Source organism: Cyclospora cayetanensis, unplaced genomic scaffold (genome assembly GCF_002999335.1).
Source record: "Cyclospora cayetanensis isolate NF1_C8 unplaced genomic scaffold, CcayRef3 CcayRef3_contig_201, whole genome shotgun sequence".
NCBI classification, from domain to species: domain Eukaryota; phylum Apicomplexa; class Conoidasida; order Eucoccidiorida; family Eimeriidae; genus Cyclospora; species Cyclospora cayetanensis.
The window spans coordinates 1-66,745 of record NW_020312150.1 but is presented as its reverse complement, the minus strand read 5'-3'; the positions used below and the strand labels follow the sequence as shown (position 1 = coordinate 66,745).

At 52.6% G+C, this 66,745-nt stretch overlaps 7 protein-coding genes across 7 annotated transcripts; 6 read left to right on the top strand and 1 right to left on the bottom strand.

Moving 5' to 3' along the window:
• Positions 1–12,405: 12,405 nt before the first annotated feature.
• On the bottom strand, positions 12,406–16,109 carry LOC34621518 (endochitinase A). The gene is made up of 6 exons (XM_026337803.1): positions 16,079–16,109; positions 15,757–15,953; positions 14,238–14,995; positions 13,900–13,991; positions 12,981–13,148; positions 12,406–12,734 (listed from the first exon to the last, which is right to left on the bottom strand). Exons 1-6 carry the CDS (start codon positions 16,107–16,109, stop codon positions 12,406–12,408), a joined length of 1,575 nt encoding a protein of 524 aa, XP_026193588.1.
• Positions 16,110–16,766: 657 nt separating this feature from the next.
• LOC34621519 lies at positions 16,767–23,548 on the top strand (the record flags this gene model as incomplete). Its single annotated transcript, XM_026337802.1, has 9 exons — positions 16,767–17,276; positions 17,368–17,408; positions 17,718–17,908; positions 19,388–19,552; positions 19,635–21,389; positions 21,561–22,272; positions 22,615–22,889; positions 23,081–23,169; positions 23,306–23,548. Coding segments are annotated over 9 exons (3,981 nt in total), but the record flags the coding sequence as incomplete, so codon positions are not given.
• A 3,179-nt stretch (positions 23,549–26,727) lies between these two features.
• On the top strand, positions 26,728–37,171 carry LOC34621520 (the record flags this gene model as incomplete). The annotated part of the gene is made up of 12 exons (XM_026337801.1): positions 26,728–26,788; positions 26,892–27,713; positions 28,689–30,181; positions 30,215–30,532; positions 30,802–31,570; positions 32,094–32,344; positions 32,853–33,238; positions 33,447–34,491; positions 34,597–35,217; positions 35,534–35,605; positions 35,706–36,605; positions 37,028–37,171. Coding segments are annotated over 12 exons (6,882 nt in total), but the record flags the coding sequence as incomplete, so codon positions are not given.
• Positions 37,172–44,566: 7,395 nt separating this feature from the next.
• LOC113147391 (mitogen-activated protein kinase kinase 1c-like) lies at positions 44,567–45,123 on the top strand. The gene is made up of 2 exons (XM_026337800.1): positions 44,567–44,818; positions 44,935–45,123. Exons 1-2 carry the CDS (start codon positions 44,567–44,569, stop codon positions 45,121–45,123), a joined length of 441 nt encoding a protein of 146 aa, XP_026193585.1.
• A 1,672-nt stretch (positions 45,124–46,795) lies between these two features.
• LOC34621521 lies at positions 46,796–50,093 on the top strand. The gene is made up of 4 exons (XM_022734729.2): positions 46,796–47,039; positions 47,136–47,983; positions 49,632–49,908; positions 50,002–50,093. Exons 1-4 carry the CDS (start codon positions 46,796–46,798, stop codon positions 50,091–50,093), a joined length of 1,461 nt encoding a protein of 486 aa, XP_022589313.2.
• A 5,591-nt stretch (positions 50,094–55,684) lies between these two features.
• LOC34621522 lies at positions 55,685–56,841 on the top strand. Its single transcript, XM_026337799.1, has 3 exons — positions 55,685–55,734; positions 56,229–56,356; positions 56,528–56,841. The coding sequence occupies exons 1-3, from the start codon at positions 55,685–55,687 to the stop codon at positions 56,839–56,841; spliced, it is 492 nt and encodes a 163-aa protein (XP_026193584.1).
• Positions 56,842–60,110: 3,269 nt separating this feature from the next.
• Positions 60,111–63,056, top strand: LOC34621523 (the record flags this gene model as incomplete). The annotated part of the gene is made up of 5 exons (XM_026337804.1): positions 60,111–61,215; positions 61,342–61,854; positions 62,074–62,213; positions 62,417–62,519; positions 62,962–63,056. Coding segments are annotated over 5 exons (1,956 nt in total), but the record flags the coding sequence as incomplete, so codon positions are not given.
• Between the last annotated feature and the right edge of the window lie 3,689 nt (positions 63,057–66,745).

The window sequence follows — 66,745 nt, the reverse complement described above, 5'->3', positions numbered from 1 at the left end:
TGATTTTAGAACTTGTAATCGCAGCGAGTAGAGGGGAGTCTCTAGAGAAAAATGTGCAGGACGACAGCAACCGCAGTGATTGAAGGAGGGATTCTTTCGGACTTCGTTGCCAGCGGGAGAGTTCGCGGCTGTGCTTGGTTCACAATGCTAAACGCCACAGGATAATTTTCGCGATTCTTGGTATTTGCTTTTTCCTGAGCGCATGTTCAGTTACTGAATTAGCTACCTTCGTCTCTGGCTTTTATTGAAAATAGCAGCAGGTTGTTAAGATGTTTTTATTCTTCGATTTGTACTCAGGCACTCCCAGAGCTGGTATCCCTACATCTTTACACATGCCTATTTTGGGGCTTTGGGGTCTCATGCACATATTGGCTTTGCTTGCATGCAGAAGTTATTCTATGATATGCGGAGGCGCTGCTGCACCGATATGTGTTTTGATTTCTCCTATGCATTCTATTTTTCTTTGTTTTCTCGTAGCAAGAGATTCACACATTCGAGTGCTCTGGGGACAACGAGGCGTTGCGTGCCTCCGCGAATCCCCCATCCATTTCGGATAGTGTGTGCCTTTACTCCAATAAGCTTCACTTTAGCGATTGATACACCCTGCACCTCTCCGACGTACATTGTAGTTTGTGCTTCTTCCTGCTCGGTGTGTGTTGGTATGGCAGAAACTCTTTTGCTTTATCGCAGGATTTTGGTCTTGGTGGGCGTGTACAGAGCACAAGGGCGTATGTGCTGAAATGAGGGGAGAAAGTGCAGCAGTCCACCCTAAAATTAAGCATCTTCTAGTAGACTGTTATTGTTTAGCATTGAAATAGTAAGCAATTGACTAATTGGTTTGTGTTCTCATTTATTGCACGATACTGTTAGCTCTATATAAGCATACGCAATTCTGTGAGCATATACGGTAGATGCTGCGTGAAGCTAGATGCAAACACTTGGAATGCTGAGAGGGGGCAGTTACGCTCAGGCCAGCGATTGCTTTCCCTTCGTGTCGGAAACCCGGAGGGGCGCTGTCAGCAGAAGGCAAAGGATCTGGGAATCTTGAATACCTTTGTATCAAGGTGGAATCAAGCTTTGTGTTGAGTACTTCGCTAAGGAGACCTATGTTGCAGTGTTACATCTTTCCTGAAAATCGAGCTCCAATGAATAATCTGTCCTTGAAACGGTGCTTACTGATGTAACTTGCTGCAGTTCCAATATTCCTAAGCAAACTGGGTAGTTAAGGGTTCCAAAGTGGGCTGAATGCGCGCTTTTGAACAGTCCGAAAATAATTACGTCGCCTAAGCCCCCTATAACCTATTGGTAGTTTGTTCTTAACAATCGATCATTTTTCTTGCTTAACATTTAATTACTCCACGAAGACGCTCTTGGAATGTGATTCTCTTAGCATGCTTTCACGCTGACTGGGCCGCATACAGCGCGCCTACAAGTCGGGTCCTAGCACCAGTCAGGGAACTGCCGCTACATCGATGGTAGATGAGCACCCTTCTTCTCGTCTTTCGGCCGCCTTTATTGACGAACTGCGAGTATTAGTGCTGCATGCCCGGATACAGTGGCAAGAGCTTCTAGCATATGCTGGAACAAGATCCAGAAGGTTGTTCCGCGTGCCGGGTCAGGTCGCAGCGCTGGTGTTGTGTACTACCGAGCTCCAAGCAGGCCTTCCAACTTGAGCCGCATCTGGGGATGACTGTGTTTTATCTGCTCCTACTGAGGCAGTTGTATTCTTTGCTGGAGACTTCAATAGCCATCGCACCTTCGCGCTTGCTCAGGTTTCACGCAAAATGTTCCTTCACGCTGATTCGCTCCGCAGGGAACAATTTGTCGGAAAGCTTTTATCACAGGAGTTGTAGGTCCGGAGGGGTGGCATAATCCACTGTCTTCCCTGCGAAGACCGGAACGAGCCAGATACCAAATGCAACAGCTGATGTTCAATTGTAAGCAGAACAATGCGGACGACGGAGCCGCAGGTGCAGCACGCAACAGGCTTATGGGGAACGCCTAACGAATGAGTGCACAGAAGGCAGCGTTTTTAGAATACCTTATTTCAGGGGTAGCAGGCCTACAGGAGCAGCAGGAAGTTCGTGCCACCTAAACAGATGTCTTTGAAGCTACACAAGGAGCAGTATCAAGGGGCTTCCCAGCTAGAAAATGTCCCCGTTACCGCCGTCGACAATGACTCTACTGCAGACCCGGTGGCGAGGGCGCCTGTGAAGTACTCAAAGCACTGGCACAGCAGGATAACCTGGGCTAGAAGACATCGTCGAAGAGCTTAGTGAGAGGGCAAGATCGTGGGAGGTCTGCGCGGTAACGCCAGACAAGGCGACAAATTATCGTCTTCTCGAGGAGTAGCTAGTGGAGGAGGAAAAAATCCGTGTAGAACCAACAGCGCATATGCTGTACCTTCACGGTGAACAAGGAACTTCCTGCCTGACGCCTACGGGAGGCATCAATAACACAATCAAGCTTGTGTCGGGAAAGAGGAGAGGCAAGAAGGTCATCTATCGGCCTACTCAAAAATAATTTAAGCACGGAGGACGACACGCAATACTTAGACGGCAAGACACGGATAGGCCTTACTTCACCTTCTTTCACTGCACCACTCATGGTCGTGGCCCCAAAGCCGCGAACGATCACTCAGCAGGTAAACCAGCAATAAAGTAGGGGAACAAAATATACGAGGCGCAATTTTATGACAATTTTCGGAGTGCGCGCCAACCACAACTCAGAAAGTTCTCGACAAGCTGCATGGTGCCAAAAATATCTACGACAGTGGGGAATGGATATAAAGCAGGGTTTTCGTGAAATACAACTTGCATTTGGGGATAAGCGAAATGGTGCGGGGCCTCATTGGATTGAGCCATTATGAGTACAAGATCATTATCTTTGGCTTGCGAGAAGCTTCAGACACCTAGTAAGCAGTATCGAATCATCTGCTCGTAACCCACAGCGGCAGAGAAGTAATTACTTAGCTACACAGCGTTCTCGTATACGGCGCAGAATAAGCCCCTTATGTCAAGTTGTTACGGAAAGTGCTGCAAATGCACTCAATCCACAAAATGTATCCCAAGCTTGAGAACTGCTACGGAGGCAGCTTCTCGATTGACTACCTAGGGCTGAGGATCACCGCAGACAAAAATAACTTCAAGCTCACCGAACCTTGACACTTTTTGTACGTGCTCAGAAGACCAACACTACAACACCCAAGTGCAGTTCCTCATTCTCAGCATAGTGAACAAGAACCGAACGTTTTGTTTGTCTATATGGCGAAGTCCATTTCCGGCGCTCACGGAAAACAGGATGGAAATCCGATGGAGTGATGAGCATAAAGCGGGCAGTTAAGGCTTTGTAGTGCCTTCCACAATTTTGATAAGCGCTGGTTCTCAGCAAGCGTCATGTTCGGGGAGATGCATCAAGATACGCAGTTGGCGAGGAGTGGTACAGCAACATGGAAAATCGTTGGGTTTCATGATTAACAAGATTGCTGATGCTGAGAAATGGCTTACAGTATGTTGCCTCGAGTATTAAATCTCATTAAGAATTTGGGAAAGGAAGACCCTTTTTCTTGGTTGTAAAGGGCATGGCTACAGCGGCTACCTGATGCTGCAGTACTTGTTGGAGCTCAAAGCAACACAACCCACACGTCGCCAAACTGCAAGATGGCTCCAGGTACTCGTGACTCCCAGTAACTACACACCAAACATAAGGCTGCTGCAACCAAGCTCATCTCCGATCAAACTTTATGACACTCTTGAGTTCATCTGACTGAGGAACACGAGAATACTCCATTCGGAGAGAAGGCCTACGTCGGTTCCTGCATGGTCGTAAAGGCGCCAAATAAAAAGGAACCTACTCGAAATTATTCAAACCCCTCACATCCTTGCAGAATGAAGATAGATGCCCTTGGAAAGTCTGCTTTGGTGGTGAATGGTGATGTCGGTGCCTCCAACTGTGTCCGGGTTTTGTGAACGCCCTCATAAGAGCTGAAGCCAACAGATTTACCATAACAAATGCAACGACTTCAGAGATAACGCCAGCTGAAGTCCAGAAAAGTTTGCTTGTGCGCCGCATGAAGGGTCTCTGGTGCGATTGAATTCCCCTTGAAAGAATCTGTCGTCAGTACGTCACGTACCATGCACATAGTTACCCTACAGGTCATATGAGTAGCATAAAAACCTGTGATTACCCTGCCAAACAGTCATAATTGCCTAACATGCGCAGATACGCAAAGAATCCGTAGGGTCGTGACTATGCTGCAGAGCAACCAAATGTGTCTTGCTTTACTGCTAACCCTGCAGATTCTGAACAGGCGATGGCCGCACGTGTCGTTGTATTTCACTCTGAGAGTTACTTTGTGCCGTGAAGAGATCAATGCAAGAACATTTTTGGCTACATTCCTACTTGTATAACTGCAACAGTGGGCTGCACCTTTGATCTGTTTGGGGAAGTGCCTGTTGCGTTATCCTGGGTTTCGAGCCAAGTTCGTCTCAAACGGCGATGAGCGCTTTATTGCAAATTTATGGGAGCTCTACCACAGCTTCAATAGCAGTTAAGCCCTTTCAAGTGGCTGGGACCCGATATCCGACGGTTGGAGAGAGTGCACTCAACCCGCTAGGGTAGATCCTGCATATGCATTCAGAGTGGGGAACCAGCATCAGAGCTTCCCTTTACAGCGGCACAATTAGCAAATAACTCTACTATTCACGGCTTTATAAGCCTATTTTCTTTCGAGGTAACAATAGGCAGCATCTCCTTTGTGCTCCAGATCTCTACACTGTTGCTTAGCTTGAGCCTGCAGGATTACTTCTGCGACTCAAGCCGTTTACCAAGTGGTGGGATGCCCAGCAGCTCATATCCTGTGACAACAGGCAGTACAATAGCAAAACTCCAAAGAAAAATCCGCAGAGAAGTGAAAGTTCCTAAAGGCGGCATGCTTTGGGGTGTCCACCCGCTTGATGCAGCCTCACGGAACTGCGAAGCTTTCAGGCTTGGCTGTTTGGCATTTTACTTTCTACAACGTATTCGGTCGATTGGCTGAAAATTTCAGCTTCCTATCACAATGATGAAGCACCCAGCATTTCACGTTTCTCTCTTGCAGCGCTACTGGGAAAGTCCAGAAAGTATGCTTTAACAGACGAGTTCAAATCGGCCGTTCCAAGGGTACAAGGCGCCGAACCAAAATGCTTGTTAAGGGTCCTGCTGCCAAAACGCATAGAGTCAGAGACAGGCTTCACAATCAAGTGAAAAGAGTGTCCAGAGACTATTGACAAATAGGAACCCATCGACACTCAGAGAACGCCAGAGACATCATACAAGCCTTTAGGCCCATCCACACCCGTCAACCGATCTTGAGGAGCTGCCTTAGAGGCAGATTGATTAGTGGGCCCTGAAGTAGCACACGGTAGCTTGTTTCTTGAGGAATGTGGAGAGAGAGAGAACTTGTGAGCTCACTCTCCACCAGCAACCGGTGCTCAAAAGAACTGAGAGCGGCACTGGCGATTCAATGCCTTGTGTTGTTTATTGTACAACTTAAAAGCTTTTGCCTTTAAGAAAAGGACGTGGCAACAATTTTCAGCTGCACGTGCTCTCGAATTTTCTGTGCTGGTAGCGGACAGTGGATGGACCCTTTCCACAAAACTATGCAATGGATATCTACCAATTATCCGAGCGGGCTCACGACAGGTAATTACAGGAATAGCTTTGGCTCTTTTCTGGTATACAGTCGGTCATTGACGCTCTGCGCTGCATTGTGGCCTCAAAAATTTCCATATAGGCCTAGTTTCAAATCTCATGGTTTTGCTATCGATATTTCCTTGTAATCCCCACTGCTGCCCACACTTAGCCCAAGTGCGTGCTTTTGTTGTCGTGTCGATCGTGCATTTACCCTTCATAAAAAGAATTCCTGTAAGAAGCTAAGACACGTACGCTTGCGTACAGCTGCTTTATTTCCAACTGGAGATGCGCTCTTAGCACTGTCACGTGAAGCACTAGTGACACTGCACACCCATGGCCATTCAGTACGCTGAGCTCCTAAATTGGTTAGTGCAAGAATATAATTATGTAATAAGCTACAGAACATTTGTTGTGACCAGAACGAATATGGGGAAAGATATTCTGCCATAATTCCTTGTTTGCGTACCCTTACTGAAATTAAGCCTAACAAGAAAATTGAACTGAACTATGGGCAAGGCGGAAGCATGGGCAAATAGCGACAGCCGCATCAGCCGCAGTACACCTTTCGACTGATTGCTTCTGGCTGGGGCAGCGCTAATGTAATCAGGGTTTTCACGCAACAGTGTCGCGATATTCAATTGTCAAACAGTCTTTGAATGTTCATGCTGCGCAGGGTTGTTATTTCTTTGGGGCATAGAGCTGCTCCCAGCAACGTAAACTCTCTTGACTACAGCGGGGATCTGGCTTGCAGGTGCGCTGCATGCGGCTCGGGTGAGTACGAAAGCGCGGAAGGTAATCGATCTCCGGGCTTTTTTTGCAGTCTTCAAATTAATTTCCAAAACAATAAGCCAAGTTGCAAGGGTTTATTTAGTGCCTGTGCAGCAGGATCTGCGAGTTTGGAATCTTCAGTCCATCGGACTCAGCACCAATTGTGGACTTTTACTACCCCATCATGTTCAGGAGATTTAGAGGGATATCTGAGCTCGTCGGTGAGACTGTCGTTGGGGCCCCGGCTGTAGGGGGGGCCGTGGGACGGCGAACGAGCAACTTGGCCTAGAGCTGCGTCGTTTTTTGGGGTGAACGCGTGCCTCATAAGGCACTTACATAGTCCTAAGGGCTTTCAATCCTACCGTAGCTATTCAAAAAAGTTTGCTTAACCAGGTCAAGACTTCGAATAGAGAGGGGCTTCTAAGTGCAGCTAGGCATGCAGAGGAATAGAGTGTAGACCAATGCACTGTTGGGGTAAAACCTAATCGGCACGAGGAAAAGCCCAAGCCAAGTATTTAGACATTTGCGAGCATAGGGTCACAAGAAATGCAGAAAAGTGAGACTGGTGACTTCTGTTCGTCCATCTGCCTTAGGGCGCTTCGCAGTGGTCATATTGTGGTCAACGTGCAGGCAGATCACAAAGGCCCGCCAGGACGAACTGACGCACGTCTGACCCTTCTTCTTAATCACACTCCTGGGGACTAAGAGAAGTTTTCAAGTAAGAGATAAGTAATTTGACTACCTTCTTGAGCTATGACAAGACTGCAGCAAAGAATAAAATGGACCAAGCGGTTGGGTCTCTCGTCAGCGACGTAGATGCTTTCCTGTCCCTTGTGTCTCCGGCATTCCACCAAAGAGGCCCACAGTTAGACCAGTGAAAATTCCTTTAAAATAAAAAGGCTAGGGAAATATTGTATGTAGGAGAGTTTTATTGCTTCAGCTGCGCCTAATCTGGACGAAATGCACACCCCTCTACCGCGGGATACATCGCCCGTCATCAGAAGGACCGTGACGTGCTGTCTAAGCTAATGTTAATCCCTCTCTGACCAAAGCATATGAGCACTTGATCCGTGCAGAACACAGAACGAAGTCGGAATGTACAAGCGATGGAACATCTGGTTCATTTTGAGCCAGTGCAGGCCAGCCTCAACTGTGGAAGTTTTCAACCTTTTGCGACTCTGGACTTTAGCGACAATAGCCAATCGTGGTTGCCGAAATGAGTTGCGCACGTTTGATATAAAACGTGAGCTTGCTTGGGCAATAGCGGTTGAGTCGCACAATGGTGAAGCGCTGGGACCTTGTGGGAGCGTGTCGTACGTGGGAAGGCGTCAAGCCCCAGCTCGTGAATTGTCACACTTTCAAAGACTGTCGGTGAGGAACATTCAAGACCAACGGTAAGTTTGGCCAGTAACAAAACGCCCATATAAATAGGGTGGCATTGCTTCACACCCCACCACACCATACACTTCCTATCCCGCATTGGATGCCGCTGTTCGGTTACATGGAAGATACGCGAATAACAAGCACTAGTTTGATGGTTTGAAAGAGCCGCATCTTGTTGGGAAGAAGCAGCCCTAGAGCTACTTTACTGGCATCCGCTGTAAGGAAGATGTGGCTCTGGTGGTTCTCCCTTCCAGGCAGCGCAAGTGCCGTAGATCTTCAAGACGACTGATGAACATCATTTCTGCGGAATGAGCCGCTTTAGCCTAATTACAGGCTGTTTAAATGATGGATTAGAAAAATCTTACAAATAAAAGTTTGGTAGTAGGATAACAGAGCCTCTATAACTTTGCAAAGCCCTTGCTGGTGCGTAAATGCAAAACGGCTGGTTGAATGTTCATTTCAAGATCCGGCTTGATTCCGGCAGCCGAAACACGGGATTTAAGAAACATACTAACACTCATGAAATACTAAAGCTTGAATGCATTCACGTATATTGCTTGCGCTGCAGCAGCTGAAGCGCACGCCGGGGCTGCAGATGCCTGTACATTTTGCCTGAACAGTAAGTCACCATTTCTGTAGACAGCCATCTACCCCTCCTTGATACACTTATTAAACTGCCGATCAGCTTGTTACTACACTTTAGTTGAGGCATAAACACACTCAAGTGGGATACAGGCATTCTCGAATTTGCGAGTGCGACTATGGAATGCCGTTTTTGTGCTCGTAACCAGGCTGCATGGGGACTTGTAAGAGGACGTTAAGAAATTCAAATATCGAGTATAGTGTTGATCTGTGTATCTCGTCTAATTTTTATTGCATCAGAGGCTGGTATTTAACAATTACATCGTTTAGGGGCTCGAAGTTAAGGCACACGCTCCGCCTTCCGTCTTGAGCCAATGCCGCGACATGCCGCTAAAACGCTAGTCTATTCCTGAGCTTCACTCCCAGTGGGCGAATCAGCTGCCTGCCGTTCAATTTCCTAGTTATGTCATGGCGGCTCCCGGTAGAATAGCCCAATGCGTTGCACTACACGACCCGCAGGTGGCCAGCCTGCTGGCAGCTGGTGATTTCATAGCAAGACCACGGATTCGTTGCTAGCTGCGCTCTCCTGTTGTTCCTCAGCTGGAATCTCGCTAGCCTTTTTTAAACAAAAGTTATTTGTAGGACCATCATCACGTGATGCTTGCTCGGAACCGTTTCCTAGAACTGCTCTGCTGGGCTCCTCGCATGAAGAGTCCGCCTCACCTTATTTAGGCACCGACTCTGTGGTGCTTATCACAGGACTGAATGTTGCTGAAAAGACCAGCAGATGCTACTTCCTTGCCCTTCCTGGAATACGTACCCTCACAGCGCACAGTTGTGGCCGCATGCTTGCCCTCCATTGGATCACCCATGGAATACCTAGAATTTCAGTGCACGAGTCCATACAGAAGTCATGGACTCCCGTGACAAAACACAATTTTGAGTTTGAGTGACATTCAACTATCAGAGCCTTGACAATCCTTTTTTCCTGCCACCCGTTGGCAAACTTGAGTTCTAGGGACTACACTAACGAGTAATCATGCAGATTGCACTTCTGCGATGTGTCCTCGGATAGCAGATCCACTTTTCATCCAGTTTCAAGTAGCGATAGCAATTATTGACCGTGAGCTCTAGCTTTGTTCAGCGCAAAATCGACCCGCGGTGGATCTCCAACTGCAACTCTAGCCTTCGTAGACTTCTTTGTTTTACCACAGCCTGACGAGGGGGGCTTTGCGTTTCCCTGATACACCTTCTTTGCTTGCCGAAACACCCTGATTAAGCGGAACCTAATCGCAATGTTGAAGTCGTGATTATATCATGCGCTTGTAGTTCAGGATCACGTGGATGAATCGCCCACAATAGAAGCAGGAGCGTTGTTGGGCGGGCTGTTTGGGGTCGCATTGGAGAGCGGTATCCTTCGGCATTCTTGATCCCGTCCACCTTAGGCATAAGGATAGATCCACCGGACAAAAGTTTGACATGCAAAGATTCTATACCACGATTGGGCTTTGTTTTTCCAGCCGAAGACCCAGGAGGTGCGTTGAATTGCTCTTGAAGCCTCAAGAAGTCCTTCATTCGAGGAAGCCCCATCGGTAGGCAATGTTGTCGCTGAGGCGCTGTCCAACTTCCGACCGCTTCATCTGGCAAAGCAAGTAGAATTGAGAGAGGCCACTGGGATTCCGGCTTCTGCGATCGGCGTTTTACCTGCCAGAGATGTTTTTATGCTTTTTGTTATTCAGAGGTATTGATAGCTTCTTGTGCTTCAGCTTTTTCTATTCTCCCAAAGCTTGCTATCTAGCTGATCTTGGCATAAACAAATCAATCAGGGCTTGTATGGAAGCTTTATTTGTCGTAAATTTCCTCCGGTCAAACTAGTTCCTTCACCTGAATAGAGCTTCCATGCAATTGATCCTCCCTCCAAAAAACACAACGCAAGGAGCACTCGTTTTTCTTCATTCAGGAAGTACAAAGCAAGGTACATCTCCAACCGGTTGATAAAATCTAAGGGTACTTACCCCTCCTTAGAGCCGTTGGTATGACCTAAACAACATTTTCACAATCGTTGTATTGGCTGACAAAGCGTGACTTTTTACCAGCAGCACGTTCACATCAGAAAAAGCCAGTCTCTGCCGCCTTGACAGGCGTAGGGCCACCGTCTCCTTCCATTGCCATAAGGCTTTCCCCAGGCTATTGTCGCCGGAAGTTTATTCACTAAGCGGACAAATAGCTTGATCAAAACCAGAAAGCAGTTCTAGCCAGTGAGTAAGCTGAGAACAGCTGCTTCAAACCATACGGTGCTGCTAATTGTCACGCTTCATCTAAGGGGTAAGTAGGAGGGCATATAAATTCATAGTCTATATAGATTTAGTCGATTAGTGTATTAGTGTAGTAGCGAAAGTTCAGGTGTAGCTGAGCACGGTACACTGAGGAGGCACTGTACAGGAGGTTTTAGTAAAAGTAGTGCATACCGCCAGCCTCAGTGACCACAGCAGGAAGAGTTGAGGCCTTTCATCGCCTGAAGAAGAGCTTGCGGCTCTCTTTGGTTCATAACGCTAGATGAAATAGATGATATTCTCTGCGTTTCCAGCTGAATACACTATTCTCGCGCGCATTCCTTGCTTAAAATAGCGACCTTGATCAATGTTTATTATTGCTCCAGAATTTCCGGTTACTAATGTTAGGGTGTCCTTTACATTCATATTGATGCGCCTTTAAACCCAGTTACCTAACTACACGGGCCCTCTTCAATACGTAGACATTGTCTTAGGAGATGCGCAGGCGCTGTTGAACTAGTGTGTAGTTCGATCTCCTTCAGTGCCCCCCTTGTGTTCTGCGATCTCCCCGCAGGAGGCTCACAGATTTCAGTGCTCCGACGACAGCGAACCATCCATCCACCGTATGGGTTAGAGTGTTCCCTTGTTTGTTTTTGGCTGATCATTTTGCCTCCCTTCCCTTCTAGTTCTTTCAAAGGTAATGCCCACATGACTTTTCCGACTGCACCTTTTTCCTATTTTCTGCTTTCCTGTGTCTCCATAGACTGCAACAGAACACGAGGGCATGTGGTTGAAATGGAGAGGGGAGGGCGGGGGCTTCAGAAGTAGCGAGCTAAGCTACAGCTAGGATTTCCCTACTGTACTAATCATGAGTAAAGTTTTAACCAATCGGAATGCCTGTCCGTACATATATATATATATATATATATATATATATATACATCAATTTTTGCGTACTGGAAACTGCTGAATACGCTAAGATTTAATGTCGTATTTGCTCGTGGGCTACATGCTATGCGTAACTAGCGGTCAGTGCTTGAAGTACTTTGAGGATACAAGTAGGGGCTTCCTAGTTGTCCCTCTCCCCATATGTGGGAATCCTAAGAGGAGGGCAGCGGGGCAAATGAGGAACTGTCTTATGAAAAAGATTCAATACCTTTTTGCGTTTGGTTTAAGTCTACATTAAGTCTCCCCTACAGAGGCATATGGAGCATCGCGAACTTAGTCACCGTTTATTACATCCACACAGCTACGGAATTGATTAAGTAACAGTTCTTCTGTTAAAGAGGGTATTCTAGAAACTCCACACCACATAGGTGCAAACGGCTTAAAAGTATGAATTAATTATATATCAGAGATCATAGTTTTTAACTTCAAAGGGCTGACTGCTAGCTAGCAGCTACTGGTTGTCTGAAATAAGGGTAGGAAAAATTGCTAAGGCGCCACAACGATGGGCCAATAAAACGTAGCGTGCCCCAAAAGGATCCTGTTGCCGTTTTCTTAAGATAAAGAGTTGCAGGAAGGTGCGCTGCCCCGGAGGAGCAGCAAAAGGTTGCTGTTGCTGCAGGAGCAGCTCAAGCGCACACCCTTGACCCTGTGGAAGCATGTACATCGAACCCCAGCATAACACGTGCCCCGAAACAAATGTGCTCTGTGGTACACACTCTGTGCCTTTCGCAAACGTGGTGCTTACTGGACAGGATTTTGTGATAGGTCCTAGAATTCCTCAGTGCAACATGTCTGCTTCGAGGCCAAACAATTCATCCGGATTGTCTAGGCCACAGTGTCTCAACAGCTCATCGTGGGTGGGCAACGAAGGAGAGAGCGCGCACACAGATGGTTTTAGTGAGGGAGTTGAGGCCGCAGTACTGCTTAAGGGCGCGCTCCTGTCCCCCCAAAAGTACCCCTCAGTTTTCCGTAGCATCCCACCGGCTGCCCCGTACAGACCCTTGCCGCTACGGCAGTTGTTGCTGCTACAGACGGTGGAAAAGCCTTGTCTAGAAGGTGGCGGGATGAAGGCCAACAACAGTAGCTGCGCTAATCCAACGCAAAATCCTGAGGCGAAAAACCAAGCAGGAGCCACATGAGCCTGACATCGCTAGGTGAGACGACAGCAGCACTTTTTGCTGCATATATGACGAACGGCCTTGAGAATGCTTCACTTATATATATAGTCAGGCACGACAGGCTTCTACACTATTGCCCATAAGCATTCAGTACCTAGGAAGTTGGGAACGATGATGAATACATCTTCGGCGATCCAACCGTATGCTAACCACAGAGCAGAGCAGGTGAAATTGCCAATAGAAACCTCCGCAGGCATCATCGCGGTGCTCTTCTCCTTTAAAACGACCCGCAAGGCAGCGAGAGGTGCCGCGTACGACACCACGTTAACCGCAGCTGCAACACTCAGTAGCAAGGACACGCATGTAGAAGTGATGCAAAGGACCAGTACAGTAGAAGAAGCTCCTGTAGGCAGTGCGTACGCATTGCGCAGGCCGGCACTTCTAAAGGTGCTTAAGCTGCGTCTGCACTCAAGCCCTCAGGGAGAAGCGAATGGACGCACTAAGCAGCATTGAACACCAAACCAGCAGGCGAAAGGATCATACGGAAACGACACAGTGGCTTCGAGACCGTACACAGTATAACAGCCGACAAGGCGAGCCACCAAAAAGGGGTATACCCAGAGCAGAGTATTTACACAGGGCAAGAAAGGAATTCGCCAAAGTGAACACGGAATGACATGATGAAGAGACCCAGATACATAAGGAGGTGCGGAGCAAGGTGAAAGAAGAAGTCGAAGAAAGAAAAAAGCCACAGGAACATGTGGCACCGGTGGGGATGCGTCTGCTTACACGCGACAAGCCCCACGACGAGTTCAGCAAAATCGTAAGGGCAGCATACGCAAACGAGGCAAAGAGCAGCAAAGATGATACCCCCAACTTTCAGGTATAGACCAAGCAGGAAGCGTTGCTTATCCTCTCGACTCGTGTTTGCCCAGAATGTCAAGACAAACCAACCCCCTGCATTAAGAACACACATTCACATGCGCAGATAAGCCCGGCATCGTAGTTTCCCCTAGCACTGAAGCTGCGATCACATGCGCTAGCACTGACGGAGGGTAGAAGAGCCATCTGGTGAAGCACTACTGAGCAGTAGGCTTTGCGATGTCCGCCCGTAGCCAGTAGAGGTCGAGTTCGGGAATGATACGCTCAGATACCTGCAATGACTCCCGAAACGTTGGGAAGCAGAATCGTAGGCTCGACAAGAAGAATGCCGTAAAGGAGCCAGAGTGAAGCGGAGAAAAGGAGACTGAAATACGGCAGAGAGGCCATGCCAAGGGTGCTGCGACATGAGACGATTCTGAAGCCAGAGAGTCAAAACAACAGACAAACCGAGGTGATGAGAGAGGGCTGTAGGCAAAAAGGAGACACCACATGGAGTTGCAACTCCATCAGCAGCATGCAGTAGCAGCAGCACACAATGGGCAAAGAGCAGCAAGCAAAAGTAGGCCACACTGTAGTAGTCGCAGTAGCATATACGGAAAAGATAACCCACCTGGCAATGGTCGGTAGAGGAGTGAGCTGCATAAGTACTGCAGAAGCGACAGCAGCAATGCGGATGATTCCTTTAAGACGATCTCCAACTGCCGCTGGCAAGGAACTGAGAGGAGAGAGTGGAGTACCGAGGAAAGATGTGGGAGTATTCTCGGTGACCTCCTCCCCATATGGTTCCTCTCCAGTGGCCGCTACTGCCTCAGTTCGTGTGATACCTGTTATTGCTGTATCAGTCACTGAGGCTGCCGCTGAGGGATCGAAATTAGTAACTGCTGCAGGCTGTGCTGCGGAATACTGGCCAGCAGCTGCTGTAGCACCTTGCAGCAGCTGAGTAGATATCTTCCCCGCAGCAACGGCGGCAGCAAGTGCCGATGTTGCTGCCTCCTCGGCGCTGTCGGCTGCTGCACGAGCGGCGGCAGTGTCCTGGGGCTGCTCTACGGTTTGTGGAAGAGATGCAGCGGGTCCGGCTGCTGCCGCCATAACGGCTGATGCTGCAGTCTCTGCAGCGGACGGCTGGCTCACTGCAGCTACGAGCTCATCTGTGCCAGATTCATTCTCTGACGATGTGACGACAGCGGATGATATAGCCGGATCAGCAAGCTCTACTGCGGCAGGGGCAGCAGGTGCGACAAGCACGGCAGCTACAGGGGCTAAGTATTCCACCCCATCGGTTGCTGCAGCGCTTGACGAGCCCGACGGTACAGTAGAGAGGATTGACAAGGCGTCTTGTGCTGCAGATGGTGCAGCAAATAGAAATTGCTGCAGCACCAAAAGCAACAGCAGCAGGTGCTGCCACTGAAAGCTGTTGCTTCGGCTGTGACGAATCATCGCTGGGCGCCCAGCCTGACTGTGCCACAGAGGGTCTACACCCTTCGTAGGCTAAGGCAGCACAGCAGTATAAGACTAGCTTCCGCTGCCACCGCTGCAAGCACACCCAAAGGCTATACACTACCAGAGGCCGGAGCTACATCGGATGCGGCAGCTGTTTCTACGAGGCTGCACTGCTGCTGATGGTGTTGCGAACTGCTGCGACAAGAGATAATTCAGTGTACAGCAGCGACTCTTTCTGCCGCCCTTGATGATGAGTCGATACTCAACGCCGTTGTTGAGTTCGCATCGGCGTGCTGTCCTTGGTTCCCGCCGCTGGCGCCGCAGCTGGAACTGCTTCAGCTTCCGACTCCTGAGATCGGAGAGATTCGTGTGATAGAGTCTAAGAAAGACGAAGGAAGAGAAATTAGTAGCAACGGGAAGATAGCTCAGTTTCTGCTCCTACTGGTGCTGCTGAGCGCTAGCAGGCCGCTTGTCCTGCTATGTCCTAGCAGCTGATATTATGTTACCGCCCCGCAGAGACGGCAATGAGGAATGGATTAACTGCTTATGATCAAGGAGTGGCGATTCATCTGGCGTTGTTCTTCCTTCTAGCTCCCTACGGCAGCTGCACTTGCCAGGCGACTACCTCCGGAGGCCACACGCAGCAGCGTGTCGATGCAGAAGGATTGCTGCTGCCCGGCTGCCGCTGCGTCTGCCGATGCAAACTCTGCCCTTTCCAAGAAGAAACCTTGATACGAAAGTGTTTTATTGTTACGGTCGTGTGATTGGGCGGCAGCACTGGCAGCAGTGGAGTGTGTTGCTATCGGTGCTACAGCTGCAAAGGGCCTTTCTGCTCGTGCAGCTCTCTGCTTCCAGCTTGAGCGGGGGCTGAAGGCGGGAGTTGTCGCTTCATTTCCTCGTACATAGCAATATAAGTATTGCAGAGGCACTTTTATCTTCCCCCTCCGTTCTGCCCCGCAGGGCAGCGGAAGACTAGGGGATCTCAGTATCGATTGTCTGAAGCAGCAGCACTGGCAGGGTCACCCGCTTGAGCCACGGGCATATCCGCGATCTAAGGGTACCCAAGCAAAGCCTTATACGCAGTCGCAGCAGCAGCAAGGAGCAGACAGAGGGATTCTCCCCCGCAGCCTGGAGACATCGCAGCGTACTGAAACAAAGCAGCACACTCATCGTTGACCTTGGACCGTTGCAACAGCAGCACTGCGTACTGCAGCAGTATGGCTAGCACACTTAGAAGCTCTCTAAGTAGTGGCGGCAGCAACAGCAACTCTCAACACAGGCTCCTGGCGAGGTCTATATTGCCCATTTGAACGCAATGCACCCATCGAGTCCGCCGACGGCGCAAACTGCAGCTAGCCGCGGTTCTGTCGTGCAGGAGGAAGTGGAACCATTATCCGCGATTCATCCTCTCAGCCGGAGTACCACCTGCTGCAGCAGCCAAGGGTGCTTAAGTGAGAGCAGCAGCAGGAGAGATACTAGGGAGACCGAAGCCCTTTTGAGAGTAGCATTGCAACCTGCAGAGGTGCTGCTGGATCGGACAACGGCTCTGCTTGCTGCCTTAGCTGAGCCGGAGGTGTACAGAGAACACTGGAAGGAGGTTGGGCTAGGCACCTGCAGTGGCAGCACCGGCAGTAACATCAACTTCAATAACCGTCGCAGCAGCAGTAACCGAACCTTTGCATATGGCAGCGGCAATCAACAGCAGGGCCGCTACAGCTGCAGCGGGAGCAGCTGCAACATTGCGGTACCCGCACCAACAGAGGGGCCTCTAGTGGATTTGTTGCCTCTGTTTTTATCGCGAACCGACCCAGCAGTGGTAACCACGACAGCAGCCGCGGAACGCCTCAATTTCTCGCCCGTTGCTGCTGCCGCTGCTGCAGTGCCACCGAAGGATGCAGACGATGTGGTTTGCTATTGCCTGCGGCTTGGGTTTCTCAGGCAGCAAGCAGAAGCAACACCTGGGGCTGCTGTCCCAGGAATTGCAGCTGTTGAGCCTGCTCAGCAGAAACAGGGGTGGCAGGCGGAAGGACCACAAAAGGAGGAGCAGCAACTTACGGCTTCCGTCGGTCGCTGTAGTTGCTGCTGTTGCAGCCGCTGCAGCGAGCGCGAAGTAGCATCTTTACCGTTTGCGCCGTGTCTTTTCGACAGGCCAGCAGCAACGGAGACACTGGAGCAGCAGCAGATGGAGGCTGCTGCTTTGACGCAGGACGTTCTGGCATATGACGTTCCTCCTGTGGCTTTTATGGGCCCCCCTCCAGCATGGATGTCGATACACTTAAGGAGAGACGAGGACGCTTCAGCAGAGGCAGGAGCAACAACAGCAACAGCAGCAGAAACAGACGCTCTCGCGGCGGCCACGGCGCTGGGGGCAGCAGGGGGGGCACCAAAGGGAGCCTCAACAGCGAAGACAGCAGCAATCGCACACGACACTGCCGAGGCTGCCAGTGTCGCCGGCTCATTTGAGCCTATAGCATTCCAGACACGTCTGTATGGGTACCACATCGGCCGGCGGTTTGCCGCTGCAGCGCGGGATTCGGCATTGCTGTTGAGACAGCGGCGGCAAAGTCGTGCCGCTGCAGCAGTGGCGGCAAAGGCAGCAGCGTCCGACTCTCAGAGCAAGACCGCCACAGTCTTGCCGCCTGTTGGGCAGGGAGGCGTTGTGCAAAGAAAATCATGGCTTAGCAGTTGCTGTGGCGATGCCAGCAGAGATCGTTGCTCCGTGCTTTGTATGTGCAGCTGTTGTGCCGCTGCTGATGCGTTTTTGGGGCTCCTGGAGATGGACCCCCCAACATTTGTTGCAGTGGACGATGGCAGCGGCACCAGAAGCAATTGCTGCTACTTGTATCAGGCTGGTGCAGTATCCTCTGCGAGCAGCAGTAGCAATAGCAGTAGGTGTATTGGAGGAAGTAGCAGCAGGACGGCGCGCTCATCTGTGCTCAACAGAGAAGGTGTGTGGCTATTGCGGCCCTCATCTGGGGGTGAGCCTTTTGCTGCTCAAGCAGTACTGCACCTACGCATTTCTGGACTGCTACTGGCACATGCTGCCCAGCGTCGCCAGCTCCTGCAGTGCCACTCAAGCAGCCACGCGAGTAGGAGTGCAGATGGTGCGCGGCTCTGTTGTTGCTGCTGTAATGGCAGCGGCAATGTATGGATGCAGCAGCATCAGCAGCTGCAAGATATGTTGCAGCTTCTGCAACGGTGCGGAGAGTTACAACTAGATGTGTCTCTGGTGAAGCTGCTACTGTTGGACGTACACCGCACACACCCGTGCGAGCCAACACCTCGGGCACTGCGCCGCCTAAGGAGGATGGCCCTCACTTGGTTTCGGTCTAAGAAGATGGCGTTATTGCTGCAGCAGCAGAAACAGGAGCAGAAATTCTTATGCACAGGCTCAGAGCCATCTCTTGGAGCAACGCTGCAGCAGGATGGATCAGCAGTAGCAGCAGCACAAACAGCAGAAGGGAGTCCTAGCAGCAGGAGGGAGACCCACGGTACTTCGAACTATGCTTCACGAGTTCTGTTGCCACGTGATCGTCATTTCCTTCCAAGCCTGCCACAGCAGACCCTGCGTGTTTTATTGGCAGACGCCGCAGTCGAGGGTGGGTAGACACCAAAGCCTTTCCGTCTAAGATATACAGTTGCCACCTGCAGCCACCATATATCTATTCAGGAACTGTTAATGTGTGTAGCCACGAAAGTGCTTAGGCAGCTATACGTTGCTGGCAGCTGGGGAGTAGGCTAGTTTGCCGTTCATTGACAGTGACGCCCTTTGACTGTAGAAGTGCTGCGAGTTCGTCCAAGGCATGCGTTAGCCATGGCTTACGGGGGGATTGGAAGCCTTCTTTGCTATCGCAGCCTGATACGGGCAGATTTGCTGAAAAAGTGGCTCAGTTAATCACCTGTGGCAGGTAATGCACGAAGTATGTTGCATACGTCCGTTGTGGTGCTTTTACAGCCTCTTACGTATCAGAGCTCTGCGCTCTCGCCGACAGCCTTATTCGCCGCCTCTGTGAATTTGCTTGCCCCTCAAGTGAGAGCTTCTGTTTCAGACCTGAAACAGCAGTAGTACGTGGAACGAGCAGTGGAAGCAGCAGCAACAAGACCAACTGCGGGAGTTGCGAGCAGCCTGTGGCCATAGGCTTGCGTTGGCGGGAAGACTTTTTCAGCTTTGAGCTGTATGCTGCTGTAGAGCAGCGGGGAGCACCGATGGAGGGAATGGTTAGTAGGGACACAGAAACGTGCTGCTGGAAGCTAATGAGACACGAAGTGCTACAGCCTTGCGTCCTGGATGCGGTTTCCATACATCTGACCTTCTCTGAGGCCCTCCGCCGGCTTGCTCCCTGGCTGCAAGTGCAGCCGCGGCTCTTGCAGCTGCTGCAGCAGACCTCAGAGGGGCAAAGGGTGTTAGTAGCTGCAGCTCTGCGGTCGTGCAGCTTTATTCAACGCCCTCAACAACAGCAGGAGGAAAGCCAGCGGCAGGAGTTGGTAAAAGGCGACCAGGCGGCATTTCTTGACCATCCCCTGCTATGTCATAAAGGCAGCGAAAAATTTCATTGGACTGAAACAGATTCTGCTTGCCAGTGGACTGAACAAACTTTACATAGTCATGCTGCAGGAGCGATGTCTGACGCTCCCGCGACTAGTGAAAGGGTGAGGGCCCTCAACCTTGACGAGGCCGTGCAGCGGCTGGCCCTCCTCAGTAGTCCCCTTGCGGACTCACCAACTGGTGACATCGCTGCCCTAAATTCCATGGTGGAAGAGCAATCGAAGCAAAATTCGCAGCGTGAGCCACTTAATCAATGGGAGCATCAGCCTGTACTGCGTGAAACGGAATTAGTTTCTTCAGGTGCGAGGACTTCAAGTACAGGGCAGGTATCTACATCCGTTGCACAGAGCTCGATATCTGAATGTCATGGAGAGCGAGGGCGGAACTATCAGTGCACGGCACCGGAAGCAGAAGACCTCGTGGCATCGTATTTCAATCACGTGCGGCAGTTGCATGAGGCTCACTCTTTTAGTGACCGCGTGTGCAGTTTCGGCAGCACCGCCGACTGTCTTGATATCTCCTCAGTATGCACAGTAGCCCTTCGGCTGCTAGGAGCGGATAAGAAGCATCAGTATTGTGATATGCTGACGCCCACTAACCACTGCTACTGCAGCGTCAACTGCTCAGCAGAGGGGAATATATTCGGGGTAGCTACACAAAGCACCAAACCTGCCTCTATTGGTCTTCTAAAAGCCATACTGCCGCTCCCTGAGGATGTACACGTGCAGCGAGGAAAGCAGCAGCGACACCATAGGCCCGGATTTGCTTGTGAATATATTGGCGTGACGGATGTAGCCACAGGAGATACACTTACAGTTTCCCTTTTGCTAACGCTTCTGCTACCAACGCAGCGGATGCTGCTTCCTTGGGATATCCACTGGGCACCCCGGACTGCAGGTCTAAGTTCGACCGAAGGAGCTGCAGCAGAAACGGAAAGATTAGTGTGCACAGCAGAGCCAACTCGACACAGCTTACCAGAGTGCATGAGCCGCAGGAGCACGGCCTGTGGCGTTTCACCCAGCAACGGGGGATGGTGCTGTGGCAGGACCTGTATTTGCAGCTGCTGCAACGACAACAGCAGTTGTGCTGACGATGCTTCTTCTGAGTGGCAAAAGGCCTCAAGTGTCATTCTTTCAGCCAGTCCTGGCGATCTCGGGCCTACCACGGAGGTATTTCAACTTGTATCAGATGTTCTTGGGCCCCTTCTGTTGCCAGCGCAGCAGAAACAGCAGCATTGTAAGCTTATGCAGCAATCTGTTGGCGCCGAAGTCTCTGGTCCTCAGGAACCACTGCGGACTCCATTGGCGCCTCAAGGAGGCCAAGGAGAAGAGAGTTCGGCTAGTAGCACAGCAGGCAGCAGTACTGTTTGGGCCCGGACCGTCAGTGGGGGTGTTTCCCTCAGGGTCACATCAGCCGAGGAGGCCAGCAGCAGCCTCGAGAGCGATAGTGAAGGGGCACCTGTGTCCCCCTTCATGCAGCAGGAACGACAGCAGCAGGGGCCGTTGCCCTCAGCAGGATCCCTCGTACTCCCGCATAGCCTAGCAGCACCACAAGGAGATGAAGGCTGCGGTGGCCCAGCAGACTGCGCGATCAACAGCAGTAGCAGCAGCAGCAGCAGCATTGTAGCTGGCGCAGAGGACTCTTGTGGTGTGATGATCGATGCCTTGCGAGACCTAGTAGGCTTCGTTCGCATAGGGGCAGAGGTGGACGTGGGCTTCCCCATATCTGCCGAGCTGCTAGAGGAGGCAGGCGAGGAGCTGCACGCTATTTGTAGAGGTAAGTAGGGGCAGCAGCAGTTGGTTATACAAAAAGGTACCCCGGTGGTCTTTTATGGCTGTGGCTTTAGTGTTGCTACAATCGAGGTAGTGAGGCCAGCGGCCTACGCACAGCTGAAATGCATCACAACCTATCGCAGCGGTGGCCGAGGTTTAGTTACACTGTCTTAAGCTAACAAGCAAGCTATGCAGTCACCAAATAAATGGTCTTTTCTTTTGCGGCTTTTGTATGCAGTAGGTGCAACCCAAAGTCCCCTTTCCCCGGGTACACCTTCAACAGATGCAGGAGTGACAGGAGCAGGCAGTGGTGGTCTGACACAGCAAGCTCAACTGCTAGATGTGAGCCTTTCTCTGGAGGCACCTGATGCGGCTGAAAGGTGTCGAGCAACCTCTCTGTGGTCTGAAGGACCAGGTTTGCAGCAGCAATCTGAGCTAAGGCTGCTGCCAGCGCTTTTTGCGGGTCTATATTACACGGGCGCGACTGCAAAACGAAGGCTTTTCCCTCGGCATCGTATTGTTAGCGCGGTGGCAGCTGGGGGGCCTGTGTCTGGCAGTGCTTCTCCACGATCTCGAAACCGTAAGCAGCAAACTTTAGGAGCACATCACAAGCAGCAACAGAAACCGCAGCAGCAAGCTCCTTTACACTGTTCCGCAGCTTCTCTGTCCTCAGGACAAGACGGGGGATTATCTGACCGTTCTGTTCTAGCAGGCAAGACTAGCAGCGGCAGCAGCCTTGCTCCGGGGGGCAAGACTTCTGGGCGCAGCAGCAACCGCAGCGGTAACAACACCCCCACAGGCGTTTACTTTGATGCAGCCAGGCAGCTGTGGAGATGCCAGTGGCGCTCAGAGGGGAGGCTTCGCAGCAAAGGATTTGCTGTTTCCAGGTACGGCAGCTCTGAAGAGGCTAGAGAGGCGTGTATTGCTTATCGGGAACTCGTCGTGCATGCGGGAACAGCAGCAGCTGAAGCTGCTGCAGAAGCTGCGGCAGCAGGTGCCCGAGCACTGATGGCAGCTGCTGCTGATGGCGAGCATCAGGGACCTGAGCAGCTTCACCTTGATAGAGCCGCTGCGCCAACCGCTTTGGAAGCAGCAGGAACAGATGTAGCAGCAGCAGAACGTCTAGAGCAGCACGCTCGGGAAAGATCTACTCAGTGGTCGGCAGTGGGTAGCAGCGTCAGCAACGAGGAGGGCATCAATCTGCCAGCGTCGTTATATCCACCTGTCAGCGAGCCGGCTAGCCATCCCACAGCAGCAGCATCAGGGGCTGGAACTGCAACATGGGCGCAACCTATAGCAGTACAGCAGGCAGCCGCGAAACAAAGTACAGCAGAGGAGCGGCGTTTGCTAGACGCAACCATTAGCAGTAGTAACAGTAAGGGGGCAGTCGTGTCTGAGTCCGTTTTTGCTGCTCCCCAATTTGCCTCTACAGCGGTGCAGCCGCCTCTTACTACTGCAGCAGCAGTGACTCAATTGCAGGGTGAGCGGTTCCTTGAAGTTGCAGGTGATATCTTGTCCCGTCTTAACCGGACAAAGGAGGTGGCGGCTGTGGAGAAGCTGCTGCAGGAGCAACGCATGCAGCTACAGCAGCAGACGCAAGAGCATCAGGTGCTGCAGCAAGAGCATCACATGCTCCAGACTGCAGCAAAAGGCTCGCCCTTAGTGCCTGACCCCGATGATCAGAAACTTAGGCAGCTGTTGGTTTCTTATTTGGAGGATGCGCTGCAGCAGCAACAGCAGCGGATGCAGCAGCTGCAGGTACTGGGCGATTTGGATCCAAGACAGCACCAAGGATCCGTTGAGGAAGGTACACTGCACCAGCAGCAGATGCTGCTTCACCGAGTCGCCACTCTAAGCAGGCAGGCAGTGCAACAACTGCAGGAGGTACTGCAAACATTGCTACATCAACCGCTGCAACAGCAGCATCAAGACGAACTAAGGCAGGTCGCTAGCCAGCGTGCCATCCCTGGGGAAGGGTCTGCACAAGCAGTAGGGATGGCAACAGCAAAGGGAGGGGAGCAGCAGCAGCAGGGGCGTACGCGGATACTTACTTTAGCACCATGTATCCTGGAAGGGCAAAACAGGGAGGACAGCGGGAACACAGCAGATCAAGGAGACGAGGGTGCAGCGAAACGCCTGCGTGTAGCCCCGGACAGTGTATAACAGGTTTATAGTGTTGAACAGGTTGTCTTGTACTGTTTTGGTTTGCCACTTTGCGGATCCTACCCCGCTTTCTTCTGTGTGGAAGCAGTTCTTCATCCTTTTGATCACATCTGTCCTGACAACCATACCTGTGTTAGGGTTGATGCTGTATGTGGCTCTGTTGGCCCAAACGGTCATGTAGCCGTTGAATATGTGTATGTCCATCATTGCTGTTTGCTGTAGCAGCAGATACTGATGCTGTTATTGATACTGTTGCATGCTGGGCTGCTGCTTCCGCTGAAATCCTGCTGCCTTATGTGTGAGGCAAGCTCAGCATGGAATATATAGCATCGGGTGCTGACATCCTCGACGCTGTCGGTGTCTGAGCCTATCATCCACAGCAGGAACAGGAGGAGCATCGACTTGTGCTCTTGTAGGTGTATCGTCGGCGAATCTGCATGCGTGTATTACGTAGGATCTTGGCGGTGTATAAGAAGTCAAATGTAGCAAGCTTGTGGTATACAGCCCTTTGAAGGCTTACCACTGCGCAGCAGTAGCCGTCTTTGTTATCCCATCAGGTTTTGCCTGTCAACTCCATTGGAGGTGGCGCGGCTCTTTCATATCTGTTCCCTCAATTCAGACTGCTTGATTGTACGAGATAGACAGAGAGCTAGAGAGTACAGGCTACGAAGGATGAAACAACAACGTGTCTTAAAGGCTGTGCCATAACATGAGTTACTCCCAGTGTGGCCGTCCAGACAGACATTCCCGGGAACTGACACAAATCCTTGAAGGGGCGGTCTGTCAGGGGTGCTACCGTGAGCCATACTTACTGCAAAGACGCGTTCCTATGTTACAGCATATCGGCGGGCCTGCCTCTTCAGTATAAAACTAGAGAATCGGGCGATAGAAGGCTGCTTGATTGGCAGCAGTTTTGGGGCCCAAGGCTCGGAGAATGGAGTTGTAATGTAAAGCCCTTCGCATTAACGAGTTCACTGCACTACAGGAAAACATGAGTGGCCATAACACTAACAGTGCTCCAACGCTGCGCATATCGGTCCTTCGACATGCATTCTGGCTGCTACACGTAAATACTGGGCAATATTTACAACTCATGTGTGGAAGTTTGGGAACGCAACCATGGGAAAATCATCTAGAATGGCGTCAAAGTTTCGAGAATGAAAAGAGGAAGGTCACACTATGTGCATGGAAGCAGAGCTACGATGCTGATACCTCTTAAGCGGGCAAAGCACAGGCAACAAAGGCCAGTCAGCAGCAAACACCGCACAAAAGCTGTTCTTGATATGCATATAACAGAGCCGCTGCCAGAGATATATTAGCGAACGGACGGTGCGGCTGGCAGAACCCGAAACATCAGCTCTTCTACATTGCAAGACATGCAGCTACCCCTACTGCAAAGAAGGCTTCCAGCTCCCCTTTGCCAAATGCGCATGAATAGAATGAGGTGCGTCACATCGCGCACAGTCGATGCAGTGCAGGTGCTACCATGGGCTGTTAAAGGAGAGTGTGGACTCCTGATAGGAAAGCACGGGGCAATATTTTCCCCCCCTCCACTGCAGCCCCACATCCTAGCATCTGCGTCCTCCAACTTCATGCATTGACCGTGAGATCTAGTGTCCATATGCTATATATCCCATAGGGCATCAAGTTAGTATAAAGCACTGTGCCGTTGCGTCGTGCATTCCGCCAAAAAGGGGCACAACAGCAGGTGGAGCGTGGCCATTTCGATTTGCAGGAGCCCTGTAGATTATGGTGACCACCTCAACACGTACATAAACTCTTCAGGCAGGCAATGCCTTTGCACCGTACGTAAATAACTACTCATAACCTTCCCCACTTTCCAGAGAAGCAAACCTTAGGAGACTTGTGCCACGGGACGGTTTGGCCATCTGGTCTCCACAATAAATCTAATCCAGGCCCCGCCATTGCTATTATCACGCTGGGAGCAACTGAGGGCGCTCAAAACAGACGTCCTCCGCAATTTTCCCACAAGAGATTCTCCCTCTGTTGGGCCCTACTACGGCCCTATCGTCGCCTCACTACAGATGCCGCCCACCAGCTGCTTACACCATACACCTGTGGAATTGGAGAGCTGTTCTGAACGGCTTTCTTCCTAAACAGCTTTGAACATGAATTAAATTTCCGCGGCTTCGTGTCATGTCCAACAGATATCAAAGAGACTATCCCTCTGAATCGTCTACACTAATTGCGCCTCTCTGCAGCAACAACAGACTCATCCTATTCGGATTTTCCAAGTTCTCTGCATTTCTCGCAGGAAGCCGGACCATACGGGTGAAGCTGCTGCAACTGATGCGGCCGCTTCCTCTGGCTGTGGCAATGCATGCGCAGCACCTCAGTGCAGCAGCGCAGCAGCTGGTGTTGCGCATTGTCCCCTCTTTTCTTTAATGGCTTGTATTTAGTTTTGGGGAGGAAACAACGCATATACGCTGTTGCTGCTGCCTCTACAGCAGCAACATACTCTTAGCATTAGGTCCTAAAGAGGAGCCTCGTAAGAGGCCTTCACCTCCCTTCGATTGTAATTCTAATCATCTGAAGCTTCCTGTGCAACACGGGCTGCAGCGGCTGTGAAGCCTGCAAGTGCTACGGACAGGACTGACAGCCCACATCACAGGTAACTGATGCGGAGGCTGCACCAACGGAAACGGTAGCAGCAACGGGAGCACGTGCAGCGACAGCAAGTATCAGGCGTGCCGATCCTTCATGCCTGATGCCACGAAAAGAGCTACGCCGATGCAACAACGGCAGATGGGCGGTCACAGGACAGGCGGAGGAACGGGAGTCGCTGCTGCAGCACAGCACAAGCCACACCAGTACGTAGCAGCAGCAGCTGCGATAGCAGCACCCGACGCAACAGGCCTCCGACAGCCTTCATCAGCTGGAAGCTGTACACCTGCCGCTTGTGCTGCAACTCCGACGGCTGCAGCTGCTGCAGCCTCTCTTTTGTCCCCGCCGCGAGGACCAGGAGGGCAGAGCAGCGAAGTTGCTGCAACACACGAGATGCAAGAGTTGCCTTGCAATGCCGCTGGTGCTTCTGAACGGAGAAGCAGCAGTAGCAAATCAATGTGCCCAGCAGCGGGAGAGACAGCCACAGATGCTGCGGATGGCCTCAGCAGGTGCACCACCGCTGCAGCTGCCGCACCGGCGCATGCGGCCAGCCTCGAAGTGCAGCGGCAACAACAACAGCGGCAGCAGCAGCAGCAGCAGCAGCCTCCGCCGCTAGCTGGGGAGGCGAGTGCAGCATCCCCCCCCCGCAACAACACTTCGTCAGGAATTTTTTCTGCTTCCGGTTCAATTGCAGGGAAACCATCAAGCGAAACAGGAGCAGGATCGCGAGGGGAAGAGCTCGAATGCAGTGTGTGTCTGGTGAAGGGTTCAGAACTTCGCAACCTTGTTCTAGTCTGCAGCGGCTGCGGTGCTGCAGTTCATCAGTATTGCTATGCTCTCTTTGCCGCTCCAGAAGGCCCGTGGCTGTGCTGCCTTTGCGTCTGGAAGCAGAAGCAGCAGCAGCAACAGCAGCAGCAAGTGGATGCACCAGCTCTTGCTGCATCTGCAGCCTCAGCCGGCGAAATGATTCTTCCCAAGAGACCCTCCAGTGCTTCGTTGCAGCAGCCCTCTCAGCTAGGCGCATCAGCAAGTAGCAGAAGCATCTCAGAGGTGTGCCGCCTCTGCCTGAAGGCCGGGGGGGGGGCCATGCGTATTGGGGAGGAACGCCTTTGGGTGCACAGCTGCTGCGTGCTGTATGCTGTTGGAGGACCTTTCTTTAAGCAGCAGCTGCACTTAGACTCGCCCACTGCAATTGCGTCCTCCGTATCATTGGCTGCAGCAATGCAGTGGGTATGCTGTCTCTGCGGCTTGGGGGGCTTTCCTGTGAGCTGCGGCTATCCTGGCTGCAGCAACCGGCTGCACGTCACCTGTGCCAAAGCAGCGAACTGCTGCTGTTGCTGCTGCTCTCTGTGGTCTGGGGATGCTGAAGGGATAGGCAGAGAGGCTCCCTGGCGCGCTGTATTCTGTAAGCAACACAGCAATGCTGCAGCCGTCGGTGTTGCCAAACAAAGCCGCAAAAAGGCCCTCTTTGGTAGTCTTCAGCCGACAGTGGTGGCTTCGGAGGACAGTGTAGGGGGATCTTCAGCAGCTGCCGGTGTAGGTGCAGCAGCGAAGGTGCAGCAGCAGCAGTTGCTGCTGCACGATGCGCCGCAGAAGCAACTGCAGCACGAGCAGCGCGATGGTATTACTCAACAGCAACAGCAACAACAGCAGCAGCAGCAGCAGCAAGTCCCCTTTCAGCTGCCTTCCCCTATAGCCCAGCAGATGTTTGCTGTCGCCAGTCTGCCAGGCCAGCAGCAGCAGCAGCAGCAGAAGCCACCCCTGACTCCACAACAGCAGCTGTATGTTCACCAGCAATATCTGCAGCAGCAGTTTCTGCAGAAGCAGTACTTCCAACAGCACTTGCTGCAGCAACACTATCTGCAGCAGCAGCTGTTTCAGCAGCAGCAGCACCTGTTGCAGCAACACTATTTGCATCAAAAGCAGCAGCAACAGGAAGCCGCCTTGGCAGCAGACGGCACAGCTGTAGCAGCAGATGTAGGAGATTCTTCCGTCATCAACGGCGGCCACTCTCCAGCGACGGGAGCTGCAAAGGATGCTTCCAGTGCTTTAGCGAGTTCATGTCCAGCCCTGCAGCCTGCCTTGTCTTCTGCTGCGTCTGACCTAGCGGCAGCACTTGGTCCGACTTCTCAGGGGCGGCAGCAGCTTGCGCAAGTACAGCAACAGCAGCAGCAGCAGCAGCAGCTCCAGCAGCACTTGCAGCTCCAGCAGCAGTTGCAGCAACAGCAGCAACTCCAGGCTATGCGATTAGGGGTCACCGCAGCATCTCCAGCCGCAGGTGCTGCTGCTGCAGCAGCTGCTGCGGCTGCTCGATCATTTGTTGCTGGTCCTCTGTACGCAGCAACGCCAGCAGCGCCATCGCCTTCGGCGGCTTCTTTGCTGTTGGGCCCTGGGAGTATCTCTCTGCTGCCTTCCGTCGCGACTACGCCGGCTGCAGGGGGAGTTCCTCCCGCGGCTGCCCCTGCAGTCGCTTGCGGCAGCTCGCCAGCGGCTACAGGAGCAACAGTGCCATCAGGCAGCAGCAACGCGGCATCAAGCGCAGAGGGCGCTGCGAGTGGCGGGAAAGGGGGTGTGACACGGGGCCTTAGGGCACGAGGTCGCCATGCAGGAGGGGCAGCAGCAGCAGCAGCAGCAGCAACACCGTACAACAAGGGCAGCAGGCCGTCTCCGCAGGCTTCCCCTGCTGCCGGAGGAGGCGAAGTGCATGCAACACTGGCTGCAGAAACTTCCAATCCGTCGTTAGGCACTGCGGGCGGCGCAGCAGCGGCCTCTTCTGGGAGCAAACGGGATGCGGCAGACGGCGTATGTGGTGGTAGCACAGCTCATAAAACTACGTCTAGTAGTAGTAGCAGCAGCAGCAGCAGCAGCAGCTCGAGCTCGACTCGGGGAAGTCGCGTGCAATGGAGCCGATTCGACGCGCTGTTTCGGAGGGTTCCCCTGGGGCCCTTTGCTGCAGACATCTCAAGGGCCTTTAAGGAGGGTCCGGAGAGACAGCAGGCCCTGCAAGAAGCGAAAACTATCGAGCGCACTCTGTTGCAGCCAGACTCTACCCCCAACGCGGCAGACCTCCTTCTGCCGGCAGCAGAGGATCTCGATGCACTTCAGGAACTTCTTGAGCTTCATGCGCAGGTCCTCAAAGAGAGGCAGGAAAAGCGAAAGGGCATGAAGCAGGGTGGCGTGGAAGGCAGAGACGTGGAGAATGCCGCTCACAAGCTGCCCATTACGGCACTCATCGACTTCGGATCGGTGGCTGCTTGGTGCTGCTTTGAGCCCGTCGAGGGGCGTTACTCTGAGGCTCCCCAGGCCGGGCAGCTTCTCGACGAACTGTGTAGCAAGGGCAGAAATGCGCTTCCAAGTGCCAGCGGCAGCAACGGAAACGGGAGCTTTGTATTGGATGATGTTGCTATCAAAGCGTATCTCCAAAAGGTAGTCGCTCCGGCTCTCGCAGAGCACCAAGGGGGGCTTGCGTCTCCTGCTGCCTTCGGCACAGGAGCAGCAGGATCTTCCGCTTCCGCTGCTACCGCCGCCGCTACTCCTGCATTGCCGCAAGGCGGTGGGGTTGTTGTAGAGGAGGGAGCAACAGAAACCGTAAGCAACAGTCCCACCCTTCAAACTGCAGGGTGTCAGCTGTCCATTAAAGCCTTCAAGATCCTCACGGACTACCAACTTGCCTTTTGCAGGAGGCAGCTACACTGCATGCAGATCCCCGCCGAAGGAACGGCTCCGGACCTCAAGGCTTTGCTGCAGAAGCAACTGCAGCAGCAGCAACAACAAAAGCACCAGAGATTGCCAGGCCCAGAAAGGCCAAATGGAGCAGAACATGGAGGAGTGGAGGAAAGCGATGGAACCTCTAAGAAGCTCTGCTCCCTCCACGAAGGCGCGTCCAGCAAATCAGCAACAGCAGATGATGAAACATCGGTGAAAAGCGGAGCTTACCAAGGAAGCGAGACAAGGGTTCTCGCGAAGGCCGAGAGCAACGGCACGGACTGCTCACGGGTTTCCATGGACGTAGAGGGGAGGAAGGAGGCCTCTGGCGAGCAGCAGCAGCAGCAGCAGGAGCGACAGCAGGAGCAGCAGCCTGCCGCAGATGGTTCGAACGGCAATAGCGGCAACAAGGCAGGCTCCCAAGTGACGGCAGCGGATTTGCCTAACCCGTCGTTTACCTTCGGAGGGGCAGTAAACCGTCCTGCGGCTGGTACTGTTAGTCTTGCAGGCAACAGCAGCCACACCATCGGTGGTGTTAATGGAGGCGTAGCCTCTCTCGTAGAGGTGGCAGGGCATCGGTGGTATTGGGGGGCTTGTGGGGAAAATAGAGAAGCTGGAGACTTCGTCGGATCGCAATGCATGCAGTTCTTGCAGGTAAGCGGATCCCGGTGTACCAACGCTCCACGTGTGCCACTATTCAAAAGCAGCTGTCACTGCCTGCTGACGAGCTCCTTTCTCTGTGCTTTCGCCTGTCCTTTGATTTCGGCTGTGAGCCTTTGTTCGGCTCTTCCAGCGCATACAGGGAGGATGGCTGGGGAGTGAGAGAGGCAAGGCACTAACGCGTGTGCTTATGCGCATAGTATACAGGCACCTCCCAAGCTTCTGTATATGCTTGCTGGTCTTGGGTTTGGGTAACTGCGCAGGTAGGGCGTGTGTTGGCGCGCGATCTGCATCGCTTCAAGTCCTCCTTGTTGCGCTGTCTCCTTGAAGAGAACCAGAGCACCTTGAGGCTGTCGGAACGGGCAGACGTCTTGTCTTCTTTGCTGCAACGCTACGGCGAAATGCAGAGGTGGGGTCATCTGAGGCAAGCCCTCTGTGCAGGCCTCAGGGATGTGGCCATGCCACCCTTCCTGCCGAATGCGGCGGCAGTGCAGCAGCAGCAGAATCAGCAGCAGAATCAGCAGCAAGTATTGGGGGCATCTCCTGGGACGGCAGCTGCCAAATGCGCACCTTCTCAGACTGAGGGCTCAAGCAGCAGCAACAGCGGTAGCGTGTGCAAGGAGAATGAAACGGCGGCAGCTCTCCAGGCCGTGGCTTGTCGGTTTGCTGCAGCTGCAGCGGCAACGGGGAGGGCGAGGAATGCCAGCCCGGAGCAGCAGCTGCTGCAGCACCAGCAACAACGGCATCTGTTCAATCAGACACCGGAGAAGCCGCCTGAGGAGGGCCTCCCTGCGAGTGACTTTGCGGAGGCTGCGGAGGCAGCAGCCGCTGCTGCTGCTGTTGCCGAGGCAGCTGAATCGGGTGACGCCGCAGCAGCGGCGCTGCGACTGTACGAACACCAGGAAGGGGTGTTGCCTAGGGAGAATTCTGCAGTCAACCCAAGGCCCCCAACGAAGGGCCTCTGGCATGGCGTTCAGGCTCCCCGTAGTAACGGGCTTCAAGCTGCTGCGACAGGAGTAGCACAGGGGTATGGCAATTGGTGCTGTTCCGGCTCTTATCTGGACCTCGGTTGTTGTTGCTAATGGTTGCTGTTGTTGCTGGTTGTTGTTGCTGGTGGCTGTTGTTGCTGGTTGTTGGTGGCTGTTGTTGTTGCAGTTGTTGCTGGTTGTTGTTGCTGGTGGCTGTTGTTGCTGGTTGTTGGTGGCTGTTGTTGCTGGTTGTTGTTGCTGTTGTTGCTGGTTGTTGTTGCTGTTGTTGCTGGTGGCTGTTGCTGTTGTTGCTGGTGTTTTCTGATAGACTATACATTGCTAGATGCGTCCTCTTGAGGCAGTTGCGTTTTTGGGTGCTCCCGTATGTCCCTGCAGAACGCAGTATCCCACCGAGCGGCATCGCCAAACAGCCGTTGATGCAGCAGGAACTGCTGCTGCGGCCGCAGCAGCAGGAAATCCAGCAGGAGGAACAGCAGCAGCTGCAGCAGCACCTTTTGGTGGGAGCGGCAGTGTGGCTATCTGCAACAGCGGAGGCGCCAATGACTCGTGCAGTTTCCTGCTGTCAGGCAGTATGCCCGGGGGTGGCTTAGACCTGGTGTGCTGCTGCGTATGCTGGCAAGGGGAGATTTCGTCCTTAAATCCCCTCTATTCATGTGTGCGCTGCCTCCTCTGCTGCCACAAGCATTGCTACGGCGTGGGCCGCATGGGGGAAGCGGTGGAAGCGGAAGATTGGCTGTGCCGCCGTTGCGAGTTCGAAAAAAGAACTTTAGGCACTCAGTGGATGGCCGTCTTCAAGCCCATGGATCCGAAATGCCAGGTAACAACTCTTACAAGCGCGCCTAGCAAGACTTTTACCCCCCAGCCATTAGACTCCCACCCCCCAGCCGTTCTACAAGCCACCATCCTCGTAGCGGTGATGACACAATTTCTCGGCCTTCGTGCCTGCACCCTCCTCTTTTCCCCTGCCTCTTTTACCCCGCCTCTTGAGTTCCTGCATCACCACAACCACCACCACGACTACAGCGCCGAAATCGCACTGGCCATCAGGCACACTGTTGTTGGCAGTGCTAAGAAGGACCGCTGCAACTGCAAGCCTCGTGCACGCCGCATGAGGAGCCTTCCGCTTTGAGCTGCTGCCGCCTCGACTGCATGCAAATCGTGCGGGGGCGAGGCGGAGGTCTCTGCCTGTGTCGTATTCCATTTTCGCTGCGTGTGTAGTTCTTCTCCGCAATTTCCCGTCACGCTAACACCTGCTGCCGCCTTTTACGGGCAAACAAGCTCTAGCTTTCACGAGTGCTGTGGGTTGTTGCTGTCCCTATTTGCAGATCTGCTGCCGAGGCGGAGGGGCCCTCAAGCCCACTGCAACAGGCGCTTGGGCGCATGTGCTCTGCTGTGTCTTTCTGATGCCAGAAGTGGTGTGCTTGGACTTGCAGCGTCTCGAGCCTTGGAGTCTTGAGGGCGTGCAGAGTTGGCGTCGGTTTGCCGTCTGCTCGCTTTGCGGTGTGGCGGGAGGAGCTTGCCTCCGGTGCTCTCAGGTGGGGTGCACTGTGGCATTCCACCCCATGTGCGCGTGGCTCGGAGGCCTCTACTGCTCGGCGGAGACGATCCCTGGCCTCTTCCTTGTCGTTAGAGGGACGTTGGATCATTGCTTCCCCCGCCTCAGACTCAATGCCTTCTGCTTCAAACATACGCCGGAGGCGCCTTCTATCCGGTGCGTGTCGGACTGCCGTCGACGAGAGGCCCCCTCCCTCTCCTCCCCCGCCGCAGGGGCCTCGAGGCTTTCCTGCTTTTACGCTCCAAATAAGCCCTCCTATGCGAGGCGGAGAAAGGGGGGAGAAGCGGGGGGTTGGTCGTGTTGTGCTCGCTTTCCGCCGCCTCCTCAGATTCTTCCAAGTCTGTTACCTTCTCTTTACCTGCAGGAGGAGTGGAGCCTTGCAGGCCGTCATGCGATCACGACGCTATTGCACGCGAGACCACTGCCCAGAGCTGCATGCTCTCAGCGAGAGAAAAGGCGCGTTCTTTCTCAAGCGTGCGCTCCCCGCCGCTGCTGCGGCTACCCGCCGCAGCACAGCCGTTGCAGCAGCTGCGGCTGCCAACAGCTGCAATGCCACCAATGCCACGCCCTCCAAAGCGCATTTTCCAGCAACTCCCGTGACTCCCGCCGCTGCGGCCCCTCCTGCCGCTGCCACTCGACGGTCCGTTGCTGCTGCAGCTGCAGCTGCGGCATCTGCGCACTCCATGGGGGGAGGCACTCCTGCTGCGGAGACAGCACCTGGTGCTGCAGCCTCGGGAGGGCCTTGGCCAAACAGCGTCACAACTACTGGCAGTTCCGGCTGCATTACCCCCAACGCGGCTGGCGAAGGCTTGGCTACAGCTGCGGGAGCAGCGGCGGGAGGGAGAGCAGGAGAGACTTCCGCGGCAGCTGCCACAACAAATGGAGATGTCTTTGCGACGGAACGACCCATGCTGGAAGAGCTGGATTTCTATCAAGACCACTGCTGCGCCGTCTGCCTTCTTCCGAAGGTCACTGCCAGCACCAACAATCCCTTCTTTTACTGCTCCCGCTGCGGGATATCGGTGCACCGCATGTGCTACGGCATCCCCCGCGAATGCCTCCCCAGCATCCTCCGCCCCGAGCTGCAGCCGCAAGAGCAACTTGAAGCGGAGGACTGTGGCATCAAGCGGCAGAAACATACGGGGGGAACGCATGGCACCACCACCATCACCAGCGGGCTTCCAGAGGGCAGAGACAGCAGCAGCTGCTGCAGCAGCACGTGCAGCAGCAGCAGCAGCCACAGCAGCAGCAGCAGCAGCACCAAGGACGCAACCTCGATTTCGAAACCTCCTGGTCTAAAGCGTCCTTATTCGGATATTCCCGCAACAGGCTGCAGCAACGGCGGCGAGCCGTATGTGCCGGTGCCGTTTCTATGCGAGCCGTGCCGGTATGCATCCAATCGAGATGAGGTATGTAGATGGAGAGAGGCTTCCATCTTGCGTGCAGCCAGCAAGGGCTCTTGGAGGGTTTCTTCAAGGGATTTCCCGTGTGTGCCTTTGCGCGTGCTTCCTCAGGTGTACTGCCAGCTGTGCCCCCGTCGTGGGGGCGCCCTCAAACTGGCATTGCCGTCTTCATGCGGATTTACCGTGGAGACGGTTGTTGGCGCTTCAGCTGACAAAATTGCAGCGGCAGTTGCTGCTGCCGTGAGCAGCAGGCGCGTGGATGGCGGCAACACAGCGGCACCGCTACAGTTCGTGCATATGGTGTGTGCCCTCTGGACACCAGGTGTGGAAGCTGCTGAGACAGAGAGCCTTTCTCCCATTGTCGGAGTCGATGCCGCGTTACAGAGGGAGCTGCAACAAAACCCCTGCAATAGTGCTGGTAAGAATGCTGCCAAGCAGAACCAGCAGCAGCAGGAGAGCGGCGTCGCTCGTAGAGATCAGTCTCGAGCCGTATCGAACACCGCTGCTGCAGGACTGCAGCTGCAAGAAGCTGCTGGCTCAGAAGGAACTGGAGAGTCTGCCGGTACTTTTGTCTGTGCAATATGCGGCCTCTCGTTCGGTTTGATGCTTTCCTGTTGTGCCCGGGAGTGCACAACGACCTTCCATGCCCTTTGCGCTCAACTGCGGGGGTGCTTCATGGAGATGGCAGAAACTACAGGGCCTTCTTTCCAGGCGACAGCTTTCTGTCTCAAGGTAAGTGCGCCTCGTCCTTTTCCTTCTGCGGCAGCATAGACATCAAGGAAATACAGAGACACACTAGGGATCCTTTCCGCGCAGTTTTCTAGGCTTGTCGAGAGAATCACTGGGGATTTCGTGTTTTCCTACCTACTTGTCGTAGAGATAGGGCTTGAGGTTTCAGGCCTCACCTATCTCCCAGCAAGACGGTTTTGAAAGCATGGCACTTTGGTAGCAGCTGGTCTGTTTGCTATTTATCGATATCAGGGTGCACCTTAAGGACGGGTTGCTGTTCGGATAGCGGCTATCGTGGCGCGTTTGTGTGTTGCTGCAGCATTCCCACACTCGCAACCAGATTTCCCCAAGCGTTCGATTGCTGCTCCGTCTTCGCTCCTTCCTCGAGCTTGTAGGTCCTCCCCCTCCGTCTGTATGCCACAGCTAGCGCATATTACTTCTGCTGCTCCTACTACTGCTCCCCCTCTCCCCGCTGCTGTTGCGTTTTGCAGTCTCGTCTGCTGGTTGGGCAAGTCTCGGAACGAGAGAGCAGCAAGAGGCTTTACATTGCCCAGCGGCGGAAGTGCCTCGCCGCGGCATACCCAATTCACCCTTCGCAGACTCCCCACCCCGCCACGCAGCAGCAAGGGCAGCAGCAAGAGCAGCAGCAAGAGCAGAGCCATCTGGCGCTCGCTAGTGTGGAGCTGCAAGGCCTCGAGTCAGTGATCGACAGCGAGACGGGCTTTCGTTGCACGCATCTGTCTGAGCAGCAGCTGAAGCAGCTACAGCAGGAGCAGCGAGCGCACCGGTATGAAGGCACTTTGAAGGGCACGCTGCTGCGGCTGCTGGATACAAGCACTGCCGCGGCAAGGCAGGAGGCCATAAGGCTTGCTGCCTCTGTCCGGCAGACTTGGGAAGCGATCCTCTCTGAGGCCACCCCCGCTGCTGCGGCACGGGCAGGAGCATCTGCTGCGGCAGCAGCCGCATCTGATCCGGGGGAGCTCAAGCCTGCCGCCAACAGCAGCAGCAGCAGCAGCACGAGCAGCAGCTATGGAGGCGGGGAAGATGACTTTGGTGTCCCCGAAGGTTTATTTGTAGATGACGCTGCAGACGATGAGGCAGTGAAGAGCAATTATATGTCCCTCTTCTTTTCTGGTCCTGTGCCTCCCTCAGACTTCACCGCCAGCAGCAGTGTTGGCTCCAGGGAAAATCCTGCTGAACAGCCAAGCGAAGGCGCTGAGCTGCTGCCCCTGCTGCGCATATCCCAGGCCACGATGGCTTCTGATGGCAGGCAGCCGTCGCACTGCCCTCAGGTGTGTAGTTGCTGGCGATCTGCACCAACTGCAGGAGGCGGCTCGGCAGCAGGCGGTGCAGAGGCAGATCCTGACGGCAGTGCCCTTGCGGCGTGCAACGTGGAAATCCGGAGCTACTTTGTGAGCGCGGCAGTTCTTATGGCGCTGCAGCAGCTGCGCCTTTTCTTTGTCCGGCAGCAACGGCAGCACGAGCAGCAGCAACGTGGACTCGACAGGGCTGCTGGGGGGGTCTCTTCCACGGAGAGAGAGTCTGATGCCTCTCACCGGATGAAGGCTTCTGCAGCAGTGCCTCAAACAGCCTGGCCCTTGGATGACGACAGCAGCTACGTGACGGAGCTCTCTGGGTTGCAGCCCTTACTGTCTCCGCTGCAACGCGGGGCTGCGAATGAGGCGTTGCTGTACTCCTTGCATGCGGAGGCGAAGAACTGTCGATACTCGTGCTGGTGTTCCTTTGTCGCAGCGCTTGTGCAGCAGACGCCTCGGGATTCACAGGGCATTGCGGCACAGGACGGCATAAACAGCATGTCTGCAGCAGCGGGACCAACAGCAAACGGAGCGAACTCGCTTCTGCATCAAGAGGAAGCGCCTTCCACTGCGGCAGGTGTCCTGGTGATAGCCGTTCAGCAGCTGCGGCTGTGGACTGGATTCGTAGTCGTTGCGCTTAGGGCAGCAGCACAAGCAGCAGCACAGGGGCGAGCCGGGAGTCCAGCATCAGCATCCCCCGCAGCTATTCGCGCGGCGTGCGTTGCGGGGGCGTCAGTGTTGCAGCGCATGCTCCATAGCAGCAGCGCTGGCTGGACCGGCGTTGCTGCTGTGGAAAGGGTGACCCCACCGTTGGAGTGGAGAGGAACGCTCCGCACGGTGAGGCCTTTTTAGGTCCAACAGAGCGATCCATATGCATATTGATGTGTAACTGCCTAGTAACTCTAGATATGCAATGCAGCTGGAGAGGGGTTATGCTCACCGGCGCATTGTACAGAGCGCGTGCTGCAAGCCCTCTGGCTCTCGTTCTATGAGCCCTTGCTTACTCTGGCGTCTTTTCAGGTGTCCTTCTCTGTATATGCCTCTTGGTGTTGAGGTCCTTACGCGCAGCAGCGTGCGGCCTGTGTGCCTCCTGCGTCTGTGGTGCTGCAGGGCGTTGCAGCCATCGGCAGACGGGTGGCTTTGTACTCCCCGTACATGGGAGTTTGGTATGGCGGCGTCATTGTCTTCTGCGACAATCCATCAGGAAGCAGCAGTGGCTCGGACAGCAGCAGTAGTCGAGGCTTTAGGGCGGGGCGGTGTCTCATTGCTTATGACGATGGTGACTGCGCTTGGGCCTATTTGGAGGGCCTTGCGGATGTTCTCCTTTTCAGCATGAGTACTGAGAACCACCAACTGTGAGGTTCCCCCTTTTCGCGCCCTCCTATCTTTCTCTGCTGACCCTGCCCTCACGGCACCGTTCGTCTTGCCTCCTTTCTTGGGAAGCTTTCTTACTTCTGTGCATGCATTTCCTCGTTGCACCTGCGGTCGCTCTCTATGGTGCAACGCGCTCAGGTGGATGGAAGCCCTCAAAAGGCGGCGGCAGCGCAAAATACAGCAGGCCGTGGCGGCACATCTGAGAGAGAAGCAGCAGGTACTCACGGGGCCCTGCATCAGCTGCGGAGCAATTTGTTCGAGCGTCAACAGCAGCAGCAGCCAGCAGCTACAAAATCAACAGCACCAGAAGCAGCAGCAACAGCCAGAGGAAAGCTCCCCCTTCCCGGGCATCGTCTGCTGTCAGTCTGCGCCCCTGCCACGGCTCTCCACCAAAAAGCTGTCACTTGCACTTTTGTACCATCGTTTGCACTGCATCTTGCATGCTACTCTGCAAGGACGGCAGCTGTTACTGTTGATGTGGGCACGCCTATCCTGATTCTCTTTGACTGCGGAATGAGCCAAAGATATGCAACTTTGCTTATTTTCCATCTGGCTGCGCTGCAGACCGGGAAGACTGCGGCGCCCTTTGCTGCAGCAGGTGCCTCTCTTCTGCTGCCGCTGCAGTACGTTTTATTGCCGAACTTCCGTCCATCTCTTGTCTCTGCACCGAAGCCTCTGCTGCAGATCCCCTCTCTGCTAGTTTGGTACAGTTGTTGCTGCCCACCATGACGATGTCATTGTTGCTGATACACGCGTGGCGTTTCTATTGTCGCAGGCTGGGGAGGTATGGCGCTGCCTGCGCTGCAATCGGTGAGTTCCGGGTTACTGCTGCCTTGCGGTCTTTATAAGTACTAATGTTCCTCTTAGGCCTTGCTTCCGAATATCAGTGGCTCTGTTTTCGCTCATGTCGTTTCTGTGTTGTGTAGGCCCCTGTGAGCCCTTCGCTCTGCCAGTGGTGGCAGCAGCAATTAGTGGTTGACAAAGCTAAGAGGGCTGCGGTGTTTTGCGAGATATAGCTGACTCGTGACCCGTCGTTTAGGCCGCTGCCTCTGATTATGCTGCAAGACGCATCATATGCGCCGTCACTGTGATATTGTGCACGTAAGTGAGCGCCAGCCGGCCTGGATCTACCCGGCCGTATTACGTCGGTAGCTAGGAGCTACCATGTAGCACTCTAGTAGCTAGGCATGTGGGAGTTCAGCTGGTTTCGCGCCTTCAGCTCTGCGTGGTGTTTGTGGGGGACTTGGCCTCCTGGTGGTTCCGAACTTTGTCCAGCGGAGTCGGAGATTTGTAGCAGTTTTGTTGTTTGCTCTATCAGAAACTCTGTCTTGCAGCTAAATTCTCGTGAATTGCTGCTTGCACAGTTTGGCCCCAAGCTTCCGAAGGGCTGCCTTGGTTCAAAATGAGATGCAGAGCCGTCTGGTGGTGGCTGACACAGCCTCACCAAACGCAGAGGGTATGGGCTAGGAGCTGTAGCACAATTATAGAATTCGAGATATTTTAAACGTATTCCTCATGGAGCAATTAGATCGACTGTAACTAGTTTTTTAAAGAGGCCATTTGATTAAAGGTCTCATGCAAGGTGGTTCCTGCCGCCTCGCTTCACCTTGGACTCTCCACTCCACAAGCGATCACTGATTACATTGCTGACGCCCTGCTACTTGGACCGCATAAAAAGGCTCACAGATCTTCAAAGAGTTGTTTCGTATCTCCATTATGCCCTTGGGCTTCAAGCATTATTTGGTTTGGCTCTAAGCAACTTGCCACAAGCATGGAAGCTTGCATTATTACTAACGAAACAACAAATCGCTACTACGCATCGTGGGATATTTGCTGTTGAGTGAAGCTTGCCTGAATCCATCTTTTCTAAGCTCCCGGGAATTCCCTACCTGCGCTAAACTGGTGAGACAAAATCCATTTGAATACTTGTATTATTCCTCGATGCTGCATAATAGAGCCCTATGCACCTTTAGCATGCGTGTATCTGGGAAGGAGTTTCAAGTAAATATGACGTTGGGCTGGGCACCGCTAAAATCTGCGAGACTTGGACTTCGACATCCGGCTGTATATGCAAACATTTGTCCACAATTAAGCGTGAATTTAGCCAGACCGTACCTTGGTGGCCTCATCAAATTATCATGTAGAGTATTGTCAAGGTGAGGTCGGCGCAAGCAAAGGTTCCCCCATGAAACTCGGGTAAAGGAAAAGCCGGAGGAAAAGGTGCCCATTCTCGCAGATTTGCAGCCCTACATTTGGCTGCGTTCTTAGACCCGTACCAACAGCAAAATTACTGAAATCACTCTGCATTCCTTCGAGTTAGCAAGCAACGGTTTCAAGAGCATAATATTTACGGGCCAGTGCATAAGCTATGCTCCTTCATTTCCTCGGTGAACCCATCCTCGCCATCCTGTGCAGGCCATTGTGCGCTTCGGCTCCTCGCGTAGTGCATACGAAAGAAATATAACAGATCGTCGACTGGGGTGGCCCTTAGAACAGAAATAATGATGGTAGTCCACCAAAAAGCAGCCTTGGAGGCGTTTTCTTGGTAGACCAAAGTATTCAGGGCAGGCCTCCAATTGGGACAGCAGCTAGTTCCTGGGCCCAGGCACACTGGTCTGCTTTCCTTCGAGGTAGCCTTTTGCGCGTCGTCATTCTTTCTGCCAACTGAAAGCTAGTTTGCCGTACAGTCACTGGGTTTGAAGAAGTGTAGTGAACCTGCCATCGTAGTAAATTGGCTGTCAGTAATGCATTTGGCAGCACAGCGGCTGAAGCAACGAAGCTTACTAGTCTACAGGCAAGGAAACTTCGGTATCCAAAAGCTTGGGGATAAAGACACTCCTCTTCTGGCGCCTGGCCAGTGTTACAGACCGTTGGACCAGAAAAAATAGCCTACGGTCACGGCTCAAAGCTGACGGTCGGTGCACCTGCAAATTGCAGTGGACTACCAGGATACAGCATGACTGCCAAAGTCAAATACAAGAGGCTGGAACACGTGCTTTACACGAATATTTTTAAAGTCTAGCTGCCATGCTAGGCAATTGCCTTGGCATAACAACGAATTAGATCCAAGCAGGAGCTATCGGAGTATTGTGACCAAGTCTTCAGTGCACAGTACACAAATTAGAGCATACGCTTTGGTGTTCCCGTCAGGGAAACAAAGCCATTAACTGTCCTTCCTATGTGGGAAGACCGGTAAACTTTTACTCGCCCGCTGAGGAGTCAGCCATTCCCATGACGGACCAGAACAACCTTGATGCCTTTCTAGCGCACAAAGTGGACGTATCCTGTTCAAGATTTTTGTTGGTTCTTAGATTTTATCTAATGCTGGACAGACAAAGTCGTTGCATGCACCACGCCATAAAGCCTACTTGCTCACGACTATTCCCTAGCGGCATCTGGTGTATGAAACCGAAATTGCAAAATCGTGTTCCAATCGCGTGCACGCAATAATGCATTCACTGAGTGAATGGGCTAGGTTATTTCTCTTCTTTGGAGTACACTCACTGTCTGCTTAAATTGCCCTAGAAAATTGGTGTTATGCATCAAAGTGAGCGTTTGTCAACTTTTCACTGAAACAATTGGCATGTTTTTCTTCAAAAAAGCTCAAACTAAACTTATACTTCCCTACAAAGGAAGCACAGACGCAAGTGCTGTCGGCGACTGGTGTCGCTATACCTGCACTGGAGTTGACAATGCTAGTAGCTTTTACAGAATTACACCACATGCTTTAACTTCTTGATAAAAAGGCAAGGCTACACTCATGACACTCTATGGAATTCGCTCTTACGGAGACCCATTTTTGCGAAACTACTGATGGTAGTGCTACAATTTTTCACCCAGAGACTCAGCTGGGGCAAAGCGCATTCCGGCTTGAAGTAACGCTTTGATCCTTCGATAGGGACAGCCGTGGAATTTCTGCTCCACTATACGCTGAAGTCTTCATACTTCGCGACTTCTACACCCAAGGTTCGTTGGAAGTTTTGTCTCCCTAAGACGACCCTGCCTTCAGGCTCCTTTTCGCTTCTGGTGACCTCGTGTGACTATATGTCTCTTAGCACGGAAAACGAGGTAGATCCCATCTTTGGACAGTTTCGGATTGAGTCAACTCACCAAGAAGAAAATGGGTGGTATATGCGCTTTTATTTATCAAGCTGCTCAATGTATTTTTCACCGCTGAGATAGGAGGAAGTGTTCATGGGGTCCTCTGCGTGAAGTGGCGCAATTTGTTTTCCGTTCGCTGCAGTTAAAGAACTATTTAGTGAAAGTCCTGGCAATCACATAAGAGCATAGGCATGTTGAGCCGTTCTCGCTGAGAGCATATAAAAAGTTTGCGCAGAATTTGTTGTGGGTATTCTCGAAGGGGAGAGACAGCAACCTCCTTCCAGCCCTCGCGTGCTCTGTCCTGCGTGCATTACTCACGTACGCAATTTTAGATTATTAAATTTCCTTAATTTTTCAACACTCATTTTCCTTCCAATGGACCGTGTGCCCGGCGCTTGACCAGGAAACACAACGGTAAATCAAGAGAACTGCGATAGTTGCTCCACACTTTATCTCCGCAACTGATGAGCCACTTCGGTAAGCCATTTTGCACGTTGAGCTCCTAGTCTTACCCGCAAATCAGTTGGGATCAGTTTTACGACAATCTGCTGGATGGGACTTTGGTCCTTGTTAACTACTTCACATTCCGGTGAACCACTGGGCTAGCAATGAAGTGAGCTGGAGCAGAAATTTCCCATAATCCAGCGTAGACGCTGCATTCTAACTTTGAACTCGTTTGCTTGTTGCCAAGGAAAATTCCACCCGTTCTCCATTAAAGCTATTTGTCATGCCTTGCGACGCGCCGTGGCAGCACGATCTGACCCTTCTGACATCCACAGGGAGGAGCGCGTTTCACCGTCTCCCTGTGTCACACAGACACACTACAACGCTAAATAAGTGCAGAGCACAAGATATACGACAATCAGATGAAGGCAATAACAACGATGGTGATCGGCCTCCCTGCTACTGCAATTTGCAAGGGCCGGCACTCGCTATGAAATTACGGCCCCCCTTCATAAATGGACACTCATGCAACCATCATTTCCCAGAGCAGAGACAAACCTACAGAACTGCTTTTTGGCGGGCCTTTTAGAACAGTGACTTCATCCACATGATGAGGGATCCAACGCATTGAAACGCCCAGAGGTGCGGCCTTCTTCTAGCGGCTGCAGCTATTGCACACAGGAGAAAGGGCAAAATAAGGGATTCAGCCGCCCAGTTTAGTATTATCTGGCTCTTCCGTTAGTCTTCGTCATTCAATTAATACTTCCATGCCTACTGAAACCATGTATTTGTTGGGCAGCAGTGCCGGCGTCTCTGCCGTGCGAGGCCCTACTTTTCCGGGTCCCGTGGGTGTCCTTGGGCTGCTGCTGCTTGCTCTGACGCATAACTCTATAAATAGAAGCATTGAGCCCAAGGAACCCCCGAATTTGCGGCGCATTGCCTCTTTCCTTCTCTTGGCGTTCGTTATGGAGGCAAGGCATTCCGGATGCTTAAGATTGTTTGCTTCTTCAGAACTTCTTTTCTTCTGGAACGGCCTATACAAGATACAGCAAACTGTCACAAGGCTGGAAAGTTTTGGCTATCCAGAGGATGATTCGAGACAATATCCATTGGCATCATATTCCCGCAGCAGACCTTCATCAGGGCAATGCCCACCCCCCTATGCGCCCTCCTGTTCTTTGCACTTCTGACGACATTCGCACATCCCAGTGTAAAGGTCATGAAGCTGTTTAAAGAGCCTCAGACCAGTATGGCGGCTATCCATGAAACTTCCTTCGCGCCGTACGATAGTGGACGAAAGGTGAGATACTCTACAGAATAGCCAAAAAGCAGCACCACCCCTAAGCAGCTTCAACTTTGCAAACCTCTCTAGTTGGAGGCTCTGGGACTTCGCTTCATCGCATTTTTCTTTGTGCTCATTGTGTTGCTGGCACTGGCTCATGCTTTCCTTGTGCTCTCCTCCTAGGTCTTTCAGCGCCTTATTCGCACAGCCCCCAAAGATCTGGCATTCCGCTCAGGTCAAGACTGCACGCAACCGTTTATTCCTAGGCTGCTACATCCAGTAACCAGAAATTTGCACCCTTACACAGCCTTATCTGCCCATTATTTACACACTGCTAGCTCTCCCACTTGCTGCGGCTCCCGCAGCTGCTACTTTTTGCGATGATTATCCTGATACTTTTGCTTCAGGCACACTTTTGGGTTCATGTTCTTTGCTTTGGAGCTCTTTGCCAGTGATACCTGAGGCTGCCGTTAGCGAATTCGACCAGCGGCGGCCTCATCTGCAGGCCCGGAGACAGCAATGTGTGCTTTGGTTCGTACAACGTCAAATGGATTGCTTCCTTTGGCCCAAAATGCTGCTGCTTTTGTGATCAAGAATTCTGTTGTACTAGCTGGAAGGGAACATCTTGCATTGCTTGAGGCTTTTGTGCAGCAGCATATTATTCATCCCCCTCGTTACCTGCTGCCGGTCCTTGGGGTGTACAGGCAGCTCAGAAGCAAGAAGGGCCCCCTTGTGTGCCCATGTTACTTCCGGCAATGAATCTTGATGTACAAGCTGCTACCGTGGCTGCATTGCAGGGCCGAGTAACGATTGACTTTGCTTGTTACTGGCAGAGATGGTGTTGGGTCTTGAAGCAGTGCAGAGGGGTGGCCATTTGCATAGAGATGTAAAGCCTAACAACTTTCTTGTGACTCGAGAGGGGCACATCGTTTTGGCGGATTTCGATGGCATCTGGCCAGTAGGAATGCCTCTTGCAAGGGAGGAAGAAATGCAATTTACATGCAATTATGTACCTCCTGAGACACTGCGTGCGACTGAGGCTCTCAAAAGCGCTGATAAACAAAAGATGACTATGGGGGATACGATCGTTGAGTTGAGACAATAAAGGATGTGCCTGAGCGGTTGAAGCCAAAGCTGCTGTCGCTTTCTGAAAGGAGCGATGAGTGGAGTCTTGGAGCTTCAATACGGGAGATTTCCAAGCAGCTGGCTCGTCTTGGGCCTCTAGACGAGCCTTTGTTATTAAATGATTTATTGGAGTGCATAATGCGCCCCGTACAGTCGAGATCCTCCATGGAAGAAGTCAATGCCATCCTTATTCCGGCAAAGGCGCCACCTTCAGGGCCTTCATGGAAGACATGGACCTCAGGCCGGTCAAGCACAGTGTTTCGCTGAGACGCGGCGACTCACAACTGTCCACTTGAGTAGACAAAGAATATCTACCCGCAGGCTTTTTTGGTAGGCATCTATGCAGAAGGAACTTTTTGTAAGTTTTCCAGGAGATGAGCACCCACAGGGGATCTAAGAGAGAGGGGACAAAGTGTGCATTTTTCAGTATTCTTAAAGAAGGCAAAACAGCTCATACTATCTGAGTCGTAAATTACATATGCACAAGTTCATACTTGTCATATTATTGATTTCCTCAAGTGTGCTACCAATATAACCATACAGCTCCTCACTTCAACAACCACAGCAATTTTTGCTCTGATCCGAGAGTATTCAGAGTGCTTTAGTACATAGGGAGTGATAATGTGACGGCAGACACCTGCTTCTGTTGTTGTAGTAGCTATATCTGTTGGACTTTTTGTGCTGCCATGGTGAACAGCGTGATGGCAGAAAAAAACGTGTGTTTGACTGTGGGCAGCGTATGGTGCTCCACGCTGGGCATAATAAGACGTCCAAGCTCGGGTTCCTCGCATACACACTGGCAAGGACCCACTAGAAACGACAACAGGTAAACTTACGTGATCCTGCCTTGTCCTTGGCTTCGCATCTCTGACTTTGTTGTCCAGTTTTTTGGACTTGTTGAGGCGTTGCTGATTGCTAGATTGCTGGCCTTGTGTTTTTCCATGTCTGCCGCATGATTTTGTGTAAAATTGCCGGTATCGTGTATTTCTTATCATCTGGCCCTTTCTGTTGACTCTACATATCCCCGTATGCGTGCTTTCTTTGCGTATGCGTCTGCCCTGCCTCTGCCTCGGATGCCTGCGGCTCCACCGCTGGTATGTCGCTGAAGACGCGGTACACCCAGCGGGCTCAATTTTTGCGGTCAGGAGAAGGGTGATTTCTCTCTTTTTGCTTGTTTCCGTAATCTGCTCTTGTTTCACCAGGGGGCGGACGGATATCAGCTAACTTATGCCTCCAATCAAGCCTTATAATCTAATGACAGCGACGCAGTTTTTCACCTATTGATGCCTAATGTTAGTCCCTTGTCTGGTACCCCGCAGGCTTGTGCTCATATCAGCCTGCTCTTCCACCCCAGTCGTGTAGAGGACCCCTGCGATCCTTCGGATGTGCACTTTGGGGTCTAGGGGATCTTCGTATGGGTCTCCTCAGCAATAAAGGTGGTCTTCTTCTGCGTTCACGTTACACCCTTGGTAGTGCTATCCCGTAGAAATATTGCATTTTCCATTCCGGGAGGGCAGGTGTGAAGGCTGGGGATGCTTCTTCTCACGTACACGGTGGGGCCCCTGTTGAGTCATCAAGCGAAAAGGAACAGCAAAACCCGATGAGTTGCCACGCATTTTTTCAATACCTGTGGTTATTAGCTTCTCTTCTGCGCCAATTTCGTTGGAACATTCGTAATGTAAATACAGCCTTCCAAAAGTCATTCTGCCTCTTCCTACCCCCTCTCCTCCGCTCCGTGTCTTGTGTCTCCAACCGGTTCTGCAGTTCCTTCTGTCCCACGTAGCAGGCTCGCTTAACACCAGCGCAGCACGTTAATTATTCTTCTCAAGCTCTCCTTTTCTTCTTTCTAGTGCCCTCCCCGCTTACCTGTTATTCTTCCGCATAAATCGTGTGGTACCCCTCCATCCCTTAGGGTCACCAAGGCGGAGCCCAAGGCTTCATGGGCCCACCCCAATGGGCCCACACGGGGCTCCCAGCCACTGAGGGCTCTCAGAATCTTGGAGGTGACTCTTTAAGCGGCTCCTCCTCTCTGCCAACAGAAGGCGGTGAGCCCCTCCTTGCGCTGCCTTGGAAAGTATTTGATTATCGCTACGACGGGGATTTTATTGTGGCTGGTCTCCCAGTGCTTTTGACGCCATGTGGACCTCCGAGGGCTCCCGAGGACCAGATAAACGGAGACACAGGTCAGGCCCTCTACCCATAAAACCGTATCCGTTGCAGCAACAGCAGCACACACAAAGCCTTCAGCTACCGTTTCTGGCTATCTCCGTTGGATGCAGGCTGCTCCGTCTGGGATGCCTCCGTCGTGTTGCTGCGCTTCCTTGAGAAGAGGTTGGAGGGACTCCTTGGAACCCCAGAGATGGCCCCAAAAGGGGATTGTGCAAGAGTCCCTCCACTGATCATTGAACTAGGAGCAGGTAAGGGCCTAGTTGGCCTAGGGGCTGCAGCTATTGTTACAGCTATAACGGCTAAGGCGGAGCTTCATACGCATAAAGCGAAATCCCAGGTCAAGGCCTTCCTCGCTCCAAGAGGCCCTCTACCGCACGCCTGCCACGTATTGTTAACCGACTTGGATTACTGTGTGGCAGGCCTCCGCGAGGCGGTGCAGCTTAATCAACATTTTGCAGATTTACTGCCATCCATAGAGGCCTTCGATGAGGTACTAGATTATTGTCAAGCCACCAGGTGCCCGGAAAAACCCCTAGGTGCTGCACAAGGGCCTCGGGCCGGCGTCGTAGCTGAAGTTCTCGATTGGTCCTGCCCAGAAAAATGCAATGCCTTGGGGCCCCGTGGGATATCCGCAAAGCGAACCCCTCGAAGACCGCTTTTAGTTGTTGCAGCAGATGTTCTGTGGCTGAGGGAACTCGTAGAGCCCTTTGTTCGCACCCTCGCATTCTTCCTCACTCCTAGAGAAATGCGGTGGGATTTCAAAGTGCCCCCCAAGGGGAGCCCTGTTAGTGCACCAGAAGATTCTACATTGATTATTGTGGCCCATCAGAGTCGATCTCAGCCTGTCGATTCTCTTTTTTTTTCGCTGTTGCGAGCTTGGGGCCTCTACGCTGAGCGTCTGGACTATGGTGACGCCGAAGGGTCTATGGAGGGCGTCCATGGCCCCCCTCATTCGGTGGTTCTATTCAGGATTCGCCACATGGGGGATTAAAGCCTTTGGAAACCATTGGTGTTTAAACCTGAGGGCAGCTTCGTGCCTATTGTGACTTTACTTGGTGGCGGGATGCTAATGAAGGACTAGTGCAAATTGAGTGTTCAGAATTTCGAGGAAAGTGAGAGGACCCTGCAGTTGGTGGCTTGGGCACCGCTACAGAAATTCTGCCCAAGGGATTGAAATATTGAGGTGTGATGCCAGACTTGGTTTTGCCTGATACCCATCGAAGCTTAGTCGAATTTCGAGAAAGAGCGACATAACAGGCTTCTTTTTTACCTCAAGCTGCCAGAGCCTGGAACGTAACCACCGATAGCACTGCACACTGTTAGCAAAATCAGGCTTGGCATTATACCGTGCCGTTCCTTCTATCCCCTGTACAGAAGTTTTGCAGCTGCATCCACACTACCAACTGCAATGTTTTCTTTCCTGGAGACCCTGAACACCCAAATTGTAGTAGTCCTTCGTTAGCATTCCCACACAAGGTGAAGTTCATATTTTAGAGGCTCAGCATGAGGGCCGCAATCCTCCAACAATGAAACAAAGGACAATCATTTGACTGGCATCGACTCAAGTGGGCAACAGGAAGGAGAATGTGCCGTTACGAGCGGTACCAGACACCCTGTGGCCTGGAACTGGCCTTGTGGGGTCAAGGTTTCGTGAGGAACTTCTCCTGCCTTCTTAATGCTAATCTTTCCATGTGCAGGCAGCTTTGAGTTGGATTTCCAACGGGGTCCTTGATCGCTATATAACATCAGCTGCAGGACTAAAACAAAACGGACGCATTGTTTCGGATGCAAACTGGTATTAAAGTACACCGATGGTGGCCATTTCTCTTTCCCGATAATCATCACGCTGGTATGTACCACCGTATTTCAGTATCGTTTCTCTTACACATTCAACCCTTGATAGCTGTGCGGCTTTCCACTTGAGCTCAACGGGCTAGATAACAAATTTCTGGAGATGGTTCTGCAGACTTGGTGAAGATCGGTGTTGTTCTTGAAGGTCTTGGTCCATGGTGGCTTAGAGTTTTGGGTGGGCTATGCACTATTGGCCGATGAACGAATGGCTGACTTTGTCAATTCTGTAATTGCCTAGATCTTAGCTTGTGCCATGTGGGAAGTGTGTAACAGAGTTAGAAGCACGGCACAAAAACCAACTGTGAGCTTTTATGAAAAAGCTAAAAATGGGCGCAGCTGCTTTTTCCACAGCTTGACAACCGATCTACAATAAATAATCATGTTTCTGTTGGTAGCTGTCCTTAATGCGTGACTGTGGCTCAGTAGTTCTCTTCCGACACAGTTTTCCGACAGCACACGTTGAGCTCCTCGCTGGTGGCAGTGAAAGTCGGGGAGCTCGGAAGAAGACGTCGTGTTGGTTCGGAGATTCTGTTGAGTTTGCCTGAAAAAATTGCATTCACCTTATAGCTCCGCTTCCGATCTCTGATCTGTGGAGTCTAAGGACTTCTCTTGCTTGTGCTTCGTAGGTATTTTTGCGTAGCTTACACTTTTTCAGTTAGATGCTGTTGTAGAAACCGTTGACAAAACGCTTTATCTGAGGCCTTAGTAGGAAGACTCTTTGCTTTCTACTCAAACCCGCAACGGGTTGTATATAGCATTTAGCGCACGACCACACAAATCTAAATTTTGGAAGTGGGCTTACCCTACTCCCCAGCGAATACGAGAGGCGAACAGCCAAAACAAATAATCAACACTTTATTCATTATTACTTAAATATGGCCAGTGTAGGAAAAATAGCAAAGTGTAGCCTTTCAACAGCTCAGCTTTCGGCTGTCTGCCAAGCTTTGAGTTCTTTTTATCGGAATCCACTGTTCGAGACAGCCTATATGCACAGACGATTTGCTCCCACCCCAAGTGGCCCAACCTTCTATCGTTAGTCGTTACGATGGACACCATTTGCAACCGCTTGCCATTTCACTTCTTCAACTCGTAGGTCTAGGTTTCCTACCTGGCTTTGAGCTGTAGAGTTTACGGAAAATGCATTCTGCGCCCCTCCCGAGGGCCCATCAAGCTCGTTGAAGGGACCAACTTTTAAAGTGCCACCAAGAGGTCCATAGACTGCAGTTTGTTCATTAAATTGTGTACTACATTGCATACAGGGGCCAAAGGTGGGTACCTCAGAGAGAGCTTGAGTGTAGTGTTAAAATAAAGATGGGGACAGAGACGGCCTGAACAGGTCCTGATCCTTCAGCACATTATGGTGGAAGGTGCTCCAGAGTACACGGTGCAATATGTTTACGTTTGAATGCATGCTGTTATGATTCAAACCGGGAAAGCATATTACGGCATGATTTGGATTTTTTGGAGCACAAAACTTTGGCAGGTGCATTCACGCTGGCACAAATTCTCCATATGTTTGTACGGCATCTGGATATAGTCTAAGTTTCAATGTGAAAGAGAAAACTACTTGAGTACATTCGTCTGCTGTACTGGACCTTGCACGAATCTCACTAATTTGCAAGGAACAAGATCATTCTGTTTGACATACTCTCGTTGTACACAGCAGAGACAAGTTACTTGCAATTATTACACCTCCACGCGAGTGCTGGAACCTTAGTTTACTTCTCACAGCATATATCCGTTTTCTCCCAATGCTGCCTTTGATAAGAGAGAACATTTTTGATGTCTATACATGGCCTATATCTCCACTTATCTTCCCATTTATAGTGAAACCACGAGTGCTAAGGGAACTGAAGGACCCGCTGCTTTTAGGTACGAAGCCTCAAATGGAGCCTCACTAGCGGGAATTAACCTGGAGTCGGGCAATTCATTTACAGTCTTTGTGCATGCTGACGTTCACGAAGGCACTCTGCATCATGAAAAACGACCTCTTACCAAAACCGACTGTAGCGGGCTGAGCTTCGGTCACACTCGTTCTTGGACACTATTTATGTCTAACAAAGTACTGTCAGTGCATTGTCCAATTTGTTCGTATGTTCGCATCTCTTATTTATTACAAAGTCTTGTTTGATTGGTACCAAAAGATGCAATTTCGTGTGCGTGTAAGCTAGATGCGCGACTGGCTGCGTGCGCTTCGAATGCTTTAGGGGTGCATCTACTCGCACCTTAGCTGTCCCTCTTTCCTTATGTCGGGACCTCTGGCGGGCTAATCAGGAGATGTAGCGCAGTTTTTGGAGAGCAAAAATAGCCCTCTATCAAGTCTATATTAAGTCTAAAAATAAATGTCACTATGGAGACAACCAGTGCAGCGCTACGCTGACTCTCACTTGGTGCACCATCTATTGTCAGGCAAGTCAATAACGTGCGGCAAAAAATGCAGTAGAGAAGTACATGGTCAAAAGTATACTTGGTTATGTATGTCGGCAACTCGAAACCCCCACGTTTGCTAAGAGCTATGCTTCGGCGTAGAAGAACTAAGCCCAAATCCATACTTTCTTGCCACACCAATCAAAGCAACGAAGAACATCAGGCTTAACGCAGCGCTAACCAGCGGAGGGAATCATGATAGCACGACATGAGTAAATCCACCTTCACTGTGTGAGCAATCGGAGGTGTATCTGTCCGTATATTATGCTACGCTGTTCATCCACTAGGAATTAGCGCGGTGTGGAAACCTATTCTTATCCCTACCGCTGGCGACGTGGCGTGAATACTAGCCACCTTACATCACCTGTTTCAGCCAATCATGGCGCACAGTTTTAGCAGAAACAGCTCACAGTGCTATAAATCAACCAGCTTCCAAGAAGATGTATAGGAGCTGGAGGCTTGAGAGAAGCTAGGCTAAAGAAAGCGAAAACATTCGCTAAAAGGCAATAAAGCACATTCCTTGTGAAAGTTGGGCCTAGCAGGGCTTCTTGATGAAAGTTTACCCTTATGGGTCGGAGGGAGGGGATAGCGGTTGAAGGCCTGCTGATTGGTTTTTCCTTGACAATTTCTATTGCTGTTGTCTTCATTTTAACATTATTAATAATTCAAATTGACATTATTTGACACAAGATACTGGATTTATGGCTTTTTCATGGCTCTAAAAGCATTGCAGGGACCATCCATCCACAGCAACGCCGAATCGATTTATGCTGACTCACACGAAAAGCAGTGGCTCAAGCCAGCGCCAGCGACGGCAGCAGAAAGAAATAGATACGAAATGCATCAGAACCTCATTCGATGAAATTAGAAATACAATTCAAAGATGCCTATTTGGGGGAAAACGCTGAAGTTACTCAATAGACGCAGCTGCTACAGTGTGTACAATACCTTGGACTCCCCAGCACAAACCCAGAAATAGCGCTCCAGGCTACCACTGCCAAGTAGCTGCTGTATGCCGTAAACTGCTGCTTGTCCTTAGTACATAGCTCTTCGTCTCTTCCTTCCTCTCATTGCTCCTTCAGGGCACATGGGGTGCTCGTTTGCGATTTCTTACCCTGAAAGGCGGCTTAGCCTTCTGCATCAGAAGGGGCACAAGCATGGCTGGTGGGCCCGCCAGTCTCTTTGCTTCTGGCCCCCTATTTTCCCTTAAGTACGGTGCTTACGCATCTAGGCAAGGTCTCAAGACTTTTTCAAGGTGAGTTACTCATTCTCCTGCTGCTTAACTACTGACTCCCCACCGGAGAGCATGTTGTATATGTACACTCTTCCTCGGCCTTACGGGGGATGACTCTTGGCGACAGAGAACAAGGCGCATCCCTGCAGAGGTTAAAGGTCTTAGCTTATTTCTAGAGGAAGTGTGGCAGACAACTCTGGACGGAAGTCTGTCATTTCATGGAGGGCTCCACGTGCACCGCAAGTTACCAGCTGCTGCTGCCGTGCCGGCTGACAGCTGTTGCCATCTTTGTGCATTCTTCGCCTTTCTCCCCTATACATTTTGCTTATTGGTTTTCCTTTTGTTTTCATATTAACTGGTATTGCTTCACGGGTCTAGAGCTCAGGGCTGCGGGCCCTTCTGCCGCAGGGGTTGCATCAGTGTTGTACGGCTCGCGGCACAGCGCTGTAAACAGGCGCTGAAAGTGTTCTCTCGTATGCACTTATAGCTCCTACTTCATCTTCAATACATTTTATGCAGCGTTTTGGGGCTCTTATGGCAAAAGGTGTTTGCCAGTGGCGCGGCGGCACGATGTCATAAACAGACCACTTCGTATAGTTGAGGGGCTTCCGTGGATACAGCTGTAGAGTTCTAAGGATTTGCCTGCAGCAGCGGGGGCCCCATGAGCCCTTCAAGCTCCTTTCTACGGGTACAAGGGAGATACCACCCTCCCTGTAGATGCACCCCCGATACACCCAAGCCGCATCGCCGCAAACCGGTGTTGCAAACCAAAGAGGCATTCATTGAAATTGTCCCGCTGGGAAACCGGAAATATGGATAAATAGGGAGAGGATCCTGGGGAAGCGTCTAGGTAGTCTTTTGTTGATGATTATACTTCTGTGTTGCACGAGTAAAACGCAGGGCATTGGGCTCTAGTCTATTCAGACTAAGGTTGTTGTATTGTGCTGAATGTGAGGTGTCAGCGCTGACACGAAATGTAACTTGGTGTCCTCCTCTGATTTAGTGTGCTCTTCCTTGGCTGACCGTGCTACTACATAGCATTTCCTGCAGTAGGATGCCTTGGCGTTGCCTGGCGATTGCAGCCGTACCGCATGCCTTGCGCTTTTTGCGGTGTGTGTTTTTAACTGCAGCTACAGTGACTTCATTTTCCCCCTTTCCTTTTTCGTCTTCTCGGCGCGCTGTCCGCTTGTGCTGCAGCACCAACAACAGGAGCACCAGCAGCAACAACACACAATCACTACACCCGCAGGAGTGCCTTTCATTGCACATTCAGCTCATACCTAGTGCAGGCAGCAGGAACGGCTGCCGATTTTGTATACCGAACTAGGAGAAGCAGGTATTGCTGATAGCAGCTTTCTAGCGATGCACTTAGAGCAACACATCCTGTCTTCCCCGCAGCGTCGATAACAGGTGCAGCGTCAGCAGCAGTGTTTTCCCCTTCCCTTCTTCTAACCTATTTTCCATTCTTCAGCAGAGTACGCTTCGACAAAAAAAGGGCAGCAGCAACCATCGCACTACCAACAGCAGTAGAAACCGTTCTTCGTCCGCCAGCAAGGCCTCGCAAGCGCAGCTGCGAGTGATCGTCTTGGGTGCTGGTGCAGCAGGTATTAGGCGCGAGGCAGACAGCGCAAAAGCAGCGCCAATAAAGGCAGCAGGTGTATCCAGCGTAGCAGCAGCAGCAGCTGCTGCTGTGGCAGTAGCAGAGCCAGATGGGCCTGTGGGGAACGCCGGCATCATGTATTTTCACCCTACAGCCCCTACAGTAGTCCCTTCCTCCTCCGTGCCTAGGGAGCTTGAGAAGCAGCTACAAGAAGCGCCGCAACAGCAGCAGCTGCAACAAAGCAGCAGCAGCAACAGTTGCACGTATTCGAACAGGCCATCTATACGCCCTCTCGTTCGGAAGGCTCCTTCGGAGGGGCCGCATCCGTTCCCTGTTGGTCTTGCCTTTTCGTTGGGCAGCAGGAGCAGCAACCACAGCAGCACAAAAGACAACAGTGGAAACTTTGTATGCGCCAAGGTAGTCCCTAGCGGGCAATCCTCTATATCCAGGCGCTGCCTCGCGCCGACACAGCCACATCAACATCAACTGCATCAACGAAGCCATCACCAGTCAGTGCAGCAGCGGGCTTTAAAGCCTCCACCACAAAGGGCCCCCCCTTCGGCAGAGCCTCAGGAGCCGCAGCAGTTGCTGCTACAACAACACAAAGAGCTCGGGCATTTGACCACATCGCAACCTGTACAGTATAGAGTACCATACCGCCGCTACCAAGAGCAGCCAACGCAACAGGAAAAGCATCAGGCTCAGTGCATCTCAGCCTGCACCGCACAGTGCGAACGATTGAAGCAGCAGCAGCAGAGGCAGCTAGTCGCTCAGTGCCGCCCCTTCGGCTGCCAAAGAGCAGGCACCAGGGCACCACATACTGCTGCTGCAATCAACCTTGCCACGGCAGTAAGTGTGCCTCTCCCGCATACGACTCAGCAGAAACCCCCTCATAACCAGCAAAAGGAACGCAAAATGAGTCCTTCATCTCACCTAAGCGCGGCTACAACTTGCGTCATATCTGGAGGTCCTTCCCGGGCATCGCTGCAGCAGCAACAACTGCACCATCAGCAGAATGAGCAGCACAGGAAGCAGCAGCCATATGCAGGAGCTGCAACTACAGCCTACCCGGGGGTGCAGCAGCAGAAGGCTGAAGGCGGCTCGAGCAACAGTACCCCCTCAGCTAGTGAAAACTGCAGGAGAATAAAACAAGCCACAAACTGGCTGGACCTCACCCTAAACAGTGCCTGCGCCCGCCGCTTGACTCTCAGGGAATGCTTCTGCAGCGCCTCTATCACTGCAGATGTCTTGGTACGCTAGGCAGCTCCAGCTTTCTGCACATCATTTGCCGTGAAATGTGGTGCGTGTTCTTGAGCGAGTGCTTTTGGATATGCGGACTGCTTTATCACTTCTCGGCTTTTGCACATTACTTCTCGGCTTTTGCACGTTTGCTGCGCTGCCGCGTTCACTTTTGTTGCAGCAAAACAGTCCGGCATCTCTCTCAGGATCGGTCATATATAGCTCTTCTCTGCTTGCTTTGTCTCGCGGAAAGGGGGAAGGGGACTCCCCCGCGGTGCCTCCGCTGTCCCCTGGAGGGCCCCCTACAGATGAGTGTATATGTCTTACACGGCTGGTCCAGAGCGCCATCTTTGGAGCCGTATTTTCTGCTGTAGTACACTCTCAGCCCGACAGTAGCAACGGCAGCAGCCTCACGAGCGTGAGCAGCAGCAACACTAAGGTGGCCGTGAAGATTCTATCATTGGCAATGCTCCTCAAGAGCAGTCCGTCTCTCCAAGAAGACTTTCTCTCGGAGCTCACGTTTTATGATTGCCTGAAGGGGCATCCTAACATTGTTACTCCCGCTCGGGTGTATGTGGATTTACAGCAACAGCTGCTGCTGTTGCTGTTCCCCTTAGCGGAGTTTGAAGATCTTTTCGAAGTCCTGAAGAAGAGAAAAGAGGCGTTTAAAGAGGCGGAGGTTCGTTAGTTCACCACTTCAGCTCGACTGTTGCTGATCTCGGTTTCTCCTTTTGCATTTGCCGCTGTTTCCAAAGGAGCAACCAGCTTACGCAGCTACAGGGAGGTCAGGAGGAAGTGCGACAGTCACAACTACCGCGATTCAGCGTGGCTCAGGCCCGTCACCACCCCTAGCCTAAAGGCCCCTTACTCAAAGTTTGAATTTCGGAGTCCAGAGTGGTTGTTGTCTCAGGTTCGGTGGATAGCAAGGCAGTTGTTAGATGCCGTGCTCTTCCTCCATCGGAGGGGCGTTGCAATGAGAGGTAATGACTGCAGGCCCCACAACACCCCTCCCTGTCGCAATTCCAAACACCGCTGCTGTGTCTAGGTAGTACTCTCTTATCCTTTCCAGCGTTGCGAGTGGCGCTTGCGGCCGTGTGTGTATATATGTACATGTGTGTATATATGTACATGTGTGTGTATATGTGCGCCAGATCTCTCCCTGGAAAACGTGCTGGTTTTCCGTTGCGAGGCTACAGGGGCCATAGTCCCTTGCCTCACGGATCCTGGCCAGGCAGTGGTGGCCTTGCCCTCTCTTACAGCGGCGTCGCTTGCTGCAGAGCAACAGCAGCAGAAACTGAGGGAAGATGAGCCTTTGGAGTCGCTAAAGCCCGCAGCGATAAGAGACACCGATGCCATTGTCGCGAGGGCGCTCCAAGATGGCTCCCCAGGCGGAGTGATGCTGCCTCCCAACAAACTCTTTGGGAAGAGCTTCAGGCCCCCAGAGGTTTACTCGCGCAGGCCGTAGGCTTCCTATGGCTGCGCTTTTTCAATGCTCGACGCTGCTGCCGCCACAGACGCGGATGCTAGAATTGCTGCCACTGCTTCGGAGGCTCCTGTCGCTGCCGCTCTACCCTCTAGATCGATGCCTTGCCTTGTTGCAGAGTCTCAGTACTTTACTGCTGCTGCTCTTGCCAGGGTTGCTGCTCTTGCCGTGGGCTATCGTTTCCGGTCTCGTGGTACCTTTCGGCACTATTTATATCTGGGATCTTGCTGCTTTTGCTGTCTCTTGTTGCAGATACGATCCATTCAAGGTTGACAGCTTTTGCTTGGGGTGGATGGTATACTACTGTCTCACGAAGCAGCAACTATTCCGAAGGGCGCAGCCTTCTGACGAGTTCTGGTCTATGCTCGCGTCTGAGCATCAGCAGCAGCTCTGGGAACTGCTGCAGCACAAAAACGGAAGCAGGTTGTCGCCGGTTGCGATTGATTTCGTGCTGCAGCTTCTGAGACCAGATCCTGCCAAGCGACTTTCTGTTAGGGATGCCCTTCGGCATCCCTTTCTTTCCAAGGGGCCCGTCTCTGTGGTGTACGCAAACACCCTGCTGCCGCCGCTGCAACACCAGCAGCCGCAGCAACATAACGCAGCAACAACGCCAGCTGCTCACCAGCACCAAACTGATGCCCCAGCCAAGAGGATGCAGCAAGATGCCCAGCGGCACGAGCAGCAGCAGCAACAACAACGACAGCAACAACTCGCGCTGGCGAGATTCCTCCAGCAAAAGGCACAGGCGCTGCAGCAACGCAGGAGGCACGAGTTCCAGCAGCAGCAAATCGCACAAAGAAAAACGGCAGCGGCTGCAGCGCCTGTGGCAGCAGACATGTGGACCGATGGAAACTCCAAGCACAAACAGCCACAGATGTCCAGTATTCAACAGGAAGAGCCAGAGCAGGAGAAGCAGCAGCGAGAGCAGCAGCAGCCTCGGCGTCCTTCCTTTAGCATCCCCAAAAAGCCTCTTCAGCAGTCACCGCACAAGAAGGAAGCACACCAGCAAAAGCACCCGCCGTGTTCTTGCTGCTGCACATCCTCAGAGGACGAGAGGAGTACTGACGCGTCCGCAGGCTGCACCCTCTACGGAGACAGTGACGGCGAGCGGCAACAACAGCTGCTGCTGCAGATGCAGCAACAACGACAGCAAACAATCTCTGCACTTAATGGCTTGCCAACTCTTGCAGGAATCCCTCCGCCGTCTCTCATCCCCAGGACCGCACTCAGCGACCTTTATGGTCCTCCAGGGCCAAGAGAGACGGCAACACCACTGGTCTCAGCCACTTCAAGTGCAGCAGACGTAACAGCAGCCTCACTGCCATACACCCCGCTTGGCTGCTCAAACGCAGCGGGGTTTTTGTCTTTGGGCTCACTGTCTCTGCAGGGCCTCAGGAGTCCCGCACTCTCCGCTGCCAGCACGGCAGCAAGTGGCAGCAGCAGCTTCAGCAGCGGCAGCAGAACGCGGCAGCAAGCTGCCACCGGCAGCAGCAACAACAGCGGCAAATCCTGCAACAACCCCGCTGGACCCATGACGGCAGCACCACCCTTGGGAAAGCCTCTCCCAGAAAGGGGAGTCCCCCGAACCACAGGTAATCTGAAGGCGCTTCTGTCCAGGAGCAACAACGGCAGCAGCAGCAGCAGCAGCAGTAACAACAACAGCAGTAGCGGGATGCAAAACGTTCGCAGTGCACTCAACGCCTTACGCATGGGGAGTCGCATCGGCAGAGTGCTGGGCTCGAAGGCCGGCGGCCTTTGGGGCGGCAGCAGCAGCGATGCACCACTAACAAAACTACCGACAGCTCCAACCCGTCAAACTGTTCATCATTGACGCAGCCTACCCTGGGCAGCTCGGCATCTCGGCACCACCGGCAGCCGGATGTCGCAGTAGAAACAGCATCATGGACGCTTACTTACGGAACGGGAAAACATACAGCGATTGAGCAGCAGAATCCTCTTAAGAGCTGCGGTTTCATGTATGGCAGCACAGGCTGGGCTGGGCAGGCAGCGGCTGCAAACAATGCAGCAGCTTAAGTACATGACACAGACAGGGATGGTAATAGACCTCCCAGTGTACTATTTATATCCATCTAGTGGCACCGGGAGTTCTTTCAAACCACTATTTCGATTCTGATGGTCATTGAAAAGTAATACCGTATGATAGAAGGGTGGAAAGTGAGCGGGCGAAATGAGCAGAGCGTGAAGGGCTTTCCTCGTATTGCAGCACTAGACAAAACCGACAGTGAGATGCATCGCTACGAAAAACAGACGGCGCGACTGTAGGCCCATAGAGTTAAGCACGTTTCCTCCCATGGTATCTGTTCTGCCAACCGTAACAACACGAACGAACATTCATTTACATGGATATAGTGTGTGCATACGATTAGCCTTATAGGACACACAGCTGCAGGGGTGTGCCCTTTATGGTACTCCAGGGCGTTAATGACGTTATTGCCCTGTTTCTTTCTCGGCTGCTGCTCATGAGTATATACGTGGCGGTGGAATTACCGGGCCGGCGCTTTTGAAGGGTGTTTAAGTACGTTAAAAGGCGGGGTTTGTAGGACGAAACAAGGACGGACTGTGGCGCCGTTGAGAAAGTGAGAGAAATAGTCAGAGAGCAGGGCAGTTCACGCGATCCAGCGTCGTGGCTACGCACTTTGCTCGCAAAGCGTGCCTGGGTGTCACCGACGACTTTCTGATTGAAGGACAGGGGGGCTGGCCTCATTGGAAGCTGAGAGAGAGTGCACTGATGTGAGTAGGATTACGATTTAAATATATTTTTAACTTTATTCGGTAAATTCACACAGATGTGTATATTTCTCCCCAGACTGAGGGTGTCTACAAGAAGGGTTTGGTCAAGCGGGTTTTTGTCTAGAGGGGGCCTTACGCCACGGGGCCCCGAGCCTCTGCTAGAAGCCGTGCTGTTCCGTTGTGGGTATATGCGAAATTCAGGCATTTCCAGGCAATTCGGTGCTGTTTTTTTTGGGGAAGTGGTGAGAAGGCGTAGTGTTGGTGCCCCTGCGGGCGATGGCAAGACGGCAGGCAGCTGCGGCTCCACGGAAGTAGCAGAAGCGATGCCGTGCATAATACTCGTGAACTTGCATACCGCTGCAGCTTCTATGCTTTCCTGCTGAGGATGCGCTGTCCCTGCAAAAATAATGACTCAACATTGGCAAATGCCCGTTGCATCCGCAGCTTTCTGCAGCAGCAACAACAACAGCTCGGGTAGCAGCAGGAAGCCCCTCCGGATTCTGCTGCTCCTGGAAGGGGACGCCCTGTTGCTGGATTTTGTAAGCCTGGCCAGATGTGTGCTTCAAGGCCTTCTGCGGCAGCAACTGCCTGCTGCTGCAACTGAAGGCCTCCTGCTGCCAGGGGTGCCCATTGAGGCGGCAGTGGCGAAATGCTCTCTAGATCTGCTGCAGCAAGAAGAACAGCGCATGGAGAAGGACAGAGCATCGACTGCGGTAGCAACTTATAGTGCACGGGTAGCTCAGTTGGTGCAGTCTCTGCAGGGAAACGCGACTATCCTGAGGGCCCCTGCTGACCGAGGGCGTGCAGCACCCAAGGCACCGACAGCAGCTGTTGCTTCAAATAAAACAGCCGTGAGCATCTGCTGTTGCTGGAGCTCCGCTAATGCTGAGGATGCAGGTGCTGCCTCAATGGGCAGCGCCACAAGTACGTGCTGTAGCAGGCAGGCCACCTCTGGCTGCAGCGGCAACAGCAGCTCAAGCTGTTGCAGGCATTTCCGTCCCGACACGGCTTCAAAGGAGCATCACAGAGTATCGGCACCAGCCTCATCAGAAGCTGCAGCAGCAGCAGCAGCAGTTATCCACGGCTTCAAAGTGCTCTTCCAGCGGCTGCTTACCTGCGTTCGACCTCATGTGGGTGCCTTGCGGCAGTTGCGCCGCTGCTGCAGAGAGCCCGCCATAACTGTAGTTTGCTGCACGAGCAACGGCAAACTGGTGCAGCAACTTTTGCCTCTGCAGTTATTTTTGGATAGAGTGACGCATACAGCAGGAACGGGAGGTAGTAGTAGTAGTCCAGAAGCAGCAGAGGCAGTAGCTGCTGCTGCTGCCGCATCGATGCTGCGACCCTGCCATCTGCTGCATATGCATAGCAGCAATGCGGCAGACTTCGCAGCCGCAGTCAGCCGCATTGCTGCTGCTGCCGCCGATGACGCTTTTGAAATGTCTACGGCAGCAGCAGAGGGTCTCTGTGGTCAGAGCGGCAGAAGCTGTTGCGGCTACTGCGCATCTGAACAATTGATGCCGTGGCAACAGCAGCAACAGCAGCAGCAAATTACGGTGGTGGTCGCTGCTTCCACCGAGCCATTCGCAAGGCTTGCTGCTGCAGCAGGTAGGATAATAACTCTCGACCGCTCCCCTCGTGCAGCGGAGGGTGACCCTACTCTTGGTGCTCCTGGCCTTCCCCTTGCATCGCTCTTGCAACTGATTTTGTTCTTGTCACTGACCTTTGCCGCAGGATACACGAATTTCGCGCCATTGACTGCGGATGCAGCAGCCGAGCAGCAGGCAGTGTCGTTCCAGCAACCACAGCGTCAGCCGCACGAGCTCTCGCAAGTCAAGTTGCTCAAAAGCTTCGAGTGTATGGACATCCCCGCGCTTCGCAGAATGCACGGGCTACTACAGCAGCAGCACGAGGCTGGCAACGAGGAAGACGAAGCGCCAACGATGTATGGGGAACGCGTCATTCCATGCCGGGCCGCAGGCCTCCTTGAGAGCAGCAGCGGCAGCAACAACAACGCAGCAGCGGCAAGAGCCGCGGCAGAAGCACAGTACTGGCGTTGGCTGCTACGCTGCGGCTGGGGAAGCTGTTTTTTCCTGCAGGAGCCGCTCGTTTTGCAGGGACGAGTGGTGCGGGGTTTCGGGAGGGGCAGTTCCTTGTTGGGTATCCCCACGGCAAATCTCTTGCTGCAGCAGCAAGAAGAGGCGGAAAACGCGTATGGCGCGGCAGTCGATTTGCCCCTCGTGCCAGGTGCGTCAGCCTTCTGCGGTTCTGAATTGTACTCAAGCTTGTGGGGCACTCTTTTTGCATGCTTTTCTTCATGCGCCTGATGTTGCTTAGTTGCTCCCAGGGTTGAGGAGCTGTTGGCTGCTGCGCTGGGCGCGGTATTAACATGTGCGTCGATCATCGTGCCTCGTCTCCTTGCTTCATGCTGCCCGGTCCAGAATCTTTTTGCCGGCCCGCATGCAGGCATATACTTCGGATGGGCAGCCGTTTTAGACGAGAACGAGCATCCCGGCGTAGGGGAGCCTCCGAAGCCAGGGGGTCCCTGGAAGGCAGTTCTTTCATTTGGGTTCAATCCGCACTTTGCCAACCAGAATGTCACTATCGTGAGTTCCCTGAGGCCTTTCAAGGGGCTGCTGCTGAGCCTCGGCGAGCCTCAGGGCTCCAGGGTCCGCTGGTGGGAGTGCTTCACAAGAGTGCTTGTGTAAATGTGCATGCGAGGGTTGCAGCAGCCTCATTTTAGACCTTATTCTCTTAGATTACGAGCTAGTGTGGTGTCTTGCGGCGTGGTCTTGGCGCTGTCCCTTAGGAGCCCCATTTGTTGACCACCGGGTTTGGCGACCTCAGAGGCCGAGCCTTGCGTCTCGCCATCTGCGGCTTTATTCGTTCTGAGGCCGCATTTGCATCCTTCTGTAAGACACTAGTGTTTCTGCCTGCTTCCTCTCCTTCGACTTCCTTCGTGATGCTGCTGCCTGTTTTTCAATCTTCCGTGCCTCGTGCATCTGTGTCTTGCCTGTCTTTTCCTCCCCTTGCCTTTAAATTTCCCCTTCAGCTTTAACTCCGCCACACCTTTCCAGGCGCGCATGCAGGCCACTGCAGTGGGCGAGTTTCCTTCTGTCTGCGCGCCCCTTTCTTTCCCCTTCCTGAGCTGACTAAAGCCGTCCTCATTCATGTCGCCTAGTCGTGTCTACCCCAGTGTCTGTACTCCTCACACTGCCCGGAAGGCGGCATTCTTGTAGTCGGAGCTTCCTTGGTTGCCATGGTCATTCACTGCAGCTGTCGTTGCTTCCGCCTCATTTGTAGTGTGTGTACCATTTACCTCGATGTGCGGGAGGTGCTATGTACATACTGCAGCGCATCTTGTTACTGCCATCCAAAGCGACTGCGACCTTGCGCTCCTTGCCCTAAGCCTTCTACAGGCCACAGCAGCTCGAGAGGCTCTGCTCTGACTCGGCACGGCAGTCGCAGTAGCAGCGACGGCGTCCAAGCGCTGACCCGAGTTTACACGTGCACCTACAGCAGCATGTACGGCCGCCGAGGAGTCAGCAGCAACAGCCGAGAAAGGGCTGTAAGATGGCAGGGAGACGCGTGCAGCAACAAACCAACCGCTACGCAAGCTGCAACTGTGTGCAGTCCCGCTGCCTGTTCCCCATGTGTCTCTCCGCCTCTCTCCATCTCTGTATCTTCTCTTTTGATATCATCAACTTTGCAGAACATATAACTGCCGGCTATTGTCAGCTTCCAGGGCACGTACACCCACAGGTCCGCGCACGCGGCCTCACTGGCGCAGACCCGACCCCTCTCCGCTCATGCCAACTAACCTCCCCCTTCCTACTTATCCTATTACTGTAACAATTGCTGTCTACCATTCTTGTACGTGCCTCTGACCTATGTAGATTGTCTGCTGCCTACCGTATATACATATACATAAACATATAAACTCTACGTTCGGCGTGCCACCAAATATTTTGCACGTGGCACGGCTCTCGCCCTGAGAATCCCCATCTTCTTCCAGGTCGCAGTGATACGAACGATGAGACACTGCTTCTTCCCTCAGCATGAATTCAAACGGTTAGTAGTTTTGCCGTTTCAACATCAGTGTTTTGTGAGCAACAAAGCTTACGGGTCTGCGGAGTGATGACACGGAAGCCTCCGAGGAGCTGCAGGAGTCTGCCAGAGCAGCAGTTGCTGCTGTGACAACAACTGCTGCCACTGCTGCTGCATGTAGAACGCTACCAAGTGAAACAAAACAGCACAAGTGAGCAAAGTGCCACCTCGCCTACATATGTTTAACCCAAATTTGCAGCACAGCATATGCGCGGATGTGGCAAAACAGTTCAGGCTGAACATAGCTGCTGAAGCTGCAACAAATCATTTAGTTCCGCAAGCACGCACGCAGGAGTGCGAGGGGCTCTTGAGCTGCATGCACACATTGTTGGGTCATTGGTGGCACACGTGCTGCATGATGCTGCAAGGGACTTCGGCAACAGCAACGCGTGCCTTGCTCCAACACAACCAAGCGAACTTTGTCTGTCGCACTGCAGATGGGTTACAGCTTCCCAGCACCATCCGTACATAATTGCGTGTGCGAGGACCTCCGCAGGGGAGGACCTTCTATAGCTCTCCACACCCTCATGGTTGTTCAGCGGGCTTGTCTGCAGGTGCTCCGTCGACTGGTCCTTGTGCTGGTTCTGCAGGTTCACCGCCAGGGAGGGACTGTTTGGGCTGGGGAGGTGGCGGGGGGGATTTCAGAGGGGGGGGGCCGGTGAGCTCAACGCTGAGCTGCTTCCTGTCATCCGTCTTGGGGGCTATTGGGTTGCCTTCTGGCGTACTTGCTGGTGCAGGTTCCTGGGTTGCGGCAGGGGCCTCTCCCGCCGCGGCAGGCGGAGCAGCCTCAGCTGGAGCGGGGGTCGCTGCTGGAGCTGCGGCTGGTACGGGAGTTGCTGCAGGCTGTGAGGCAGCTGGGGGTGCCGCTGCTGCAGCAATGGCACACATGCACACACAAACGAGCTGCTAAGTGTCAACACCACACGTAGTTATCGCTGTGGCACGTAGGGCCAACACATCAGATACACGAATAATCCACCAAAGTCTCTGGAGTGAAAGGCCACAGTGGAAGCCAACTGCCGTCATTGTTGCGTTCATGGGGAACACATCAGAGCTATCTGTCATTGAAGCCGCGGGAGGATCAAAAGCAGTGGCAGTAGCACCCGCACGCATTGAACTCAGAAAGATATGTCACTGAAGTCTGACTAGGTAACGTGAAGGAACGCCAGGAGCCGCTGCACCAGCTGCAGCTGCAACAGCTGCCGCAGCTGCTGCGGGGCGGAGCACCGTCGGCCGCGGAAGTGGATACAGGAAAAGGTGCTACAAAGAACTCAGGGAAAGAAACAAAATGGTTTCCAGTCTAGAGTTGGGTACCTGAAGCAGTGGGCTGCCTCTCTGCTGGAGTGTTGCCCTGTTTGCTAGCAATGCAACCCATCTTCGCTGCTTACGCTACCGCTGGCGCTGCTACTACGCGGTGAGAGAAGCCAAGAGGAGGAGAAACAGACACAGAAAAGATGCAACACGTTGACTTTGAATAGATGCCAAATAATCAACTAGAAAGGAACAATTCGAGAGTCCAAATATGCGGCAGCAGCAGCGGACCTTCTGCTCCTGCTGCTGCGCTGCAACACCCATCCGCGCGCTCCTCTCCTCCCCGCACGGTTTGTTGTTCCTTCCTACTTGCTTATACTAATATTTTGTTCATTCAACTTGTCATTTGCACCCTTACTATTTTTCCTTTTCTGTTTTTCTTTCTGTCACCCGGAAAGCAGCAGCAACCTGCTTCGATGTACTCCTGCTCCAGGGAGCACTAGACCAGCACCCGGTCCGCCGGCTCTGAGATACGTTCTTCTTAAGGAGGGTCACGCAGCATAAACATATCTTGAACATCTTTTTTTGCTTTTTGTGCTACACATTCCCCCCCTGCTTACCCGTGTCAGTGATGGACCTCAGATACGCTACATTGCGTTAGCTAGCGGTGCGGCCTATGGACAGAGTGTGTGTGCAAGGTTTGCCCCAGTCTTTATATTAGCATCCTTTAGAGCACAAGTTCTATTCAAAAACAACTCGATGATGATTCGCGCTAAGATAGTGCTCTTTTTTTAAGCCTTCTTCATGCGGGGTGCCTTTACCACTGCTCCACGTGAGGGTGCGGTGATCCGGTTTGAGGAGTGTCTTAAGGCGACTGATCTGGTGACTTTATCAAAACTCAAGTATACACCAGGCTCAGAACCCCAAGCATATGTATAATCGCTGAAGTTTTCTAAGGATCGCTGTTTTACATATCGCAAGTCAGTGGTTCATGGCTTAGGTGAACGTCATTTGTAGATACTAGAGCACCGCCATTAGAACGCCCCTCCTAAACTCTCCGGGAAGACACACAATCATATAACAAAAACAAACTCTAAAGGGATGCGCGTGGAGCTTCAAAAAATACCTGTTTCTCTCCCTTCTTGTCAACTGGAAGGGGTGTACACCACGCTACTTGTGCTGTGGCTGTTCCACCGAAGGTCGCCGTAGGGCTACGCTAATCTCCAGAGTTAATACACACCTTAGTAGAAAGCTATTGAGGCTCCTAAGATTATTGGTACCTTCTTTGTGTATCCTCGAGCCGCAGAGTTCTCAACATGAGAGGAAGGGTAGAGCAAACGTACGCTTGCCTGGAACGACTAAGGGCAAGAAGCATTCAGTACATATTACCGCTGGACAAGCTACACTTGAACAACTTGTGACAACTAAATATTATAAGCTCAAAACGAATATATTCTACTGATTTGAACGTCTTTACAATACCCCTTTTTTCAAACCACGGTAGCTGGATTCATCCAGATATAGAGATGTACCTGTGCTCTAAATGCTATGTGCAACTACGTAGCAATCCTCAAAATGCTCGGCGAGAGCACATCCTTCTACCCTCATATCTGGGATCCTGAGGGGAGAGGGTAGATAAAGGCAGGATCATGTGAAAACATTCACAAACCTTCTATTGAACGTGTAGTGAGTCTGCATTTCATTGCTTCCCTACAGCGGCTTTTGATGATGGGCTACAGTATACAGCATCGCAGGCTTCGATGCAGCTAAGCCCCACCCA

Excerpts from the sequence above, each read along its gene's own strand:
- LOC34621518 (XM_026337803.1), bottom strand. The coding sequence starts at position 16,109 with ATGCCCGTGGCTCAAGCGGGTGACCCTGCCA. Across the intron at positions 14,996-15,756 it reads CAGAGTTTGCATCGGCAGAC|CAATTTCTATTTGCTGCACC; the intron begins GCAGCGGCAGCC and ends TTGGTGCTGCAG. Across the intron at positions 12,735-12,980 it reads GCCTGCGGAGGTTTCTATTG|GATTTTGCGTTGGATTAGCG; the intron begins GCAATTTCACCT and ends TTTTCGCCTCAG.
- LOC113147391 (XM_026337800.1), top strand. The coding sequence starts at position 44,567 with ATGGTGTTGGGTCTTGAAGCAGTGCAGAGGGGTGGCCATTTGCATAGA. Across the intron at positions 44,819-44,934 it reads TGACTATGGGGGATACGATC|CTGGCTCGTCTTGGGCCTCT; the intron begins GTTGAGTTGAGA and ends ATTTCCAAGCAG.
- LOC34621521 (XM_022734729.2), top strand. The coding sequence starts at position 46,796 with ATGGGCCCACCCCAATGGGCCCACACGGGGCTCCCAGCCACTGAGGGC. Across the intron at positions 47,984-49,631 it reads ATGGCCCCCCTCATTCGGTG|CATTTAGCGCACGACCACAC; the intron begins GTTCTATTCAGG and ends GGTTGTATATAG. Across the intron at positions 49,909-50,001 it reads AAGTGGCCCAACCTTCTATC|AGTTTACGGAAAATGCATTC; the intron begins GTTAGTCGTTAC and ends TTTGAGCTGTAG.
- LOC34621522 (XM_026337799.1), top strand. The coding sequence starts at position 55,685 with ATGAGTGTATATGTCTTACACGGCTGGTCCAGAGCGCCATCTTTGGAG. Across the intron at positions 55,735-56,228 it reads AGAGCGCCATCTTTGGAGCC|CCTAAAGGCCCCTTACTCAA; the intron begins GTATTTTCTGCT and ends CACCACCCCTAG. Across the intron at positions 56,357-56,527 it reads GAGGGGCGTTGCAATGAGAG|ATCTCTCCCTGGAAAACGTG; the intron begins GTAATGACTGCA and ends TATGTGCGCCAG.